At 44.4% G+C, this 72,089-nt stretch overlaps 1 protein-coding gene across 1 annotated transcript; it reads left to right on the top strand.

Moving 5' to 3' along the window:
* Nucleotides 1–1,277: 1,277 nt before the first annotated feature.
* Nucleotides 1,278–30,599, top strand: LOC149346458 (uncharacterized). The gene is made up of 4 exons (XM_089541341.1): nt 1,278–2,435; nt 3,355–3,512; nt 5,179–5,335; nt 30,449–30,599. Exons 2-4 carry the CDS (start codon nt 3,485–3,487, stop codon nt 30,597–30,599), a joined length of 336 nt encoding a protein of 111 aa, XP_089397467.1. The 5' UTR covers nt 1,278–2,435; nt 3,355–3,484.
* The last annotated feature ends 41,490 nt before the right edge of the window (nt 30,600–72,089 follow it).

Below are 72,089 nucleotides of genomic sequence, written 5' to 3' on the forward strand. Positions count from 1 at the left end.
CGTCTAGCCATTGATATATAATAAGGTTTTGTGGTGCCGTCCTCGTGTCATATCTTATCACGAGTTAGTGTTCTTATGCTGTCCTGTTAGCGAGAACGAATCATGTGCCTGCCTCGAGCTATAGTCATTTCTTGCGCTCAACCCTATGCTAAAATAACTAAATCATATTTGTGTCAACATATAGCTGTCATCAAATTCCTGCCAGTCCCCAGTATATACATTATTTTCAGTCTGCCATATCACTGAGCGTAGAAGGTACGCAGTATGTGTGCTGTTGGCGTAGGGAGCTGCCAGTATGAATTTGTCCGATCAGTGCGCACATCTAGGACACAGTTGGTGCTTTCAATAACTCACGCTCATTAAGTGTTGGATACAGTGTCTTATTGCTTTAATGTATGAGCATGTTTGTTCAGGAGAAGCAAGGCATTGTCAGGTTCGAAACCACAATTAGCTTGGTTTTTCTTGATTTATGCGATGCAAATCAGAACCAGAATAATAAAAAAAGAATGTTTGTTATTATTACAGCTGACCACACCCGCTCACGCTTGCAGATGTTGAGTTTCTGGCAGCAAATTTTTGCTGCCAAAAACTCTAAACTGAACAGAAGCTCTGAATTGTCTGCCAGAAACTGAATTTTTCTTGCAATGACCTCCCCCTGTTGTGAGGTTACAGCATGCTACCAATGAAGAAAAGTGACGCTGTAGGGGAACAATGTCAAATTCAGTCCCCACGCAATGCGCTGCTAGTTTGTGATTTTGCACACTTCAGTCCTCTTTCCACAAATGCGTGCCGTGCGCAATTTCGACAGACTGACTGCTGAGGAGACGACTAACAGGGGACACGCCGCCGCATAGAGGTGCAATTTCGACGTGTAAGACGCAGCTGAATGATACGTTGTCTGTAAAAAAAAGTAAAATAAAAGAGGACATTAAGAAAAATTTAATCTGACGTTAAGAAAAATTTTATCTACTGACTCACTAAGCATGGTAACAGCGTGGCACTCCACAAATGCAGTGCATTCCTTAATAGCACGTAAATTCTACATAAATAAACGAAAAAAACACAAGAAGTAAAATTATGCTGCGCGCCCAGCCATGCCAGCATAGCCGCTACCGAAAGAGCCGATGTCTGTGCGCGGTTCGAGCTTACCAAAGCAAACTAGGGAAAGGAAATATTCTGCACATAGATTGCTCAACATAGATAAAGAGCAAACTAATAAAAATGGCAGTCCACTTGATTGTTTCAGCTGGTAAAGCCGATCCATGGCGAATGAAATAGTGTCAGTACCAAGAAGGCTTTGTGGAAGTCTCTCCTATTGCGTATTGCCGCTTTACAGTTAATGCTTCTTTACAGTTACTGCCTCTTTACAGCCTCTTTACAGCTTACAGAGTATTCTGTTTTTACACTAATTGCTTCTTTACCGCCTCTTTACAGTTCACAGATATTTCCTCTTTACAGTTTTTGAAACGATGCTTCATCGCTTCAGGAGCATCACAAAGGTGACAATTCACCGTAGAGACAAAAATGCACTTTTTTTTCTACAGTCCTGCATTAACTATTAATATCTCAGCGTGTAGCTTAAAGAAAAATGTTTTTGTACATAGTGTGAGGGGCGTTTCATGTACCCTCTTGAGTACGTCACAACCTGGTAAACCAAAATACCCAGAGCGAAACATTAGCAGAGGAAAGAGCAAAAAAATTGTTTGTATACAACAGTATCCGCGTCACCAATACAGGAATTCAGGGGAAAAATGAACAAGCAGGAAACGAGCAGACAAATGCACCCCATGCATGAATTCCCACAAGCAATTCTGATCAGAAACATTGGAAGACCCAGTGATGCTAGGTAAAGCGTGAACTAAATTTACTTGCAAGAATGCTCGCACCATTTGGTGGGCAGTGCCTTGGAGAAACAAGAATTGTGAAAACATTTGTCTGACATGCAGGTGGACTTAACCGAGGCCACCAGCACTGAAGACTCCTTAGCTGGAACTGCATAAAAAGTGGACCTAGTGATCGCGTTGTGCGCTTTGACTGCATGAAGTGTTTGTGTACTGATGCGTGCGTGAATAATAAATACCCTTGCAGCCCTGGAACATGCTGCCGCGTTCCACTCTTAAAAGCGATGCATACGCGTCCTGCAATTTTTGCCATATGACAGCCTCAGCTGTTCATGCAACACAAACCCAACTTGCACTCACACGCACAACACACACATATGGTCTTGTATCCACACTCGATTCTCACTCCGAAGGTACAAGATCGTATCGTGGGGTATTCGTGTCCTTTTATTGCCTTTTCCTTTCATATTAAATGTGTAATAAGTGCTCCCAGAAACTATTCTGTGCATTGCCTTCACATGTTACACTTGCTTTCTCCTTGGAACAGGTACTTATGGGCACTGTCAGCTGCACTCTTTTGATAGGGATGAACAGGTAAACCGTTTGCAGTCAGTCTCGAAAAGGACTAATGGTTCTGGGAGAACTTTACTTTCCCAAAAGCACTTACCTCTTCTCTTCTTTTTTGGTATTTTTCATGAAATATAATTACTTGCGACCACAGCACAAAATATCATTAGTTATTGAGCACACTCACTCACAGCAATAATTCTGTTCACGAAATACTCGAGTTACATTCATTTTTAGTTCTGAGCGACAGTGTTGTGAAGTATGAATAATATATGTCGTATGGGGCATGCATTAGCGTGTGTTCAAGAGTGTCCACTGATTTTTGTCCACATCACATAGAAAAACGATGCTCTCCATCTCTACTCAATACACACATTATCTGTCGTCCATTTACTCAAAGCCAAATTTTTGCCTCGATGGCTCGATGGTTATTGTGTTTAGCTGCTTTCCCAGAAGACGCGGGTTCGATCCCGGCTGCAACATTTTCATTTAGATGGAGGCGAAATTCTTGAGGCCAGTGCGCTGTGCAATCTCAACAACCCGGTAAATAACCCCAGCTGGCCGAAATCACCCGGAGCCCTCCACTACGGCGTCCCTCACAGCCAAGTCGCTCTGAGACGTTAAACTCCATACGGCAAACCAAACGAAATTTTTCTCATTACACCTCCATGTGCCAGCTGTTGTCTCCTTTGAGGTCCATGGGATCCTGCCCTTAGCAGATATTAGATGACAGTCTCTTTTGTAGCCACATGTCGCCGGTTGTGGGAGCCTAAGTAGTAATAACATATAATAGATTTATTCCCCCTCACTATGACACCCCTGAGCTGCTTTGGGAAGTTAAACCTATATAAGCTAAACTAAACGTTGCCAAAACTGGTTTGGCGATCTTGCGAGTGGCGCCGGTTGCTATGATATGAATACTGATCTTCTTTCTGGTGTCTTTCAGCAGTGACAAGGGTCTGTGCCCATCGAACTGTCACTGAGAAAGCAAGAAGCCGTTCGCGTGCGCCGCACTTGGCGCTTTCGTTACGTGGGTGCCAGCGGAAACCAAGACCCGCTTCCTCGCCACCGCAACGATGAGCGGAGCGAAATTGGTGCCTAGAGGTGAGCGAGACTGCGAATAATTGGACTCAAGTGGATCAAGTGAGCAGCCCAAGAATGGGGGCGCTCTTTCTTACCGCTTATCTGTGCTGTCGGCGTTACTAAAACCAGCCGTTACTGAAACCAAGCGCGTCAGGAAGCGCTCTACAGAATAGATTGATTCGCCCTTCACTACGTCATAATATTCGTAGACTTTAGGAAAGCCTTCGATTAGGTAAATCATAGAAAACTTTTAAGCAAATTTCAATCAGTACTCAAAAACTCAAAATATAGTTCGTTGGCTGGAAAGTGTTCTTGTTTGCCGCAGGCAATTTGTAAGTATTGACGGGAGCGCATCCCAAGTGTGTGACGTGACATCGGGAGTACCACAGGTCTCGGTACTCGGACCGTTATTGTTTCTTGTTTACATAAACGACCTCATTGAAGATTCAGAAATCAAGACCAGATTATTTGCAGACAACTGTATTATTTATACTAATGTTAATTCAGTTGAAGATCAAGTTAAACTTAATGGTTACGTGTTCAACATTACCGAATGCTGTAGAAAGTGGCAAATGTCTTTAAACCCCAGTAAAACAGTATGTATGACAATCACACAGAAATATCATCCACTCGAATTTGACTACTCATTACAAGAAAACAAACTTAATCGAGTAACAGAATATACATACCTGGGAGTGACAATTACTTCAGACCTGCGTTGGAACACTCACGTACATAACATTGTTGCTAAAGCAAATAAAAGATTAGGATTCATTAGGCGGTCACTTAAGCATGCTACACAGGATACTAAACTTACGGCTTATAAGATGCTCGTACGCCCTATAATGGAATATGCGTGTGAGGTGTGGGATCCCTACACTCAAACACTTGCAGCTGTACTGGAGCGAGTGCTGCGACGTGCACTTCGCTTTATCCATTCTCGCTTCCGAAGACAAGATCAGGTAACCCCACTTTACACTTTAGCGAACTTGCGCCCTCTTCAATGTCGCCGGAAACAAAAATGACTCATTCTTTTCTATAAGATTATGAACAACATGGTACATATCGATAAGCAGCAGTACATAAGCGAAACTACTTCACGTATCACTCGGGGTAAACATTGCAGACACGTAAAAGAACAAAAGTTTTCTAAGCACTGCTACAAGCATTCCTTCTTCCTGTCCACAGCGAGAGAATGGAACAGACTGCCAGAGAATGTGGTGCTCGCATCGGGTGTGGATGTGCTCTCTGCTGGAGTTCGTGATTTGTTGGTATAGTGCCTAATATAATGCGCCTTGCATTTGTGTTTGGCATGGTGTTTTCACATTGTTTTCTGTTTAGTTGCAGCGATATTTTTGCGCATTTTTTATTTGTTGCTTAGAGGTCAGTTCCATTTTTTGATATGTTAAAACTTGGCACCGACTGGACGGTGCTGGTGTTTTGTTTGTCGTGTTCCGCCTTTGTAATCTGTACCTTGTATCACTCCGATCTTCGTCCTGACCGGACTGATAGTATCTCTAATAAATAAATAAATAAATAAATAAATCCCTCATAGCCGGAGTCGCTTTTGATGTTAAACCCCTTTAAGCTAAACTAAACTGAAGGTTCCCAAAACTGGTTTGGCCGTCTCTGGAGCTGCGCCAGTCACTCTGATATGCTTACTGACCTTCTTCCTCGTGTCTTCCAGCAGTGGCAAGAGTCCGTGCCCATCGAACCCTCATTGAGGAGGAAGCTGCCATGCGTGTAGGCAGCACTGTGCGCCTTCGTCACGTGGGTGCCAGCGGAAGCTTAGGCCCACTCCCTCTCTACCGCAACACTGAGGGGAGTGAAATTGGTGCCCAGAGGTGAGCAGCACCATGAATAACTCGGTGAAATTAAATCAAGTGAGCAGCCCCAGAATGGGGCTGCTCATTCTTACCGCTTATCTGTGCCGTTGACTCCTATGAAAGCCCCATCAAGCACTCTTCTCAACTATACCAGAGCTTTAATCTTTCTCTTATTCTGCACAGAATATTTTCAACATGCTGAACATGAATGGGAGTGATCTGTGTTGGTACTTATCAAGTCTAGGAAGGCAAGTGGCAGGAACAAGGTGCAATAAAGGGACCATTACTTCAACTAAATGAGCTGAAATCCATTTAATTTTTGTTTGGGAGCATGATGTTATAATTTAGGATTGTAAAATTGTGATGAAAAAAAAAAGTGCGCGAACGAAGTTGTTACTAAAACCAAGTGCGTCAGTGAGCGCTATAGAGGAGCAGCTAATACTATGAACGCAAAGGCGTTTTCATTTTCCCTCGTTCTTTGTGGGAACCTGAAGAGAACTGTGAGCGAGGACATGGAAGGAGATAGGTGTTAAGCACGCTTGTGGGGCATGCGGCTTCTAACAGAGCGCACGTGATTATGAATCTGCAGTCATGGCAGATATCTATCTGGTTGTGGAGGATGCCAGCTCTTGCTGTGGTAATTATTGCCATTTGCCTCACTGTCTTCAACGACTTGTGCGGCATACTGCGCACACAATCGGCGATGCCTGAGCATCACCTCTTAGAAAATCTAAAGTTTAACTGCCCAATTTTGTTACCCGAACTTCACTCTGACACGATTTTTCTGCGAGTACCTGTGCTATCTGCGGAAGCATTCCAATTCAGGTTGCGCTCCTTTAAACCTAAAGCTGCACTCTTGTAATGCTTTCAGAAGCAGTGGATCATTCCATGTCTATGGAGTTTTGAGTGCCTGGGCAAAACATTTTATAAAAGCAAGTACGCATACTTACTTGGTGAAAAACAGCTGTAGGATAAACAGGAGAAGCATGTGCCAGGATTTTCAGGGAAGGCGGCTAATAATTTTTGAACATAGGGTTTTTGAGGAGAAGAGCAGCTTTTTCCTGAATAGTAATAGCCTCGTTGGTGGATGCCAAAAAAAAAAAGAAACCATGTTAATTAGTAAATTGAATAGCTAAATTCGAAGAGTTCACTTTTAAATTATTACACATAGGCACCTGTTTGCAATTAGGGATTCGCAGCCGGACTTTAGCAGTAGCCGTAAATGTTTTTATAGTTTTGAAAACACTATTACCCTTGCCACTGCGGCGCGACAAATTTGAGCCGTTTCTCGCACCGTTCAAAAACCGCGTGCTTGTAGGGCACACAGCTGCGCCAGTCAAAAGTCAACGCTCCGTGAAACACGGAGATCATAACATTCTCTACTTCACCAGCACTGCAGCAGCAATGTGGCAAGCAGCGGTGAGCACTGCAGCTCGGGCGAGGTTCAGTGCGTCCCGTGGTACGTGCGGCACACATTGTCACCATTGGATTGATGTCACTTCGCGCCCTCCCGCAGGCGCGTGGTCTTCAGATCTCGCGAGAAATTGTCCAATTTATTTGAACCACTTTGGAAAGGATAATTTCGATCTCAGAATTCTAAAAACGGACATGGTTATTACTTACGACTGGCTAGAAATATCGAATTGCAATAAGGCGCCACTCGGTAATGCCTAAAACGTTAGCTATTATAAATATTTGATTCTTAACATGATGTTGTTTTCTGACATCAGCAAACACTTGTATGGCTATTCCACAAAAAGCTTCTATTTACCACAAAAACTCTTTACCTCAGATTAGTGGGGTCATCCTCCCTGAAGCACCTGGTATACATTGCATAGAAGTTTTATGAAGGACAGAGCTCATGCGTTCCTCGGCTATGAATGAAGGCATGTACTAATTCTCCCACTAAATTTATCAATTGGTTAACAGATGACGAACAATCTTGCCACCGTCCAAGTTTTTTTGTGTTCATGAAGATGTTACCCGAAATATCTAATGCTGTAAACACTCTGTCCCCGAACATGCATTTCGCTATGGAAGTCCCTCACTACAAAAATCGGTGGCATCAAAGTCTCTCGGTATACACCTGGCAGCTGTTAATGTCTGTCACTTTTGTCTGTCACTTTTGGAGTCGATAAAAATTAGTCCATTGTCTTAAAAGTCTCTGTTTACTAAACTCTGTCGCTGTCAATGTTTGGCGAAACAATTCTGCCGCTGGTGAAAATGACGTTTTAAAGTGTTCTCATGAGATAATTACCGCCATGAACTTGCCGGGTAAAACTCATCTTCAATAAAAGCTCCCACCATCAAAATCTTTCACAATAAATAATCATCACCTGAATGTCTGGCAATGCGAATTGCCAGTATGCGAATTTTCTTGTGTCGGTATTTGCCCTGCAAATCCTTTCGCACTTATTTGGGCTATCCGCAACAAAACAGTTCAGGCTCTATCAAAAAATTCTTTTTTGTGTGTTTATTCTCTAACACTAGCATATGCAGCGTCATTCGTCTTCTGGTCCACGTGGCTTGCTTTAGACCCCGTATAGGTCATCATCATCACCCTGACTACAGCCACTGCAGGGCAAAGGCCTTGCCTGTGTCTCTCCAATTAACCCTGCTCTTTGCCAGATGCAGCCATTGTATCCCGGCAAACTTCTTAATCTCATGCCCCAAACTAGTTTTCTGCCGCCCCCTGTTACACTTGCCTTCGCTCAGAGTTCACTATGTTACCCTTAAGGACCAGTGGTTATATTGCCTTCGCATTACATGCCCTGCCCAGGCCCATTTCTTCGCTTGATTTCGACTAGGATATCTTTAACCCGCATCTGTTGCCTCACCCACTGTGCCTGCTTCTGGTCTCCTAACATTATTGCAGTCTCATAACTTCCATATCTGGATACGCTGTCCTTAACCTAACTACAACCATTTTTCGGCATCATAGGTGATTACCAGTAAGATACAGCTTTTCTATGGGCATAAACAGCCGGGGAGGTATTTATACCGTTTTCACACCAGCATCAACAACTGTGGTTCTATTTCCGGGGCCCCTGATAGAGCGGACTGAATCATTTTTGTGCGCTTTGTCTGTGCGGTTGCATTCATGCATAAGAGACCTGGCTTCGGTGAGAACTAGGATTTCGAGATTTAATTAAACTCCATAGCAGGGACGGCTACTATACAGCAAAATGCACCACATTCCTGAGGCATGCGGCAGTTTCCTGTATTTAATTCATAAGTATTCGTGCGATGCTGATCGTTCATGCGTATACCCTAGCCTGTTGCCTTTCATCGCATTTAAGGCACTCCTATTTCCTGAAGGTGAATATAAATATTGTGTCCTGTTACCTTTTAGTAATCACTGGGATATCGCTTTTTGGTATTTGGAGCTTTTTTTTTGCTGCTTAAAAAATTGTACATAACGTACATACTATAGTGGCGTACTTTTTTTCATGTAATGTGCACGTTGTAACAGAAACCATTTGATTACAACTCGGTGGTTACTGCGCTCCATGGTGAACCGGAGGACTCTCTTTTAAGGCGAAAGCCTTTAATGGCTCATACTGTCGTGACCAAGACGCGTTATCGAATTTGTCCGCGTTTCAGATTGGTGGAAATGGTCGTGACGTCACAGCGCGCGAATTTTGACGGGTGTCCACCGAGATATGAGAGACAGTTACTGCGTGACTTCTTCTCCTCAAATACAAATCTCATTTTCTTCATTACGGCCCCTCTTTCTTCTTTCACTCCACTTCCTCCCTTCCTGTACGGTGCGGTTCAGGCGTCCACCGAGATTACAGAGAATTACAGCGCCATTTAATTTCCTCAAAATGCGTTATATCGCGCCAAACGGGTGGCGTTCCGTGGACACCCTGGCAGCGCTACAACACGCTGTCGCGTTCCACTCCTAAAGGCAAAGATTAAGCTGATTGACTGGCAATTTATTAATGCACCAACAGAATGTGAAGTGAACAATCGCGTAGCAGAATGCAGCACTCAGGCTTTCGCCTTTCACCACTTTAGCCGCTAAAGATTCTCCTAATTTTTCAATCTGGTCGAGACGACAAAGTTTGGTTGGAAGCAAAACGCAAAAACGCCCAAGTGTTTTGAAAAATCACTGCACGTTACTAACCTCCGGGCATCTAGATTTACCCTAAGCCATTCGCTGCTGTGTCCCCCGTAGCCTGAGTCGCTTCGGGACGTTAAGCCACCAATTTTTGTTTGTTCTTTTTTGGAATACTGCGGAAGTTAAATTTGCTGTAACTGGGTCAGTGACGTTTTTGTTGTTTCGTCCTGATTGGCAGCTCGAGCCTTTCGGCAGGCCATCGTCCAAGCCGCGGGCGCCTGTTATGTCTGGAGGATTACCATCACGCAGGTGGCACCCAGAGCCGGCTGTCGTCCAGCAGCCCCTAGTGACTCAGCCATGCAGAATCAATGGCTGCAAGTGAGGATGACTGCACATGCTTTTCCCATGTAGCAGAGGCGAACATTACTCTATGGTATATGGCCAGAAAAGCACAGCTAAAAAACTGCAGATAAGCCTACACATACACAGAACCTCGTAATAACTTAAAACCCACAGCTTAAAACTCAAAATCAAGTCTACGCAAATCGTGAAATACGAGTGGTGTGTACAGAACTGCTCAGTTTAGCATTTTCCCACCTGGAATAACCATGCATGGTTTTGCCTGAAATTAAGGGGGGGGGGGGAGGCGTAATTTGCAAGCTTTTTTGCGGTAGACGTCTCTGAGCGCACTCGTATTCTTAATATGCACCTCCGATGTTCAGTTTATTCAATATAACTAAGAAACTGAAAGTGCACGATCGGCGCAAACAATCTCTTTGGTGAGATGTTAGTGTTATGTACAGCGTTTGCTTTCATCATCATCGTCATCATTTATTTTCCCTTAAGGACCCCTAGGTGGGGCATTACATAAGGGGGGAGCAAAAATACGAAATCACAAACAATTAGAACATTGGAAATATAATTTTATTTTCAACTAAATATTTATTTCAACTAAATAATTTCAACTAAATATTTATTTCAACTAAATAATTATTTTCAACTAATATATTTAAATATTTTCAATACTGCAGGCCCCTTTACGGGGCCCTAGCAGGTGGGCATACACAACAGTTACACTGAGGCAAGAACTACATCACACAACACAAGGAAATTTCAAAATGCGGCAAGATCACATGCAAAGATAAATCTAGTAGAACAGTGGTTCATTTGTCTACCTGCGGACAAACTATGTACAATCAGCTCCAGACAAGGTTACCATATGAAGTGATCAAACACGGCTAACAGTGAACAACATGCACGTAGAAGCGAAAACAAAAAATGAAAGAAAAAACCTTGGCTCTCAATACAAGATACGTGTATGATGGAAACAATAATAATGCTGAATGATAGCGGACAATTGAACCCAGGAAGACAAACTATGACTACGCAAGGGGTGATGCACTGATTAAGACGACAAGAAGGAACGGAAGTGAAACGGATTATCAATCCCCAGAGGCCCATGTGCATCACTGAGAGCGTTACTCTGCGGCAATACTGGCCTCGAGCCTTGTAGCGAACGTTGTTAAGGTCGGCGCATGAGTAATCGAGGCATCCAGTTTGTTCCATTCTCGGATGGCTACAGGAAAAAATGAATGTTTAAGTGCATCTGTGCGATAGGAATAATCAGTTAGAGTGAGTGCATGTTTGTGTCGTGTCAGTCGAGTCTGGGACGGGCAAATATATTTTGACACATTGATGTTATAATCGTTATGCAACAGTTGGTATAAAAATTTTAAACGCGCGTGCTTTGCTCTCATTGATAGCGTCGGGAGTCCTGAAATAGCTGCAAGGTTCGATGGGGAGTCAGTACGCTTATATTTATTATGGATGAACCGTAGTGCCTTTCTTTGTATTTTTTCTAGTTTTGCTTTGTTAGTGGTTGATTCCGGAAACCAAACAGTGTGGGCGTACTCTAAAATAGGTCTTATGAAAGTTTTGTATGCTAGGAGTTCAGTAGATGCTGGTGCGAGTGGGATACATCTAAAAAAAAACAGTTTTCGTAATGCTGCCGATGTTACATTAGCGATGTGTACGTCCCATCTAAAGTCAGCGGTTAGTGTAATATCAAGATACTTAGGCTGGGAGACTGTCATGAGTGGCGTACCGTGAATGCTGTAAGGGAAAGATGAGGATATTTTTTTCCTGGTTACTGACATGCACACTGATTTTTTAGAATTAACGGTCATCTGCCATTTGTCACACCAATCCACCACAGCGTCAAGTGACTGGGAAAGCGCAATGTGGTCTTCCGGACTTTCTATTTTCCTGTAGATGATGCAGTCGTCTGCAAATAGCTTAATGTTACACTTAATCTGAGCGGTTATATCGTTTATATATTTTAAAATATATATTATTTTCAACTTTCTTAGAGAAAGTGGAAATGCTGTCATCATCAGCTCCACGTATTTCTCTGCAAAAGAAAACTTGTGTTGTTTCATTAGGGATACTATGAACCAAGCGAGAACTCTTAATTTATGCTATCTACAGGATGTTACAACTGGACTTACCTTCAAAAGCTGGCGGCTGGATGAAACAGGTTTTTGCGCTTATGCTCTGTTCTTTCCTTGCTACTAATGACTAAAGTAACGAAGCTTCAAAAACTTGTGGCATGACGAGACAGGTTAGGGCATTTCTCCTCTGTTCTTTCTTTTCTACTGATAACTAACATGACCATCCAAAGCTACTGCCATGAAGAGCCAAGTTACCGTGTTTCTGTTGTGTTCTTTCCTTGCTACTAATGACTAAAATAACGAAGCTTCAAAAACTTGTTGCATGACGAGACAGATTACTGCATTTCTCCTGTGTTCTTTGCTACTGATAACTGACCTGAGCTTCAAACCCTACTGGCACGAGGAGTGGCGACGACTCAGACACAGTTTGCCTAGCGAGGCCTAAGCGTGTGTTGCCTCGGCTTCGGACAACGTCACGCTGGCATTAGGTTGAGCTCAACTCCCACTGCCTCCATATTGAGTAGTCCCATACGGTGACAAATATTGTATACTCAATAATAAATTCGGTGTTAGGACGGTGCTCATAAGTTCACGCAACATATCCGATAGAGGGAGGAGAAAACTGCGTCTTCAATCAACTTCGAGAATGTTTTAACCTTCAAGGGTTGGATTCGGACAGGATCCCTTAGAAACTGGCAGCTGCCTGGGCTTGATTGCTTTTTTTCCTTATCTAGGTCTGAGCTCAGCATCAGAGTTCCATGTCTCTTCATTTGCAATGATCCCTGAGTTGTTTTATAAGTGTGTGCATGTCCGTATGAAGCGGATCATGTTTGCCGGTCCCTTGAAAAGTTGCCTTTATTGTCGTATGGCCCTGGGTACACTTTACTTTTGTCGATTCGACTATGGGAACCGCATGCGAATTGCCTTCTCCTTTTTTGTGAGCTTGCGGTCAGCTTCCTGAAAAAACTTTAGCTTTGAAATGAAGTATGGTGTCAAAAACTTACCCAGTACATGTGCAGCACGTCAACAATCCACAAGCGTTGACGTGTCCTCTCAAGAGAATTGAACAGCACGGCGAAGAATGAAAGCAGGGTGATAACAAAGTAAGCGCAAAAATTGAAATTCAGGGGAAGGATAGTGTTGGAAGAAGGAAAAGCAGAAGCATAAGTTGGAATGTGAATTAGGAGGGTACAACGGTGGCAAGTTGAGAAGTCCCGCTCTGGTTGCGCCACCCTTTGTTGCTTCTAAACGCATCTCCCGATATACATTATGGTTTGAATGAGCACCAAACAACTTACGCACGCATAAGAGACAGAGTTGGATGCAGTAGCAGGGGGGTGCTCCCCATAAATTCACCGTTTCAATTGGCACACAGTGAACACTTTGTGAAAAACACCTCACTGCCTTTCCCAAGTGAGGCAATTACTTGCGCAAATATTGTAAGGCCCTTAATGGCCACACAGAATCGTGGGTAAACATGTTCTAATCAGCATAAGATCTGCCGTAAAATCACTAAAAGTAACTCTACTCAGACATAATTTGGCATTCGAGCTTTTCACCACGACAAATGCATGTGTGTCTGTGGCGGCCTTGCCTGGCCGAAGCAGCATAGCTAATCGGCCCAATATTTAAAATTTATTGGCGAAATCCGGCCCTGGGAAGGACAAGAGGGACACCGCCCATTTCCAATACAGGGCTAATTATCTGTGGTGCATGGAGGGGTGCACTCCGTTTTCCACGAGGACGGGTGCTTGCCACTCTGATTGTGCGGGCCACGTGCCTCGTTCCTCTGCCAACGAAGACTCATCCTTTGTGGCTTCAATATTCCTCCCTGAAAAAGAAAAATAATTGGTTTTTGATGAAAAGAACTGGTTGACTATTTGCCTCACATTTCGGCGGACATCTCTAATGTGCTATGAGAGAAGGGATAAAGGAATGGGTTCAAGGAAAAGAACAGTTGCCGTAGTGGAGGGCTCATTGTTTCAGTATTCCTCCTCCAATAATGAGGCAAGCACATTGCAGCACATGCTAGCCAGGATCAGCAAACGCTGGAGAGGAAGCCAAAACTGGGAAATGTTGCACTGCGCAGCTCTACAGCACTGAGGAGCCTTGGTTCAGTGGGTTGGTTTACAAGTCCTCTGCTACCAAGCGGCAGTGCTTCGTACTGTACTCTTAAATGCCACTTCCGCGTAGTGCAAGTTAACTGCCTCAATATATTGCAAAATCAAGCTGCTCTCAGATTTCGCAACAGGGAGTACCGAAATCGTCGTTCAATTTTTCAAGTCTTAGAAAAGTTTCCTTCTCCATGAATATTCTTGTTATGTACGTTACAAAGCACATTTGGGCCATATATGCTTCTTTTCATTATTCACTGAAATGTTTGGAGAGTGTAACAAGCAAACCAATAAAAATGATATGTCTTCATCTTTAAAAAAAATTCCAGCGATATAGTTCTGCATTCTTTGGTTTGTAGTATTACTCCTCCTCATCATCCGCATCTTGCATACCTCAGTTATTCACTGCATTAATTCAGTAGGCAGCATAGCTATTTGGCCATATCTGCTGCGAAATTTTATATCCATTAATATATTAGCAGTAGGTAGTGCCACCTCTTAGCAGGGCTGTCAGTTAAGAGCTATTTGCTTGTTACATTGGCGTTTCATGGACAGTTGAACAGTTTTCTCATTGCCGCATGAAGCGTGATAGTCTTCTGAAGTCCGAATCGTGACCCGCTCCTACCACCGGTTTACAACACAGGGCCTCTACACGAAAATGCTAGACAGGTATTATGAAAGAGGTTGGGTAAACATGCCATTGACTGCCAACGCTAGAAAACATGCTTGTCCCCCAACTGACATACCTCGTCCCCACAAGTGCAGTTTTACACCCATATACGAGCCGGATAATTGTAAACTGGAGATTTAGTATCAATTGACCCAGAAAGAAAAACTGTAGAACCAATTGAATTTCCAACCGGTTACAACTGGTTTTGAATTCGACCAGTTCAGTTTCCTACTTGTTCCAATTAGAATGGAGTTCCAATTGGATGGTCCAAGTGGACTATCTAATTGAACCAGTTGAGTTTCCAATTGATGAGCCCAATTGGCCTTACTCATTGCATCCAATTGGTCCGTCCAACTGCACCAAATTTATCCAATGAATGTTTGCATATTTTACAAACAGGGTATAACTAATATGGTTCTTATCATAAGACATGTCAGCAGCTTAACCTACCAAACTGTACTCATAATATACACCAACACTGCAGTTATATAAATTGAATAACTGCGCTCAGTGGGCAAGCACCAGTGGCCCCAGCACAACAGCCTCATAAATTAGGTATATTAGTCGGAGCAGAATTATGTTCCCTGGATATCAATATTGAGCTAATATATGCTCCCCGTACCTGAATGTGCAGTGTTGCTAGTGTGTCGTATGTGTGTCTGCTGGCTTTGATTTCTATAAAAGCATGTTAATTTCAATACCAGAGAAAAATGTTGTCTGGCACTAGGCACAGTGTCTCCCTGCAGTCCTCGTAAATCGTTTTTCCTTTTGCACATGATAATATGTTAAGTTGTAGAAATATATTATTCACAAACATTGAGCTACCTTTCTCACTGAACATAACATATTTTGTAAATATTTTCTAAGTGAAACAACTGCCTGGCCTAATGGGTCTAACTGTCTAATCCAATTGGATGCAATTAATTGGTCGGGTGTCCAAAAACACAAATGGAACCAATTGGGAAATCCAATTTAACCAATGGGAATTGGAATTTCTAATTGGAATGCCCAATTGGTTGCAATGTTTTTCTTTGACGGGAATGCCAGTCACCTACAGCGTTTTAAATTCATCTGTCTCATATCTTCGCTTCCCCAGACTGGGTGCCCTTCTCAGAAGCCATAGCTGAGCTCGACCGCAGGCGCACCTTCAGCAGCTGACCATTAAGGCTCATCCACACATATCCAAGAACAGCTAGGCACAAAAATTCAGGGGCACTTTGGCTATCTAAAGTGCGTAGAGGCGAAAGCGTTTTCCGCACCACTTTGACTGCTTCAGTGGAACTGGTGGCGTCGCATATAATTGAGTACTAATCACTGTGATTACAAATCACTAATTAATGGTTAATTACTGATTAACACCTGAATACTAATTAATTGCTAATTAATGACGCTTAAGCTTCGCCTTTAGGTGTGGAACGCGACAGCGTGTTGTAGCGCTGGCATGGAGTCCACGGAACGCCACCACCTGTTCGGCACACGCTTTTTGAGGAAAGGAAATGGCGCAGAAATTGTGTTATCTCGGTGGACACCTGAACAGCACCGTAGAGGAAGGGAGGAAGTGGGAGTGAAAGAAGACAAAGAGGGCCCGTAATGAAGGAAATGAAAATTGTATTTGAGGAAAGAACTGTCTCACATATCTCGTTGGACACCCTTCAAAATTCAAGGGGGCACTTATTTTACCTTAAGTGCGGTCACTGATGTGTGGTTAAGATGTTAAGCTTCGCCTCTAAGAGTGGAACGCGACAGCATCTTGCAACTCTGCCAGGGAGTCCATAGAACGCCATCGCGCATTCGGTTCTACGCCTCGCTCGACGGTAAATTGGTTTTTGAGGAAAGGAAATGTATCTGTCTCTCATATCTCGGTGGACACCTAACCCTCGCCGGAAGGGAAGGGAGGAGAATGAGAGTGAGCGAAGACACCGTATTCACTAGACGCGCCTTAGTTCATTCCAAACGATCGAGCTGGCATGGCGGAGTGGATAGCATCCTCGTCGCGCACGCCGAAGACCGGGGTTCGATTCCTGAGCTCGACCAATTTCCTACTCTCGTTTTTGTTTATCTGGTCTGACTAGAAACGTTAATTAGGCAAATTGGTTAAGTAAACAATTAACTAAGCTCAGTACCACTTGGAGCATCACTATACTTTCCCTTCAATTGGTTGCATGGTTACTAGGCAAAGTACAATTGGCCCCGTTTGAAATTTGCGCACTGTGACGTCACGGCCGTTTCGACCAATTGAAAAGCGTGACATTTTCTGTCGACAACTGCTGCTTACAACGATGAGGCATTAAAGGCTTTCGCCTTAAAAGGTAAGAATCTAGGGGCCACTTTCGTGTTGCGAACACAAGCGGAAAGCATCGCTAGGTTTTCTCGATCCACATCAGCTTTTTTTAATGCTGAGGTGGAGGTGCAGGGCTCGATGGCATGCAGCACTGCAAGCAGTCACTGAAACTAAGCAATGTGGTTAATTTTACAGCAGTTAACAATGAGCACCGCCGAGAAAATAACTAGGACTGCATGCTAGAGCAGAGCTCCTCCTATAGCTGCGCTTGTACCGCGCTTATTAATCGTAATCGGTGCATGTACATATGTCGCTTCCACCGGTCTCAACTGTCAGCACTACGCCTGCGTTTCTCCAAAATTTTTCTGAACAAAAATTACAAACATTAAAAAATTGTAAGGTACTGTTGCGATAATATTGAAGGCAATGGTGCATTCCTTAGATGTGTAGCAACCAAGACTACCGCAGGAAAACAATAGGGAACGTGAACATTTTTGATCTCCAAAACAATAATAACAAAAAATGTACGCCTGTGTACGGGAGAAAATGTGATGTCTTACAATGCATGAAAAAACTGTTTCGCGGTCAAAAATTTTCTTACCCGGAATTGTTTGGTATGTTCTCTTGGTGCTCATCCCTACCGAATAGGCACAAACCAGCCAAAAGCGGCTACGTGAATGTATTCGAACGCAGCCTTTTAAAGAACTTAATTTTTCAAAACATTCGTGGAAAGAGACAACACATCTATTGTATATGTGCTCATTCAAGTTGCCTTAAACGAAAAGGTGTGGATGTGGGTTTGCAGCCCGGTACATTAATCCCGGCGTTAAAGCTATAAAAATTGGTCATTTACCATTTAACCAAGGCAACCTCCTCACTAGTGCCACTGATAGCATCAGCTGCCATCGCTGGGCAGTGGCGCATCGCTTAGCCACTGCACCACTGCGGCAGTAGTAGTAAGAGGACCGCCAGGGACTTATGAATTTAAAGTAGAGGATGACCAATTCAGCATATATGAGAATTCACCCATTAATGCTATTTTAATAACTTCAATTTGTGTACCATGAATTCCAACACCGGAGCCGAAGTGCTAGCCCACCTAATTTCCACTTGCTCTAACTACGCAAATCGACCGTAGTCTTTTTCTGCATCTTTACTAGCTTTAGCACTTTCTAGTCTGCCACTTCTAGCTTTAGCACTTTCTAGTCTGCCGTTCATCCAATGAGTTCTCTCTCACTGCTCCCGCTGACCATCATGGCCTTTTCCTTCCGTGTAAGGCAAATGCTTCCTTTCTGTAAAATATTCGTCAATATGTCACATCGAATTTTCAGTCGTGTGTGCGCATGAAAATGCACCGAAATCCGCAAGCTGGGTTTCAGCTGACAGCGTCTGCATCTAGTTCTAACTTTTTATTGTTCCTTTGATCACTTCTTTTTAGCTACGCAGTTTACATGGCTACATTTAACTGCGCGGGGAATTCACTTGCCACAGTGTGCTGGTCGGCCAAAAGTGGGAATTATAGCTACAGGCGCCCTGTCTCCAATGCGAGCGGTGCTCTCCGGTGCTGACGACGTCCAGTCTGCGGGTGGTGGTAGAGCGGCTGCGCTTCCCTGTAGAGGTCAATGGTCAGCAGGTACGTGCATCTCTACGAAATTACCGACGTTACGATCAAACATTGATTGTGTGATAGGTGCTGCAGCAGGAAGCTGGTAGCATCGGTTAATAATGTTTCCGGCGTACATGCTGCCGCTTGGTGGCCATTTAGTCGGCCCGAATCCTTCTCAAGACATGACTGTGCTGAATGATTCGTCATTACTTGTTTCTCAAATGTGGCTGTTTTCAGTCTAATAGTCTTTTACATTAATTATCTTCCCTTAAAGCTTCTAGCCATCTTTCACATCAGGTTAAGCATCATGTCAGGTGAAAAATTGGTAATGTATTGCTGGTTCTGCAGCAAGGGGGCATATAATGGCTTACATGGGACTGTTTCTACGCGTGCACCGTATGTCGCAATGTGCCGTATAATCAGTGCATTCCACTAGAATAGCCAATGCATTCGGTACCCATCACCTTCATCTGCATTAGCATGCTGCGCTCACTCTGTACTCAGGTACGAATCGCATGTTTAATCCAGGGCAACAATCATGTGCTTTCTTTCGCAGGTGGCCGCCGACATTAATTCTCTGATCTATGCCCCTCTAGTTCTGCGGGTGCGTTCACAAAGGTGTCATGAGCAGTGTCTGAATGTTCCCTGAATGGCGTCACTGTATTCTTGATGAAATACAGCTGACCTCCTGCATTCCTTTCTACGCAAGCTCCAGAATCCGCGGTTCCTGGGATGTCTCCAAAATCGCCATCATGTGCTCCGCCCGGTCAACGCAGAGGCTGCTAGCTGTCACACCGAAGTCTACAGTGTGTCTTGCGAATACCGCATTTGGCACATATTACACCGAGTGCCACATCACCATTGTAGAGATCTTGCAGAGAGCTCAATAGTGCATCTCTGCAGCGATAAATGCTGGTTGGACGCCAAATAGGAGCTCAGATTTGAAAAGACAGATCCAGAAGCAGCCGCCGCGGTGGCTCAGTGGCTATGGTGCTCGGCTGCTGACCCGAAAGATGCGGGTTCGATCCCGGCCGCGGCGGCTGAATTTCTTTGGAGGAGAAATTTGAGGCCCCTGTACTGTGCGATGTCAGTGCATGTTAAAGAACCCCAGGTGGTCGAAATTTCCGGAGCCCTCCACTACGGCGTCTCTCATAGCCCTAGTCGCTTTGGGACGTTAAACCCCATAAAACCAACCAACCAGATCCAGAAGCAGTGATTGAAAGAATGACGTTAGACTCTACTTCTGATTCTCAAAATTTTACTCAATGAAGCATCATTCTTCTGCTAAAAGAACTAAATATGACAAATATATGGGGGAATTTTAAGCGGTTTTTCGAAATTTCCTGAAAAAAAGTACGCTATGACCAATTTCAAAAGGCGGATTAAGTGCTGCTCATGGGAGTGCGGGAAAATGTTCCGCAAGCTTGGCTTCGCACAAAACCCTCCCCATCGACTGCAAATCTTTAGCGCTGATTTGCTCAATGCTTACTACCAGCCCTTAATTCACTTCCCACAGTATGCCGTTGGTCGTACTCTGGAAACAAGTTTCCACAGGAATTGAAATCTGGAGGGATGGTGGGCATCTAAGTTTTAGTGCCGGGGGGGGGGGGGGGGGGGGGGGGGTTGTGGAGAGCAGAGGAGAAGGAGCAGCAATTTTTATTTTTTAGTTGACGTGTAGCCTAGGACTAGCAACGATTATGTCTCCAACACTTCTGACATAGGTCACGAACAATCACTTAACATTACGCAAGAACTAAATCCGTATTTATACACATAAAAACTAATAAAAAGGAACACATAAAATGCGGGGAGGAACTAATCGCCAATTCAGACTACCTCCATACAACACAAATACAAGCACAGGCCGTCCTGATGATTATATCTGAGGACATTGCGTTATCCTGAGGCAAACTATACTGATCCTGAATAAGTCACCACTTAGGGCTGTTGTCCAGCCTCAGTATGCCCTCAGGACATCCTCAAATTTCCTCTGAATGATGTGTTTGGTGTGTTTTCACGACGTCAGATGAATATGTAGCCCCGAGTATGTCTTTCAATATATTGCTTAATTGTAAGCAGTATGAGCAGAGGCAGTGAAAGTTTTTTTTTGGCTTCTTTGATCTGGATTCGAGCAAACAAATTAGGCAAAAGGTTTCGCCTTGCTCCAAACTGGTTTGTTATCCACATTTATTTATTTATTTATTTATTTATTTATTTATTTATTTATTTATTTATTTATTTATTTATTTATTTATTTATACATTATACATACTGCAGAGCAATTATATGCGCTATGGCAGGAGTGGGAAAAACACAAAATGCAAGGTAACAAAATGCAGCAAAATGTACAAAGTGAGCACTACAAAAAAGTTAAAATCACAAACGAATTATCAAACAAGAAAGGAACTGTTAACGACAGGGTAAGAATACACAGCTATTATGCGTCTTCAACGGCAGTTACAAAGCTTTGAAATGGACAAGAACGAATGGACCCAGGTAGAGAATTCCAGGCTTCTATTGAACGGGGAAAAAAACTGAATTTGAACAAATTAGCATCCGCAAAATACGGTATCAAATTAAGCTCGTGATGACTTGTTGTAGATGATAGTGGTGCAAAGTTAATCTAGTGGTTAGCTGAGAGCCTTACTGAGGAATTGACGATACGATGTAAGAATTTTAATGATTCAGTGTGGCGACGGGCAGACAGCGTGGTTAAATTCAATGAGAGAAGTGTCGAAGAGGGTGAGAAATCGCGATCATAACGATGACATATAAAACGCACAGCTTTCTTCTGGACTGCTTCTAACATGTTAATTTCGAATTGCTTGTACGGGTTCCACACTACAGCTGCGTAATCAAGAACAGGGCGGATTAGAGATTTATACCACAGTAGCTTTGTGTCTTTTGGTGAATTGAGTATCGTGCATCGTAGATAACCTAGTTTTTTTAGTGCTTTATTACATACGTAATCAATGTGTTTAGACCAAGACGTGTTATGCGTGAATATGACACCAAGATATTTGTACTGAGAGACCCTGTCTACCACACGGCCATTGAAAGAGTAAATAATTCTTATTTGCCAGGTACTACACCAAATACAAAACATAGCAAATGACTCTTGGAGGTGACGATGATCATTAGGGCCATTAATTACTTCGTATAAAACGCAGTCATCAGCGTAAAAACGAATGTTAGAAGAAATGTTATGTGGCAAGTCGTTTATAAACATTAAAAAGAGTAGTGGTCCAAGGACGGAGCCTTGGGGCACTCCTCACGTTACATCAACAGCAGCAGAATGAGAAGAATTATAGGATACGAACTGGGAACGAGATGAGAGAAAGCTAGAAATCCAATCAACCAAGTGAGGATTGTTTAGTATAGCATTTAGTTTAGCAAGAAGCTTTGAATGTAGAACAGTATCGAATGCTTTCAAGAAGTCTATAAAAATGGCATCAACTTGGTTACCGACATCGAGGTTATGTAATATATCATGAGCGAATTCTGTGAATTGTGTTACCGTACTAAAACCGCGCCTAAACCCATGCTGAATGTTAGATAGCAAATTATTGGATTCAAGAAAACGCATGATGTGTTTATGAATGCCGTGCTACAACATTTTGCATGACTGTGATGTCAATGAAATCGGTCTGTAGTTCCACAAGCACTGTCTATCACCGGATTTAAAAAGAGGGAGCACTTTGGCTAATTTCCAAGAAGAAGGAACGGTAGCAGATGATAAGGACTTGTTGAATATGATGGTCAGATATTTTGAAGACCACATGGAGTAACGAACCAGGAACGCATGGTTTATTCCGTCTCGGCCGATATATTTATTAACGTCGAGGTTTAATACAAGATTTAGGATGCCATCAGTGTTTACGACATCACTGATTGCTGGAGAAGAAATTATATTAGTGAGTGGCGGACTGACGTTGTTATCCGGAACGAACACCGAGTGAAATTATTTGTTGAAAGCATCCGATATTAGCGCCGGCTCACTGATGACGTCATTATCTAATCTGAACGAAGTGGATGAAGTATCACGAGGTAAGATGGATGACCAAAATTTTCGGGGGTTTGTTCTTAACAGATCGCGCCGGTGGACACGAAAAAAGAAATCCTTGGCCATGCGAAACTTAAGGTTAAGTTCCTTTTTTGCCTTGTGAAATCTGTCTAAGGTTATGGGATCGTTGCTTCTTCTAGAACGCCTTAGCCTACGAACGCGACGAGATAAATGCAAAATGTCTCAAGTCATCCAAGGGACATTAGTATTTCTTTTCTTAGTTTTAATAGGAACAAAGCGTTGGACGCATTCCTTGACTAAACATTCCAAGTAATTAGCAAGAAAATTTACCATTAAAATCAAAGGCGCCAAACCATACACACACACACACACACACAGGAGAAGAAAGAAAGACGAGACAGAGCGCCACTCACAACTGATTTAATGTGCAGAAAGACACGTACATATATGTCACTGTCGGCGCATGCGCAAGGAAGACATTCAGCTTCGTGAGGATAAGCAGCGATCAAAAAGCGCTTTTTCAGCCTTATACAGGTTTATCGACGTTTCGCTGACGCACAAGTTGCCCCTCTTTTCGATATGGAATGCTTCTATCAGTTCCCTGGCTTTTGTCACACTACTCTTTGCCAAAATCCGCACATCAGAAGAGCATGGTTCACAAGTGCGCGACGGGCAGGTTCTGATGTGCATGGGTAAATGGGGGCCATCTTTATTTTGTTCTACATTTCTTTGGTGTAGGGGAGGAGGTCCCTCGAGAAGAGGTGAGACCGGTGGCCGTGCCGTATGTGCACAAGTTGGCCCACAACCTGAAGAAGGTTGCGTTTAGGCATGGGGTGCTACTCGTTTTTACCGCTCCCCAAAAGCTCGGGAGCCTTTGCTCTCGAATAGCCAAAAGAAAAGAAAAAGTAAAAGAAAGTGGCTGCGGTACCAGGCATGGGCGACCGTTCAAGAAATGTGCGGTAGGGGTTGTGTACGAAGTTCCCCTCTCCTGCGGCAGTTCCCACATCGGACAAACCGGGCGATGTGTCAATGAGCGGATCAGAGAACACCAAAGAAATGTAGAACAAAATAAAGATGGCCCCCATTTACCCATGCACATCAGAACCTGCCCGTCGCGCACTTGTGAACCATGCTTTTCTGATGTGCGGATTTTGGCAAAGAGTAGTGTGACAAAAGCCAGAGAACGGATAGAAGCATTCCATATCGAAAAGAGGGGCAACTTGTGCGTCAGCGAAACGTCGATAAACCTGTATAAGGCTGAAAAAGCGTTTTTTGATCGCTGCTTATCTTCACGAAGCTGAATGTCTTCCTTGCGCATGCGCCGACAGTCACATATATGTACGTGTCTTTCTGCACATTAAATCAGTTGTGAGTGGCGCTCTGTCTCGTCTTTCTTTCTTCTCCTGTGTGTGTGTGTGTATGGTATGGCGCCTTTGATTTTATTGATGAATAACTACCAACTAGCCCAACAACAAGTTCTTCAAAGAAAATTTACGTCGTGGTTTGCTGAGAAAGCAGAGAATGTATCGAAACGATCAGCTAAAACATCAATAATGGAATTGTCGTCAGCACGAGTGAAGTCAGGAAAAGTAGTAAACATATAGGGTGATTTGGAGACTGGACAAAAGAGTGAAACTAACACTCCTTTATGGTCTGAGAGCCCATCAATTACTTCAGAAGAGAAGACAAGACAAGTCAATTGTTGGTACGTACGCGTACAAGGTAATCATTCTTCGTGCAATACTTTCAGACACTGATGACTACAAATCTTTCAGGAGTTGAATTCTGCCACCATAGTGCAAAAGCTACTTGGACTAATGGCCCTAAAATCTAAACAGTCCAATCCCATCAGAAGCATGCAGTAGACAAGAACAAGTTTAAAAGCTAAAATGTCTTAAAATAGCTCCTCAAGGGTCGCACTTTCTTCAGTCACAATGGCTTCTGTCATTATATCATTTTGCGCGTAATTATCTTTTAGTAAACCGGCAGTTTTTAATTAATGAAGACCGAGTTCAAGGAATAAAGCTTGTTGTATCTAAGTTCATCATCATCATCAGCCTGACTACACCCACTGCAGGGCAAAGGCTTCTCCCATGTCTCTCCAATTAACCCTCTCATTTGCCAGTTGCGGCCACTGTATCCCCGCAAACTTCTTAATACCATCCGCCCACCTAACTTTCTGCCGTCCCCTACTACGTTTGCCTTCTCTTGGAATCCACTCCGTTACCCTTAAGGACCAGCGGTTATCTTGGCTTCGCATTACATGCCCTGTCCAAGCCCATTTCTTCCTCTTGATTTCAACTAGGATATCATTAGCCCGCATTTGTTTCCTCACCCGCTCCATCCTCTTCCGATCTCTTAACGTTACACCTGTGATTTTTCTTTCCATAGCTCGCTGCGATGTCCTTCACTTAAACTGAACTCTTTTTGTTAGACTCCACATTTCTGCCCCATAGGTGAGTACCGGTAAGATACAGCTGTTGTATACTTTTCTCTTGAGGAATGTTGGCAAACTGCCATTCATGATCTGAGAGAACCTGCCATATGCGCTCCACCCCATTCTTATTCTTCTAGTTATTTCCCTCTCATGATCCGGATCTGCGGTCACTACCTTCCCTATGTAGACATATTCTCTTAGTCATCCATCGCTATCAGCCCACTAGCTCTTAGACGCAAAGTTTCTCGCTTATGTTTATTGCACAAATTATATCACAATTTTCCTAACCTACGCGAGTCCCTTCTAGTCCCTCCTGTGCGCACGTCATCCCGTTTATTCAACTCCATGAGCATCCAACGTTTACACGGATCAACTAATGCCTTTAACAAATCATTTTTGCCAGCCGCTATTCAAGACTGGAATCGGCTTCTAGAATCGGTTGTCATTGAAAGCGATCCAGAAAGGTTTAAAGAACGTCTGATGTGTTATCTTGCTGCATAAATGGTTTCATTTCCCTTTCGTGACTTTATTTCTCTTTATGTTTTTGTTGTGTGTGTGTGTTTTCTTGTTTGTTCGTTTTTTTTAATTCTTTTTTTCCCCACCAATGTGAGTCATGATGAATGTACTACTCCCCCTCCCCCCCTTATGTAATACCCCCTCCCAGGGCCCTTTAAGGGTCAAATAAATGATGATGATAATACTTCCAGCACCTCGCTATCAACTGTGAAGTGCTGTTCCCTTGCTAGGTTGTTGAACATTTTTTGGTTGTCTGCATGTTAATTTTTAGCCCCATTCTTCTGGTCTGCCTGTCTAACTCATTGAGCATGCTTTGTAGTTGCTGTCCTGAGTGGCTTAGCAAGGCAATGTCATCAGCGAATCACAAATTACTCAGGTGTTCTCCATTAACTCTTATCCCCAACTCTTTCCATTTCAGGCCCCGAGATACCTTCTGTAAGGACGCGGCGAATAGCATTGGCGACATTGTGCCTCCCTGCCCGACACCTTTCCGTATTGGAATTTTATTGCTGACCTTATGGAGAACTATAGTAGCTATACAATCATTATAAATATCTTCCCATATACTCGCATAGCACTCTTCTAACCCTTATCCTGCAATGCCTGTATGAAAGCTGAGGTTTCCACTGAGTCAAATGCTTTCTCGTTATCAATGAAGGCTATATATAGGGGTTGGTTATATTCTGCGCATTTCTCTATCACCAGATTGATCGTGTGAGTGTCCTTTACAAAAGCCTGCCTCATCATTTGGTTGACTGAAGTCTAAGGTTGTCCTCACTCTATTGGCTGGTACTTTAGTAAATATCTTGTAGGCGACGGCCAGTGAGCTTATCGGTCTGTAATTTTTCAAGTCCTTGACGTCTCCTTTCTTATAAATTAAGATAATGTTCTTCCAAGCTTCTGGTACTCTCGAGGTCACAAACCATTGCTTATACAGGGTGGCTACTTTTTCCAGCACAATCTCTCCTCTGTCCTTCACCAGATCTGCTGTTAGTTCATCCTCACCAGCTGCTTTCTCCCTTTGCATTGTTCCTAAGGCTTTCTTTACTTCATCTTTCGTTACTGGCGGGATGTCCCATTGCTGTGTCCCATTGTTGTATCTAAGTTAAATGACACAATATTGTCCTGTGACGGGACATTTGTAGGGCATTTGAGAAATTTTCATCCTTGAGTCGTCCAGTGAAGTGCAAACTGGGGACATGTTCATGAGGCCACTAGGGTCATGATGCACTCAAAAAGTGCTCAGAATGTCTTGTTCAGAATGAGGACATTCTGACCATTTCAGGACCTCCACAGAACGTTTAGTGGTGTCTGGGAGAAATATGCCTTATAAAAAAACTACCTGCCCGACTGCACTTCTGTAACGCAGACGCAAAAAAGGTTGTAAAACGTGCACACCTGTGCACCAGGCATAAAGGATCAACAAAACAATTCTACACACGGTCTAGGAAGCTTTTTCATGCTTCATGCATAATGAGACACTGGATAGGCAGCGTGCAGCTACAGCTGCTGAGACTCACGTGGTACGTCGCGTGTTTTCTTAAGCAGCTACTCTTCTCCTGCAAAGTATCATTCGTGCCGACAGACTGAAATCCGCGCGGCTAGGCTCGTAAAGCTTGCGCTTTTAAAACCAGTGCTTGGTTCGACGCCGCACCACATGATGTCGCAATTCGCCTGCTCCACGAAGCATTCCATTTGTGTGGTGGTGTGGAATGCTCAGACATGTCTATCAAAAGTAGGCGATGCTTCAGGGTTCAGCCAAGTTTAGCAAACCTTGCATTAAATTTGGATGTGGCGCTAACTTGTCCTCCGTTGCCGTCTCTAGCAAAAGTTATTTTTCTAAGGCGCATGAAAAGACAGGCAGCGAGTTATTTTTCTGACTTTCTTTGTGCAGGTTTCACCGTGGAGATCAATGTTGCCTCTTTGGACAGCTACAGCATTCACTTCATTACTTTCAGCACTCACGCCGGCTATTTGCTGTTTTACGTGAAGATTCTTTTCGTACGAACATTTGGCCAACTAGCAAATAGCCTTATTGAAGAGGAGGATTAAGCGCGAACTTGGACGAGACTTAAGAACGAGAAGGCCGGAAGAGCGGTAACTAGCAACTCCTCGTTCTTAAATCTCGTCCAAGTTCGCGGTCATTCCTCCTCTTAAACATGTCAGTCCAACTGACCCAAAACTTTCCCTTCTTGAGAGAATAATCTTAATTTATACATAATCTTTTTCATATTGAAAAAGTATGGTTTGCACACCCTTGTTATCGCTGAACACTCTGACAGTAAACACTGGCACCATCCAGCCATAGCACTTCAGAGCACAGGGACTCATAGGAGCAAAGGGAGGTATACTTTTCAATGCACTTTTTTATTACGTCTATTTTTTCATTCGAAACAAAGCATATTAACCAAGTGAAAACTTCTGAAAAAAGAAAAAAATCACGTGCCTTCAACATTGTGTAAACAAGTATGGATGATTGAATTTAGGAGACGCCGTCATGCCCTATTTCGCGAAGCCTTATGTGAGGGCACCCTCTCGCCAATCGGCCGCCGTCTCCGAGTGCTTGCGCATGCGCAGACTACGATGAAGCATGCGGCACCGCTGCACTGGACATTACTATTGGCTGCGCTATTGGTCAAAGTCTCCCAGCAGTCCTTGCGGCAGCATGTGGCATCCGGAAAACTTTTTTGTTATGCAGTTGGGATAGCGAGGGCCTCTCCTAAGCTTCCCTACTCCATTGGTGTAAATTATAGTTTGCATAGGTATGGCTTTCTGAGGAGACAAAGCAGTTATGCCAAACTTTCACCGGAAAACGCCGCACCACTGTGTTTCACGCAATTTCTAGCAAAAAGAGAAAATTACTAACTATTCTTGTAACGGTAAATATTAGGCAAGATGTAATCATTTCTACAAAGTAATATGATACGTTATGCTTACTTGTCCATCCTTTCATCATCGTCATCATCATAATCAGCGTGACCATGCCCTATGCATGACAAAGGTTTCATATCTGTCACCAATTAACCCGGTCCTCTACATGCCGTGGCACCTGATCCCAGCAAATTTCTTATCCTCATCCACCCACCTTACTTTCTAACCCCTCTTGCTATGCTTTCTTCCTCTTGGATTTCAGTCCGTTACTCTTAAGGACCATCGGTTATCTTTACTTGGTACTACATGCAATGACCGAGCCTATTTGTTCTGTTTGATTTTGACTATGATATCATTAACCTGCTTTTGTTCCCTCAGCCACTGTGCTGTCTAGGTGTCTTTCATGGGAGTTATAGCGAAGGACTCCGGAAATTTCGACCACCTGGCGTTAACGGACTCCAGGTGGTCGAAATTTTCGGAGCCCTTCAGTACGGCGTCCCTCATAACCTGCGTCGCTTTGGGACGTTGAACGCCTATAAACCCTAAACCGTCTTTCAGCATTACACCTATAATTTTGCTTTTCATACCTAGATGCATTGTCTTCAATTTATGTTGAACCCTTTTCTTTAGCCGCCATGTTTCTGCCCCAATCCGATACACTGGTAATAAACAGGTGTTGTATTACTCTTGAGGGACATTGGTAAGCTGTAAGGTGCCGTTCAGGATCTTGAAGTACCGTCCCAATTTCTAGTCCTATCTTAATAGTTATTTCACTGCGTTGGTGTGTATCTGCGGCCACTACCTGCTGTAAGTAGACGTATTCGCTTACCACTTCCCGCGCCTCGCTACCAATCGTAAACTGCTGTCCTATTTCTAGACTGTTGAATATTACATTAGTTTTCTGCGTAATGGAATTCTTCCAGGGGCTATCAATTGGCACTGCAGCTGCTGCTAAGGCTTTCTGCATTAGAAGCCGCTATTGGAAAGGTTGCTCTTTATGGTGGAGAGGAAGGTAGTGCGCTAGCATCATTAGGACGTCGGCGTGAACGGGGTAGCTGCTGTTGGTGCTGGACATGTTTAGCTGTCAGAATATTGAAAAATCATTCGTCCTGCATGGGCTACAACTGGAATGATGATGATAATGAAGTTTCTTTAATCTACTTAGCTCATTCATTCACTGAATTGAATATTTAATGAATCCATGTCCCAAGCTGTCTGTTGTAGAAATTGATGAAGTATTATGTTGTGATATGTGAACTTTGTTGACATTTTTAATTACGGAATTTGCTATTTGCACATTTTCGTAGAGTGTGTCGACTCCTTTCAAAGGAACCGGTGTAATACTGCTTAGCCCTTTATCAGAAATATTTTTTATGGCCTGAGATTGACTCCATTTCATTTTTCGGAATTCTTGGAACGATGTTTTTTTTTTTCAACTGCCTGCAAGCTTCCTGTTCTGTTTTACTTACTCCTGCTTCATTTTTCCCGCTTTCTGAACTGATTTCAGCTCATTGCCTGCTTCTGTATGTTGTCTGCAGGCTTCTTCTTATTGCTTCTCGTCATTTAACGTTGTTCCCTCAGGGTGCATAGCAGGGTGCATATGTACACTATACGTGGTGCTGGGGCTCTAATGTTATGCCTTTCGTCATGGTCTCCATCAGTTCTCTCTGTGCGTCTAACCTGAAGAGTCAATGCATTAACGCAATAAAAAATGCTAATTTTCACCGTATTAGTCCATATCTGCTCGAATCTAATTTTCAGTGGAATGCCATTATTGGCAGTACGCTTTGATGGGCAAGGCATCATCCGCTTTAAGTATAGGCCGCCATCCGACTGCACGCTTCCTTACCGTATCAGAGCCCATGATTACCCGCTCATCGACCATCATGTTTTTGTCTCGGTATCCCCTCTGTTACTATGGCCGTTTCATAAGACAATAACTTTTCTGTGACTAACACGTGTTAGCATTTTCCGTTCTCACGCTTGATATATTGCATACCGCTATGTTTTCGTCTCAACATTTCGAGCTACAGCCCGTCTTGTGTGCCATGTATGTATGTGTCCGCGACGCCCTTAATATCGCTCACCGCATTCTCCAGCGCAGACTCTGCGTCCTCTTTGGAAGCCAAGGTTGAGCATGATCGCCGTCCGCTTTGCACCTCCCAGCTTGCAGCAGGGAGCTCTTCACTGCCTGCAGCGACTTCTTCGCGCAAGTGCACAGCTCCAGTACATGAATCTGCTGTGATCTAAATGTTGCAGCGGCACAAAAGGTGAGTACAGACCGGCTTTTTTACTTGCATACTAATCTATGTGTTGGCGCGAACTTTCAATGTGATCACTCTCGCTGTGTAATGGCTCGAATTTTTACTGTGATGTTTCGAGGTTTTTCCTGTTTCCCAGGCATTGGTGAACGTATTATATTTTAGTGAAATTTTCAAAGTGCACAGAAATATTAGAGCGCTTGTCTCTCAACTAGGCGTTTATTTGTGTTGGCTGCACTCTTACAACTGCTGAGAGGCACAGTGCTCCGCCGCCCAAAATTAATATAAATTATTCAGTAATTTGGCGAGTTCCACAGACCATACTGTCCGTGACAGATCTGTTTCGTTAGAGGCAAGGGCTTAAAACATCGATGTGCAATGATATTCTAGAGCACATTACCTAATATCAGCGTGTCTGCAGTAGTGCCGCCACGGTAGCTAAATGGCTTTGACTCTCTGCTTGTTATCTCAAGACCCCTGAGACAACGTCGCCCCTTCTTCAACCCGGCGGTATTTCGATGGAGGTGTATTGCAAAACCACCCGCGTGCTGAGCAGCTTCAGTACACGTCAACAGATGATTCAAATTAATCGCATTTTACGGCATTTCCATAGCTTTTGCGACTTTAAACTTGACAATTTGCAACAGTAATCAGCCTGATAAACCCAAATACGCCAACTGCATGACAAAGCTCTCTCTCATATTTCTGAAATTAACTCTCGCATGCGCAAGATACAGATCTTTATCCCGCAGCTTCTAGATCTCATCTGCCCACCTGTGTAGAGTAGCCTCGAGCCGGCATGGGCCTGAAAAATATCTTGTTCATTCTTTCACTAGCAATGGAATGTTCCTCACTACACATTGACCTGCGCACTGCAACGTATGACATATGGTGACATCTCTAAGCAGCAATGCAATGCAGCTTGTGTTGTTTTCTTGTTCCTAGTAATTTCGTTATCACCTGTACAAGACGTTTTGGCGAGCTAGTTGGTTAAGCATCCTGAATAAACAGCGCGAACGAAGACGAGCACAAAAGACAAGAAAACGGACGACACAGCGCTGTGTCGTCCGTTTTCTTGTCTTTTGTGCTCGTCTTCGTTCGCGCTGGTTATTCAAGATCACCTGTACAGCTGCAGTAGCAGCTGGATTTGTAATGAGCACGCTCTTTCTTTTTAGATTAGCAGGAAGAAAAACCTCTGCTGATTGAACGAACAGTGAAGGTGTGCCCGTAGCATTGTCATCTGTGCAGTCGTCACATGGGTGCCGAGAGAAGAGGCCGCCCGCTACAGCAGCTGGGACCATGAAAGCAGTCACTGATACAAAAAGGTGAGAACAAGAAAGAGTTAGCCCTATACAGACTATTGGGTCACTTGTCCAACTTGAATCTTCATTTCAGAAAGCTTCGCATGCAGCTATTGTCTTAACAACAGTCGGATGTGAATTGTTAGAATGTAAACTGTTGTACAGAAAATTCCGTGACGTAGACAATCAACATTCGTTCCCATGACCTCAGGCATTCATGACCAGGTGAGCTTGTGAAAGTAGTGGTCGCAAGGTGGCCACAAAGTTAGTTGGTCATAAACTTTACATCCGGCCGTAGGCGCCAACAAACGACAACGAATAGCACGGCCACAGCTTCCGCCTAGCTTAGCACACTACATAGCCTATCATGAACTCTGCGATTTATATGTCGACTGAATCTGTTTCGCAGGTTTCCGTATCAAAGTGAACATATCCATAGAATATTAGCCAGTCAAAACGCGGAAAAAATTATTAAATTAGCGCACGATCTTCGTATTTTTCTTTTGGTGTGAAATATATTGAGGCATTGAAAGTACGCTAGATCAGTGGTGAGCCGAGGGCTGATTTCAAAGTCTACATATTTTGTTGAAGACGCCTCAAGTGAAATAATGCGTGCAAACAAAGGAGGCTCTGAAGGCGAACCCCATCTTCTCAAGAATAGGAGGTGTGTTTCTAATAGCTAAGGCAAAGAATCTGCAATTGTTGCAAAAGTTAGCTACCAAATTTTGAGCTACAGCGTGGTGTAAATCACCGATTACCGCTTTGTTTGGGAGCTAATGGTCTACCTAGTAAGGCGCTAGAAGTTACTTTTTCCACGCCACACTGATTATTGAGCAATTAATACAGTGCCCGTGCAATGTTCCGCCCATTAGGGACAATCGTCCATGTCTCTTGAGTCTTGCAGTGTTTGTGCTAAAGGGTTTGAAAGAACAAGTCTGCTTCATGAGTGGCACCAAAACATCGCAGATGTACAGAGGGGAAACGTACCAACACCCCATTGTAAGTTTAGAGTGGAGAAGATGTCTACGCTTAAGTATATTAATAGTTTATATTTTTGTGCACTCATATAAAGCCGCTTACCTATAGTGCACCTCCAATGACCTCCGTAGTGTAAACAAATTAAATATTTAAAAAAGGCACTGGACCTCATAGACAGTTATTGCACTAAGGCAAAGCTGCTCAACCATGCAAGCAAGAGGAGCGCGAGAAAAGGGCCTTAGACGAAACAGTTGCGCTATGAATTCACTTACTTTGTGCCATAGCCTAGCGCTTCAGCGTTTCAGACAAAACTTATCACGTCGGTATATCAGCGGCACGCAGTTCTGGGAAAGAATAACTGGAGGAAAATAAATTAATCGGCTTCTTTTACACCGACCGGAATAATATATATTCAGCCGAATGTGGATTCCGTAACAAACAGAATGCTGCCATAAATCTGAATCAATGCCTTGTATGGAACTAAATTTAATTTTTTTTTTCAAAGCAAGCATTCATTTGCCTTTGATGGCATGTGGGCATACATGCGAGGGCACGCGAGGGGCCCATAAAGCTGCAAAGCTCCTTGAGATGTTACTGCTTCACGCTTTTCATAGGATACTCGTGGATGTAGCCAATGCCTGACTATGTGGCTCAAGAACAGATAGTATGTCTTGAGAACATTTCAGCTAACCTTATCACGTGCAAGCATTGTACCTGTTCCCAATCTAGGTACTGGCTTGCTATTAATAACACAACAAGATACGTTTTCTAAATACTGCTTCTTATGAGTTTTAGATGCATAGCCGTTAACAGGGACCAACCTATGTGGATATCACATATATTGACTTGCGAAATTCACACAAACAGGACAGGAGAAGGCGATAAAACACACGGTAGACACACACCAGAAGGAAACACAGGGCCCATTGTACGAGAAATAGTAACTGCTAAGCACACATAATGACTAAAATTAGCGCACACAGGACAACAGAAGGCGACCGGACACAAGCTAGACACACACCAGAAGGAACACTGGGCCCATTGTACGAGAAATTGTAACTGTGCATAAATGTATATGTGTGATACCGACTACCAGTAGTAAATGTGTGATACCGACTCCCAACTAGCCCAACTTGAAGCATTAGCTATGTGTATATACCGTATAAACGCGTACGGAGCCGAATTTCACTGTTACGTCTGCTGTTTTTTTCCCATGAATACCTCGACCTTTCTTTGGTCGTCTGGGATCGTGGAATCTCATTGAATGCACAAGTGCTAAAGATTAGGAATGGAGGCGTACACAGAGACTTCGAAATGTTCACTGTGCACCGCAACCCGCGATATGAGTGCCGCTTGTCTTTTATCTGTTTTAAATTCTGATTATAAGCACCTATGTTTTTTGTGTGTGGAAGGTACCTACAAGAGTATGGATCAAGTGTTCTCGGTGCCCGGTAAATATTCTCGAGGCTGCGCTCTGACGCCGTAGCTTTCAGCCGCGTCAGATCATCCTTTTCTGGAATCCTCCGATGGCAAAGGCGCTAGCAGTATGAAAGCCTGCTCAGAAAAACAGGCTATTCAAGTGTCCACACTTCGCTCCTGATCGGCCCCAAACGTGACCGCTGCAGTGACGTGCACGCAGGAGCCTAAATAACACTGGGTATTGGTGTGTCTATTCCTTAGTTTCTCGAGACCTTTCTTGTAGTGCCGTAGGGGGGTGGTTCTAACCTGAAGTGGGGCAGATGTGATTGCTGCAGGACCACAGCTTACTCATCTTTACCTCTATATTGACTCGCCTGAAGTTGCACATCTAGTGCGTCAGGAATCTTAGTGCAAAACTGTCTCTGACACATCTGAACATCGATCGCTCTCACTCAGTCGATCTGCCCTGATCTCAACCGTACACAGTCGCCGGCGTTCCTGCTGCCCCTCGCAGTTCGCACGGTTGAGTGCTGCCTGTTCCAAATTTCCACTTTTCGGTGGCTCTGGATGTATAATCTGCACTTTCTCCTGTAGGTTTCTGATTACATCAAACCTTGAGCTACAAGTATGCGCGAGATAACTTAACAGCGTCTATGTTCAGTATAAAGGCGTCGAAAGCATTAATGCACCCAGCGTGATCACAGAAGGAAGCGTTAGCGTTTTTTGTATCAAGGAAGCGCACATTCCGATGTCCGTATTTTACGAAAAAGACGTCCCTTCCAAACCAAGCTTGATCTTTGAAGAGAATGCGATAATGGACTTATCACGCGAAAGATGACTGACTGTTAGAAGCCCCGTAATTATTTCCTCTTTGATGTCAGTTTTAACGAAAAATATGCAACATCTTTCTTTTCGTTTCGTTCCTGCTGCATTCTGCCTTGAAGACAATTTTGCAAAATGTTGGCCATGTTCACCAAGATTGGTTGTGGCTGATTTACTGATCTCTTTGCTTGTGGCCACAGGCTTGTTATGCAACCTTTCAGGCACCGACGACTATAGCTCGCTACGGACTCTAATTACGCCGTCTCCATGGTAAAATTCACTCAGGCAAAAGTTAGCTAGGGCATATACCGTTTCCAAATGCAGTAGGTATGTGCAGATACTCAATCTGCGTTTGTGCGTGCAGATACTGCGTTCGTGAACTGACAGACTCGCTCGTTTTAACATTGTACCGTTCGTCCCATCCTTAGATTTTTTTCCGTACTGTTGTGTAATGAAATAGCTTATATGGTTCTCTGCACTCATGCATGACTCAATAATATATTAACAAAGCGCAACCATGTTACTGGATGAAATAAAAGCCGGCGCAAAGAGGGCCCTAACAATAAAGGGGACACCACATGTGTACACTACCAACTGCACACTACCACATTGGTAGTGTTCGCATGTGGTGTCCCGTTTCTTGTTAGTGTCCTTGTTGCGCCGCCGTTCATTTCATCATGCACCAACTCACCCCTCAGGCCATTCTTCTATGTTACTTGACATTGATAATATATTAAAAAAAGCCTAAGGAAGTTACTTGACAATGTTAAAAATGTTGTGTAATCCACCTCTGCTCTGTCTTGAGAAAAGCGATAGCAGTGTTTGTAAACAAATGAAGAAGCAGCTGATATCATTCAAAACTTATTGTCAAGACCTACGATCTACTGCCTCATAACCATCTTTATTTTACTGTATTGTATATTATGTATTTTAAACTTGTTGGTTGTAATTGATGACAGCTACACGTATGTGTGCATGTACTTGGCTAGTTTGAGCTATTATAATGCTTGTGGTGCCCAGTAAAGCAGAGACTGAAAACATTGTCATGAGCGGTGTTCTGTAGTAATTTCACTGGGAACGTAGTGATGCATCCGGAATGCACTAATGACGCTGGTCTCAAAAGGAGTATTTGTGCATCATTTCAGGATGTACTTTGGAGGAAACAGACGAGGAAAACCTTTATTCATCTGCAAGGGCTGAGAGTTTGAGAGTTGTTGATAGCACTAGGTGTCTGGAAGCCCTCTTTGGCCTGCTTGACGGTCCGGCGTTGTACCACTTTGGCCGGAGCTGAGCAGCACGTCCTTAGGACGGTGTTCTTTGTAATTGAGCTAAGAATTACCAGCAGCCAGTCTCACTTTTGTTACTCATCTAGACACAGGTGTATATTTGTCGCTCACGTGCTCAGCTTCACTTACAGTGTTAAGTTACATTGGGTTACTTTCTCAAACGCTGCCTGAAGGTTGAAACACTGTTTTGACTTTTCAGAGATACAGACATTGAACACTCTTAAATGCAGCCGCACAGACCAAGAAACAACGAAGTCAGTGCACATCCCTACGGAATTAGTGTCGGCATGGTTTTCTTCATGTGATTCGCACAGTTCAACACTACAGTGCTTTCGAATGTTTTTTTTTTTTCTGTGCTTTGCATTTGCAGTTGTTCTGCAGTAAAAGGGAGCTGATGCTTCTCATCATGTCAACGCACAGTGGCCTGATGGACGACATGGGACAACACACGAGCATGGCAGTGGCTAGGAAAGAATAAACACATAGAAGTGCCTGCAAACCACTGCCAGCGTGGACTAGCCATCCTCTTGGCGCAACAACGCCAGGGTTTTCCACCTCTGCTGCGTACCTGAGGCACCATGAGAGAAAACAAATAAATTTATCGAACAAAATTTCTGAGCATTAAGTAAATGAATAATGTGAGGAAGCGTACACGAACATTTATCCTCTCTTCTCCTGGGTTGGAAAAACGAAGCTTTTGTCTAATCCTTGTACGAGTTGCAGTGCGTACGGGGAGAGTTACTTTGCGCCGGCGTAAATCAACGTCGCGTTTAACTTGAAAATATCTTATGCAACGAGGTTCATGCAGACCGAAAAAGCTGCTGAGGCACTACAGACGCCGCATGTTCTTGTGGACCTATTTACGATGGGTTCGTACCGGTCATTAGCAGGAAGGCAAATGGAAGACGACGCATACAAGCCTAGTCATGTCCCGTTAGCTATCGTGATAGCGCGAAGTGCCCCGGCACATACAGATTTGTTTATGCCAATGCAACCAACAGATAACCTGAACCTCCTGACGAAGCAAGCAAGTTATATGTTCTACAAATGCGCAAACCCCTATAAATACGTCACTGCCATTCCTGTTTAGGAGCGAAGCGCACCATAATGTCCGACCCCTATCAGGAAACTATGCAATATCAGTATACGCCCTGTTATCCTCAAAGATAGGAAGATTACAGCTGGCCTAGTTTGCAAAGTCGGCATTACCATCGGTCACAGGCACCAACAGCATTTAAATAATAGATATTCAGCACATCAGAAGGTCTAAATGTATCAAGCGGACCGTCAAGCGTGACTGTATACCGAAATACCTGGCAGTACACCTGTATACTGGGAAATTTTACAATGCACTCCAATCGCTCTTTATCGCTATCCTACTCAATAAATTGTGGACCATATTGGCGTTGCTTTTTACTGCAACGGTGTTGCCGTATTTAAAAAAAGTAACAATATCTAATAAAAAACTGACTATAAACCAATTATAACCGATGATAAAGAAAAATTGGTTATAAAGAAACACTTCGATTTCTGAATGAAAGAAGAATAGGCCTGTATCTGCTTTCTGTATTTGATTTATAAGAATTTTGGTAACGTCCTCTGAAACGGGCTAAATCTTGCAATGAGTCCTTTTATTATATCGCACCAAACTTGTGGCTTCAGGGGACGGTCAGTACGGTCTTATTTACTTGTAGCGCATACGGTGTGGCAGTATTACATTGATGCTCCTGAACCATTAACACACTTGCAAATTTACCTGACAGATGCATTTGATCGAGTGTGCGATTCATTCCTTTTTGTCAATCAAATGACGTCAATGAAATGAAAATATTGGTTCAGCTGTTTCTGCCGGGATACGCTTTGTTTAAAAACTGATCCACGCACTTCATTTTAAACAGAGGTCTCTTGCAGTCAGTCTGTTTTCAGCTCCATGCAAAACAAGGTGTCCCACTGTCCTTCCTCCTATCCGCAGTGTACTGGAGCCAGTTTGAATAAGCGCAATAAAGAGCATAGCAGTCACTGGCTTTGGAATTATCGGACACCAAGTGAATGAATTGTCTGATGCATCTGACTTCGCGTTTCTCTCTGCTTATAAGCGACGCACTGATGAGATTATTCGTCCAACGGAGACTTTGGGTTCGGATTAATCGTTCTATGAGTTGTGGCATCTGGTTTGGTAAGGCTTTTAGGGGACAAACACATAAACCCTATTGTCCCCTCAGAGCCATTGTAACCGAGAGGGGTACATGGCAAAAAACTGTCGGCCAGTTCTTGAAATGATCTCTAGACACCTTGGCGCCCGACGACCCCTTTGCCCTCCAGACCTCAATGAGTGTGGTGGACTTCGTTTCTAGTTCACCCATGGGTATCACCTCTGCCAAGTCCGTGGACGTTGAGGACTTAATGTACTGTATAACTCAGAAGAAGCTGCTCTAGATTGTGCATGATCTCATCGAAAGCAGAGGTGAGGTTTCTTTTCAAAACACATCGTGCCTTTCTGTGAACTCTTTTGTAAACTTTTAACGTGTTACCTGTCTGCTACTCTTGTGGAGCATGATGACCGTAGGTATATACAGAAGCAAGGTGTCCCTAATGGCTCGAGTGTAACTCCTGTTTTGTGCGACATATTTTTATCTTGTTTGGACAATTTCTTGTATGACAAGCTTACTGATTCACAGGTTAAGATTTTTAGGTATGTAAGCGATTTCTTAATCGTTTTAAAACTAACCCTTCGTGACACCGTCGACTTGGCAGCCAGTGACATTTTATCTCTTTAATGAGACTTCAACTTCAGCTTTATTGACGACGGCCAGGTTTGCTGGAAATGCGTTCCTTGAGCCAAGAAAGGCCTGTTGCCTTACACCTTATCGCATTCTAAACTAGTGAAAAGGAGAATAACCAACCTATGCCTAGGTAATGCCTTGCGAAAAAGTTGTCCACATGTCCTGCATGATAGCTTCTCTGAACAAGTCGGTCGCCTGCGGTCAGCAGGCTACCCTGAGCAGGTCCTGACCTCTGTTGCAGAATCACTTTCACGTAAGCTTAAGTTACAGCACATACCTCAAAAAGGAAGAAGTGGCGGGTCAGGAAATGAGACCAGCTGTCATACCTTACATGCACCAAGTCTCGCATAATATCGGAAAGGTGGCAATGAAATAAGGAGTGAACGTTGTGTTTTCAGCGCCCACAAATCATTCGTATTTCTGTGCCCACACCTCTGCCGAGGAGAGTACAAGAAACTATGTGTTACGAAGCACCAAGCTATGTTCACCAGATGCACTAGTAATGTTCCCGTCATGTGGAAAAGCTTATATCGGCCAGACGGGCCAATGCATTAATGACCGATTAAGACAGCACCGCACGTCACTGCAGCCAGATAACACAGCTAATCTATCAAAGCATTGTAACTAGTGTCAGAACTGCACTCCCTTGTTCAATGAGGTGAGAGTTATCGGCCGCGGAAAAACGCAGATAGAGCGGGAGAAACTGGAAGCATTTAAGATTAAGAAGTTAGGCTATGACTGCGTAAGCGACACTTGGGTAAACTTTTCATCTAGAGAGTTTCAGTATATGAGTGGGAATTAGTTTTCACGCGCAAGGAAACTTCATCAACCGATAACTTGATTTTTGTATTTTCCTGTGTAGGCTTGAGTCTGCTTATACGCATGTGCGCCCTGCTGTGCTTGAGACTTTCAGAAAATAAAATATTCATTTGTGTTCCAGCACTGTCCATGTGTATTTCTTCGCAGTGTGAACGCGTCCTTTTTAGCTGGTTTTTCTATTCCTTTTTTAGTTTTGTCTGAGTTCTACTCAGTGTTTTTGTTGTAGAAAGAACGCAAGTTCCTCGGTATCCGATAGCAGTTTTCTTCTTTCACGTGTGCTGATTATGTGCTTTGGTCACTCGAGGGGTTTAGGTTTTTCATCTTAATTCTTGGCTCCTCTGGGTTTAGTCCGCATGTCTATCGTACAGCTACGTGACGGTTTTATTTATGTTATTTTGTTGACAAGTGCTGAATTTCCTAGCGCATGATCCCTGAGTGGGAGGTGTTTCTTCAACCACGCATCAGTTGCATACCGTTAGCAACTAGTCCAACTTACTGCTTTACTGTACTCCTTCAGTCTCCCTAATGGAAGCGGTCGTCCGACAAGAATTCGCAAATCGGGTCTGAAACCAGCTTGCTCCAGCAGTTACGCAGATGCCAGCCGCGTTTCTCCGGTCGTCAATCTCCGCCCTCCAAACTATTATCGCCGCCGCCGCAACCCACTTGAGTGAAGAATCTCTGGTGACAGGAATATCTGGTTTAGCCAAAAAAAATGATTGTTTCTAAGTGCGGCAACCATATGCTGGCATTTTTTGTTAGAGGACGTCATTATGGACAGTATGTAAAATGTGTTGCAATAGAACACGTTCTGGGGCAACTTGGTGAATAGCTTGAGTAGATGAAGCGCATAAAAGACAGCAAACCGACGGCGCCTGTCTCGCGTTATTCTTTGTCTGTGTGCTGTCTTTTGGTCACTTCATCTACTCAAGCTGGGCATCAACTTCCCCAGAATGTGTTAGCGCCTATCTCGTTATTCTTGGCTTTCTTTTGTGCGCTTCTTCTACTCAAGCTATATAAAATGTATTTGCGTCAATAAACGATTAGTTGGAAGTGAGCACTTCTGTTGTCTGCGTCTATTTATATCTATGTTCGTCTCAGCTTGACCGTGGTCTGCAATGCAACAGCAGCAGGCTAAGCAGGCCGGCGCCGAATTGGTCAAAATGTGAAGATCGTGGATTGGCCGGCTGCAAAATGCCTGCCCCAGAACTCGTGTCGGACATCAGGCATTGACATCGCTGGGAACAGGGAACGTATTATTTCGGTTTCTTCTATATTTTTGTCCACATGAAAAGGTGAAGGAATCACTGCAACCTACAAGAGAACAGGGGGGGGGGGGGGGGGGCGTTATGCTGTCATCCTGAATAGCGTGAAGAAAAATTTTGCCTGGATTGTTTGAGAAGACAAAAGCCAAGACCAACACCGGCTGACCTTTTTATCTTGTAAAAGACCCCGCCTTGAAAAATTAACCGTGGTGAGCGTGCACCAGTGTGGGCTGCCTCAAGAGCGGGATCAAAAGCAAGGTGATCGCGTTGCTCTCGTCGGAAGGCCGCTTTACTTGTCAATGCCGTCATAAGCGAACACAGGCACCCTTCAAATCCGTTAAAAGCCGGCTGTAATTGGCAATTAATGGCGCGGCTCTCAATTAGCATCACTGTGATGACAAATATTGTAGGAGTAAAAAAAGATACATTCTCTAAAATTATGTTTCTGTGGACATCAGGTGCGTTGTACGTTGCTCGTCTGGTCATATAACCGTATATTATTCCTATAATTATTACTAACAAAGTGTCATTTGAGCACCTTGCCATGAATCACCAATCACAGCCAGCTGCGAGCGGAGTCTCTATAGGTGCCTAGCTTCGCTCCTGACGCTGTGGCCAGATAAAACAACCTTCCGGCAAATGCGATAAGGCCACCTTGCTTTAGAGCCCTTTTTCAAGGTGCTTCACGTGGGTACACATGCTACACCCTTTATTTCCCACGGACCGAGCAGTCGGCTCTGTCAGCAACGATAATAATTATTGGTCACACAGGTAAAGTTGCGCCCAATTAACTAAGGTGAGGACTTTTGCTTAAACAACGTCAGGGTATTCCAGTTCCCACTTAGACGTCACGTTTTTAACGTGATTCTTAAATAAGGCACTCATCAAAGACAGAAGCATCGCTGACCGACAACAAATGAGTTCGAACACTGTCATGCAAACCGACACTAGGATTTTTAATAACGAGGAGACTTAGAAAAAGTTTACCATGCAGACACCTAGTTCATGAAACTTGCATCCTTAGCAACAGTAGCGGCGCCGAGAAAGCACCTCTGTGGCACGCTACATCTGATTGTATTACAGATAATCCTGCTGCGATGATCTACCGTCAGAGCCTTCTCTGCTGACCGCCCTCCCCTGCGCTGCTTGGTAACTGCGCATCATCATTGAAGCAACGTCACCTGAATGTCTCACCTTATCTTCGACTACATGATGCTGCCGCCAGGGAGCCCAGGAATGTAAAGACCACTACGATCCTGCAGCCTCCACTTAGCAGCGGTAGCGGCGCCGAGAAAGCATCTGTGTGACACTCTGCATCTGTCTATATTGCAGGTTGGATTTGAAATCTACATTTTTTTGCTCAAGTTCAATTGCTGCTGCTGCTGCACGTGTTTCGCTTGGAATGGTGCCTTCTCAAATCGCGGATCTGTTGAAAGGTGCGAGGCAAGATCTGCGTGAAATGAGGACAGCTCTAGAACGAGAGCTCCGTAAAGAAAAAAGAGATATGAACTTTATTCCTTCAAGGAGCAGTTCAAACAATGTCTGATCAATTCTCTAAGTTAAAGCAGAAAAACTGTGAGCTTAAAGAGGGAAATGAAGCCCTGATGACTGAATGTGAAAGGCTCAAAGTGTCTAGAGAAGAGACTCTAGATTTCTCTAGACGAGAAATATGAACAAATGGTGTCGAAAACCACGGAACTAGATAAAGAAAACTCGCACCTCAAAAACCAAAATGAATCACTGGTAGCTGAGGACAAGCAGCTGAAAGAGTGGTCACTTGCTAACGAGCAGAAAATCACTGGGCTTGAGCAGTATTCAAGCATCCGGAACATCGAGGTCACAGGTGTTCCGGTAGCTAACAGTGAAAACCTGCAAGACATTCTTAGCAAGATACGGGAAACCATAAATGATCCAGTCAGAAAAGACGACGAAAATCTGCCACCGTGTTCCCAGCAGGGATACCTCGGAAAAAAGCATTGGGGTTAAATCTGGCGATAGTTCAAAGAGAGACTTAAGTGCTAGAAAAAGGCCGTAAAGCACGCATTTCTGCAACTGATCTTGGGTTCTTGGACCAGACTGCTGTCTACGTAAACGAACATCTTTGGCCTCCATGAAAAAGTTGCTTGTCAAGGCAAAAACCAGGAAGGATAATAAGGGCTGGCGATCTCCTTAGGCCAAGGGAGGAAAAATATTTCCGCGAAAGGCCAAGACGTCGCGTATCCTTCATGTACGTATCTTGCATATCGGACTTAGATAAGACTGCATAAGCGAGTCTTGGGGTGTCAAACTTGAGCTAAACGGAACATTTCCCACCTGAATTTAAAACTCCACAAGAATTATGTGATTGCTTAAACACTGGCATACATAGAATTTCTTTTCTTCACCTGAATGCAAGGATTGTTTGCTACAAAAAAGATGATATTTCACTGCTTATATCCAGCTTCACTTTTTCGTTCGACATGACCATGGTTACTGAGACCTGGTATAAAAACGAACAAGTGCTTAACCTTTCAGGCTACACATCCTTCTTTTAAACCGATATAACAGGAGGGGTGGTGGATTCATGATACTGGCAAAAAAGAACTTTTACATTTGTAAAGATTTTACTGAGACCACAGACGTCTGCAAAGTACTTACAATTCAGTGCGGCACTTACGTATTTTCCATCGGACCACTCCTTGGAAGTGCGACAACGTTTTTGGGTTTTCTTGAAAAATATTTTAGCTACATCAGTGACCAAAAGTATGAAGTTGCTCTTGGCGGCGACCTGAACGTAAGTCTTCTAGATGACTCTCTTGCTTCCAGAGAGCTTGCTCAAACTCTTTGCCCACCCATCGCCCACTTCCCGCGCCTCAAGCCCTATCGCCAACCGTGCTCTGGCAGTCTGTAATCAGCACCACGGCGGTGCTTTTGCACCCGGGGGCATGCTATGAACCAAGGGAACGGCGAAGACGCGGACGAAGTTGTGTGTGCCGAGTGCGGCGGCGTTCTGTGCCTAGTGTTCCTTGGCTGGCTAATGCTTGTGTCTTGTGTTGTGTGGTCGTACGTGCTGTGGCCGCCTTTTAACCCGTAACCAAGTCCAAATTCAGCACTGTGGGTCGAAATATCGCGCATAAAAAGTAGTCAGCTGAAAGATCCTTGTTTCCCGAGTTGCACACTTATAAAATGGCATCGTTCGCATAGTTAGCGCAGCAGATAAATGTGGCGTTTCTGTATTTTACATCATAGAACCAGTCAAGGTGATCTTTCCGATGACACAAACCGCGGCTGCACCACTTTGAGGCGTAAGCTTTGCTTCCACCATTGAGCGAAAAGCTCTCTGTGCGTGTGTTGAGACTTGATGGTCCCTATAAAACATGGCGTCCTCATGGAGATGGTCAGCGCGCCCGAACGCGTCCTGGAACGTAGCGGTTGAATTATTAATTGGTAGCGATGGTTGCTCGGGGAGACCATCTTCAAATGCAGTAGCCCGACTGATGGCAGCACATGCTATCCCACGCCAGTGGCGCACAGCTGCTTCTGCACCACTTTGCGGGAATGGCATGGGGACTCCCAGAGGTCTAAATAATCTTAAACATAGAAGTGTACTATCGCGCTCAATATGAGTTGCAATGCGCGGTCATCGACCGGGGTTCGTTCCGTGGTGTGCCCTCTCCAAACAGTCGCTTGGAATTCTGGGAGAAACTGCTGTTCCAGGAAACAACAGCACCCCCGCTCAGGAAAAAGTTTCTCCCAGAATTCCGAGCGACTGTTTGGAGGAGGCACACCACGGAACGAACCCCGGTCGATGACCGCGCGTTGCAACTCATATTGAGCGCGATAGTACGTCTGCATATATGCTATCTGCCGGCAATAACCCAGTAGCTATCTCTTCATAATCTTAAAGCAGAGCGCGGGACGTTTTCACGAAGACTACCTTCAAGAAGTTGGCGCGAAAATCAGAATAGGTGCGGCGGCATCAAGGTGGCGCCTAGGTAGAGCAATGCAGAGGTAGAATTTGCAGCCGGGTTGCATCGGGTTACATCACTCCACAGCGCGTAGCGGCTGCGCTCACAAAGAGAGTGCGCGGGCTTTCCGACTTTGTTCGCCGTTTCAAATCCATCTCGATTAGCATCCCATTGAGTATTTTTTAAATTCACTATTTCAAACCACATTGCGGATAGAGAAAATTGGAAAACTTGGATCGCCTCCTTGTCTTTTACAATCAAAATGGAAAAAAGTGATCAAGTAAATTTAGTTTATAATCATAAATTTACATTGACCGCTTTGCATTGCCTCTAAAACTTCTGTGATTCTTGGGTAGTTGAAATCGAGACATTGATTTCTACGACGCTACAGCCGCGGAAATTGGCGTCCCGATTGTTTCGCATACAGTACAAATTTGAATAAAATTGTTTGGCTATATAACAATCAAATCTGTATTGCTCATTAGAGTGCCCTGATTCTCTCCTAGTCGGTAGTACTTCTGATTTTTTCTCTGCCTCAATTCCCCTTTACCCTTTTGACTAGCTTCAATTTTTAAGGTATGCTCGATCCTCTCAATAATGTACTTTACCAATCCACTTAACGCTTATGAACTAGCTTTGAGAAATTTGTGAACTCCATTCTGCTATGCGGCTGCAAGGAGAGCTTTTCGTTCTCCTGCCTTCCTAGTGTTGCCATATAGTCTTGTTTTCTGCAAGGTATTTTATTGCTAAGATTATTGGTCATTCTCTCTAGATATTAGGCAATATTTGCTGTAAAGCGGCGCTCTGGACTCCTCGTCTTATCCACCTACCACCACTCATTTCGGAGTTTATTCCTGACATGAATCGTTCGTTCCCAATTCAATCTACGCTAGAACATTCTTTGGCCGCTGCCACTTACTTTGCCTAGCACCTACGCATCTAAAGTCGTTTACTGCGAAAGCGTGGAGTCAAATGAGTGGCGTGTACAGGGCATGTCAGAAGAGCGTGTCGGCAGAGCATGTCATTACAGCGCGCCCACACGAAAATGAACGTTCGCAAAAAGAAATTCTCCGAAATTGGGGTTCAGACCCACGCCCTTTGCGCCAGGCGGGCAGGCAACAGATACGCCACGAAGGGTAGTTGCTTCAAGCGCGGTAGAGTGATAAGAAATGAACGCGCTGTGGAGTTTACAACGGTAAATTGTAGGGGTTTTCACTTACAGGGTCTGTTCTGAAAGTAGTAGGAGTCATTTTATTTATTTATTTATTTATTTATTTATTTATTTGCACAATACCTGCGTCGCCTCGAAGGCATTATCGCAGGGGAGACAGTTTCAAAACAACGTATTCATTTTGACACAAAAAGGAACAGGAACATTAAGCGAAGTTAACATCAAAGTAAAACAAAACAATAAGTGAACATTATTAAAGGTAACAGAAATCTTGAACAATAGTAGGAAAGGATTAGAGTGTCAGGAATACAGTCGACAGTAAAAATCGCGATTATCAAAGACTGAAACACACTCTTCCGGCAGCAAGTTCCAGTCTTTCACAGTTTGTGGAAAGAATGATTTAGAAAAACTGTTTGTGTTAGTATTGTATTCGCACACCTTCTTGGAGTGGTCGTGCCGAGAATTTTATAAATTTATTTCAAGAGAATAGTACAAACGATTAGAATTTTTCAAAGTAGCACCCTTCCGCACCTACACGCTGCTTACAATGAGTTTTCCAGTTTTCGTACGCCTCCAGGAACGCCTGGACCGGAATGCTGTATAGCTCCCTTGTCACGACCTTTTGAAAAACCTCTACCGATCCGTGATGCTTCCCCTTGAGCGTCGATTTTATTCTCGCGAATAGAAAAAAGTATGGCGGTGCCAAGTCAGGGCTGTAGGGTGCCTGAGGTAGCGTTGCCGCCTTGTGCTGGGCAAAAAATCGGGGTCCTCATTCACATGATGAAGGAGATCCTGGCAGATCGCTTTCCGGTTGGCCTTTTGCTTCTCTGACAACACTCCCGGCACCAACTTCGCGAACACTTTCCTCATGGCTAAGTTTTCTGTCACTATCTCAAAAACTTGGGTTTGAGAAATGCTCATGTCATCAGCAATCATTCTAATACTCATCCTGCGATCACAGTTCAGGGAATGTTTCACTCGCTACACATTTTCGTTGGTTTTGCTGGTCGAAAGGCGTCCGGAGCGGTCGACGTCTTCAACTCTTTCCTGACCTTTTCGAAACCACTTGTTTCACACAAAAAACATCTGATCTACCCATAGCAGCGTCACCGTAGGCCTCTTTAATCATGTCGTTAGTCTCTCTGCCCATTCTACCAAGATTTACACAGAATTGTATCGCGTATCGCTGATCCAATAAACGCTCCATGATTCTGTGTGACGAGACGTTTCGAAAAGGGTTCACAGTACAAGTGACCTGCTCTCTTCAACGGCCGAGAGCCGACTGCCGATTCTCCCCAGCATTCCCAATATGCCCCTTCAACGATCCTGCACGCGCAGACCGCCTCTCGTTCGCCCGTTCGCCCAGGAAAAAACCAGTCCTACTACTTTCAGAACAGACCCTGTATGTTAGGCAGCGATGACTTGCAAACAAGTTGCTGATGTCAACCAATGCTGAGGGGAGAAGTGTCGTACGACAACAGTGTCTTGCAAAAAATTTGCCGACGAAGTCCAAGGGTCAAGTCATAAGTGTTACGTCACAACGATGTGTTTCAGAAAAAGCTGCTGATGTTGAAACGCCAATCCCTCTGATTTCTGCAACGGTGCAGATGGCAGTGCTTTACATTTTTTTTTAATTTCAAGATCGCCACTTGTACTTCTCGAAGTCTACTTTCTGTGTGCTGCTGCCGAGCTCCAAGACCAGGAGGCTCACGTATATCGACAATGTAGAAAATGCTGCTCGCGAAAATTCGCAGTTTAATTGAACTTGATATACATGGCGATCCGATATTATGCTAGCGGGCACGCTAGACCCATTCATCTTAACGTTAAATAAAATAAAAATAAAATATGACGGCAAAATGATGCGTGTCGACCTCGCAGACAATTTGAGACGTGTCTCTGTGCAGCGCCTAAGGAGAACCATATTATATAAGTGAATTGCGCAACAACTTAGACAGGACACAGAAAGAAACATATACAACAGTTCTTTTTTTTTCTTTATTGCCTTCAAAGGCGTGTGAATACAGTGCATTACAACATATGTGACAATTTACATGGCTATTGACATGGCTACAGCAATCCTCGCTTCCAGCGACCATTCCAACTTCTTCAGTTGGGATAGATTTTGGAAAAGGGATACAATTTCTTCGTCAAAACCTCGGTCTTTTAACACATCATAAATTTTCAGGACACATACAACAGATCACGAGCGCATAACTGTTGCGCTTGTGAACTGCTGTATGTGTTTCTTTCAGTGTCCTAAGTTGTTGCGCAATTCACTTATATACTATGTAGAACCAACTAGCCCGACAACACGCTGTTCTGAACCTAAGGAGAATATTGGCATTCGGCGCAGTGCCACCGAAAATGACCTGATATGCCCTAAAGGCTGCTCGTGTATCATAAAAACGATGAAGAGACGGCGCTATATCATTTCTATGCCCTTAAACCTAGTTAACTTGGCTTAGGTTCCTTAAATGCGTTCCCGGCAGTTGACACTTAAAGCATTGAATAATGTTAGCCGTGTGCAGTTGCTCGTCTTACATATAGCGAACGTGGTTTCAACAATATCACCTTTTAAGTGTTTGTCAGCTAACGTTAAAAAGAACACAAAATTGGTCTTTTTAGATGAAATGAACGGCGGCGCAACAAGAAGAACACAACAAGAGAGGGGACACCACATGCGCACACTACCAACTGTTTATTGCATGGAAAGGTGGCATATTTAAACATACAGCTCAGGCATGACACTCATCGCATTATCGCACAGACCCAACACGTGGAAAAGAAACAGCAACATCAGGATAAAAGACAAGAACCCTTAACCTCTGCAGAAAAACCTAAAAGATTTTGATAACAGAAGTTTGAGCAGGCCATCTCGTAGCAAAAGCAGAGTCAACAATCGTAGCAAAAGCAGAGTCAAACAAGAGAAGCAAAAGCAGTCAAAAAAAAATACAATCGTAGCAAAGGCAGCGTCAAACGTATAAAGCAAAAGCAGTCAGAACCCGAGAAACAACAAAACGAAAAAAAACAGTAACAAAGTTAACAACCCGCCTAAAACAAACAACAGACGGCCGCTATAAATGCAGGGCTGAAAAGATGCACAGCACATGGCGTTACAAAAAACTGTCAAGAAAGGACACTTCATTTCTACGGAGGGATACTGAGGAGTCGCTAACACAAGTGCTTCCCTTCTTATTGATCATAAAGGCCTCAAGAATTTCGCGTGCCACCTGATCGCGACTCCTGCCGAGAATCCTTATTCCGTTAAGCACTGGCTCACACTTGCAATCTTTACAATGTAGGGGCAAATTCGACCCTCCTCCGTTTTCTAACGACTTTTCGTGTTCCCGTGTTCTGTCGTTAATGCAGCGACCTGTCTGGCCTATATAGACCCCCCCCGCAGGTCAGTGGGATTTCGTACACCACTCCGACGGCACAAGAAACGAAATGCTTGCCGTGCCTCTTTCCGCACATGGCTTTCTTCTCTTCGCTGATCCGCGAGCATAACCCGCTCAGCTTTCTTGGCGCAGAGAAAACGACAGGAACGTCGTACCGGCCAGCAACTTTCTCCAAGTTGTGCGCCACACGGTGTATATAAGGGACCACTTGTGGTCGCTTTGATCCCGGCTTAGCGTGGAATTTTTTCTTCTTTCCTTTCATTTTTTGAAGGAGGGTCTCCGCTACGCTACAAACAACAGAACACGGGAAGCCAGCCATTTGAAGCCTTTCGATCTGATTGTTAAAGCTAGCCTCAGCCATGTGAGCACAGGACTTAAGCAATGCGGACTCGAGGCAAAGTGAAGCGATCGCCCTTTTTACTGTCTTAGAGTGCGCTGATCCGTACGGAAGAAGCTCCTTTTTTGCTCGTGGGGAATACATCCAACAAACACGTCCTTCTAAAAACTTGATATTAATATCTAAAAACTGCAAGCTGTTGTTGTCAGGAAGTTCGTGAGTAAAAGCCAGCCCTTTTCCCTGTTGTCTGAAAACGGATAAGATTCTTTCCACTGTGCTGGGGAGCGTCAATGCAGAGTTAGTACTTTTTAGTATTACCAAGAAGTCGTCCACGTATCTAAAAATTCGCAGGACTGGGCCACTGTCAAGGGAAGAAGCTAAAGCACGGTCAATAGTTGATAAAAATATATTACACAATGCAGGGGCGACACAGGAACCGATGCAGATGCCTCTTCTCTGCAAGTACATTTCAGTTTCAAAGGAAACAAACGTAGACCTTAGGTAAAATTCTAGAAGTGATAAAAAATTGTCAACACTTAGTCCAGCTGAGTTCTGAAATGCGATGGCCCCATTAGATTCAATGCACTCCCGTACGGATTTGAAAAGGTCACTATGAGGAACTGAGTAAAATAAATCTTCCACATCAACAGAAAACAAGTATCCAATAGAAGACTGGTCTTTTAAAAAAGCAGTCACATCTGCAGAATTCTTGGTAGCGAAGGGATCGTCTACTTCCAGTCCTTTCAAATGCTTCAGGAGAAATTTGCTCACCTTTTGCTGCCAAGAATCCCGCTCACTAACAATAGATCTGAAAGGCATGTCTGGCTTAAGGGTTTTCACCGTAAAAAAGACATCAAGAGACCCTTTCTTGCAGTCGCTGATTCCCTTGGCCAGCCCGGAAAGCTGCAACTGGTTGCACAACGAGATGGCTTTCGTTTTCACTCTACAGGCACTCTTCTTCACCTGAACAAAGTTCTTCAAAATGGCCTGCGTCGCCTTTTCTTTAAATACGCCAGCCGGAACCACCGCGAAACCGCCTTCTTTGTCTGCTTGAAGAAGTCTTCTTTGTCTGCTTAAAGAATTTCAGCTTCTACAGTGTGCATTAAATATTGAACAAAATGAATAAAAACTCTACAGGAAGTGCCACACTGTTACAGCTTTCAAATGTGTTACCCAAATGTTGGAACAGTTCGATCGCAAGAAAAAAAATTGACGACAACTACGTCACTTCCTAACGCGAAATTTGAGCACAGTTCATCAGCTGCGTCAGCTTTTCGATAGATTGAGGCAAGGAATTCCAACAAGACATATATGTGCAATTACAGACAACTTGTTATTTTTCACACATATTCCTTCTTCAAGAAGCACTCCACTGACAGTTCTTGATTGTCCTGAAGGAAGCCTTGTAGTCGGAGAAATAAATGGATACATGCTCGACTTGCTGCACTAATGACTGACTCTCAAAGACGAGGTCTACGAAAGTATTTCCCGAGGCAAACCTCCTACCCCACTACTAACTTACAATGACATACTTCAGCACTTAAGATTATCCCGTCAGGTCTACCGTCCACCGGCTAAGACACTAGATAAAGGAGAGGAACAACACCTACGAAACCTACAGACAACACTTACAACAACCCACGAAGACTACACGCCATAGACCCGGAATCATTTGACTCACAATGCGAATTCTGCGGGGAGAAGGCGGACCTGTACCATATAGTATGAGCCTGCCAACGAAATCAGGTGATCACTGTTAATAACCAGCCAACGCAGGAGGCGTGGGAGGCAGCGGTGACCAGCTCGGACGAAACGAGTCAAAAGCAACTCATCGAAAGAGCTCGAAAAGCAGCCTACGCCAATGGGGTTTGAGACTGAGAGCTCCAACCGCCGCTACAAGCTCATAAACCATTTCATTAAAATATTTTCACCACCACCACAGCCATGAGAAGCGTTACGAGCGAGAGGAACGGAATGTCCTCTAAAAAATTCCTCTTTGTGTTTACATTAAAGTGCAAACACACCCTGCCACCCTGGTAGGTGGTAGTTATTGGTTGATCGCGGGAGTACGCTCACTGCTGTCAGCGCTAACGCATGCAGCCTACGTCTATCTCTCCTCACCCCACGTACCTATAAGCGCGCTTCAGGCGTCCACTGACCCAGGGAGCCAGTTATGCGCACTTCCTTTTCCATAATGATCGTAGTGTAAAACGTTGTCAACGCCAACGCCAATGAACACAATGAGCCCCGCCAGCCTATGGCTTCAGCGCCGCGTTTCTGGCACAAAGTTGTCAATACCAACGCATGCAGCACACACCTGTCACTACCACCACGTAGCTTAAGGCACGATTGAGGGTTCCACTCTTCCAAGAGGGCAATTATTCACCTTCCCTTGATTCAGGTGTCCACCGAGATGTGTGAGACAGATACTGCGCCATTTACTTTCCTCAAAAACAAATTTACCCTCTGCTTTCCAAGCACCCGCATCGGTTTCGCCGCTTAAAGCGCGACTAAGGTGGTGGTAGCGAAAACTTTTAATTGATGAAATAGTGTTTGGGAGCTACAAAGTGGCCCCGCTACATGGTCGGCGTCCCTAGTCCGGGACACCGCATGACGAGGCCCCGTCTCTCGCCTGTTTCACCAGAGCCCTTTGGGACTCAAGCGAAGATCATTTTAGGAGGGCAGTCTCCCAAGCCTCTCTGGAAGCGGTAGGGGAAGGGGGGAGGTGGGGATTTTGAGTGCATGCCCACACCATGTGGAAGATATCACAGGTCTCCCACAGTGCGGGCACCGCCCATCCGTGTTAGGATCGTAATGTTTTATTATTGCAGGACAGAGTAGAGTACCTGTCTGCGGACGCCTTAAAGTTCGCTCCTCTGTCTTACTAAGGTGTCCACTGCTTGTTACAACGGACAACGCCGACGGCGACGCTGCGATACGCAGAAACGGGTGGAAATGGGCTACGCTCTAAAAACGACGCTCTCTTTTATGGTCTATTTTGCACTGTTTCCTCCGAAACTGTCACTGCGATGATGTTCACACCAACCCCAGCATTTCTCCCATTATTACACACATGTGTATTTAAGTCGCCAAGTTTGTGTTAAGGTGCTCCTGTTGTTCCGACTTCAGGTCTTCAGGTGTGTTACACCGACGCCCTTCCCGTCTCAGTTTTGTTTTCAGCAACACTAAAAGTCACATGTGGCAAGGTCACGTGAAGCAGGCAGGTGTGGAAGCAATTTATGCTTTTTTAAGAAAATAACTCTGGAACAAAGAAAGTGTGTGCGACCTACGAGGCTTTCATGTTTGAGAAGCCAGTTGTTCTACTTTCACCTGTATGACGGTCCTATAATAACATCGACAGCGTGCATAGTTCGCATGCGATCTTAGAAGGATACCCTCGCCAACTTCTGCTAGTGTTTTCGGTGTTATCTTGGTGGACATTCTAAACGGTCATCGCCGTCGAGAGACAATCGGTCATTTGTGAGGATTTGCCATCTGTGAAGCTCGGAAAGCTTCTAAAGCATTTCATAGGATTCTGCAGCAGTCTTGGTAAATTGAAATAAGAATTTAATGCCGATTCATTACTCCTTAAAGTCAGTCGTTTTGAATGAACACAAACGCTCTGAATCACCAAAGTATACCCTTATGAAACAGACCAGAAGGAAACTATGTGTCCTCTCAGTTACATGATTGTCGGGAAACTGACAAATAAGCCCGATTGTTCACCACTTCTCTGAGCGGAAAGGCGTAATATACTCTGTTCACACTATCTGCTCCAATTTCCGAACTTTTGGGTTGCACCTCAAACTTTATGAATAAGTGTCAGTGGGTTTGGGATGTTCAACCCCTATAGCCTTAACTAAACTAATATGTCTCAGTCGTCCCGTGCATGTCTGTTCTTCATAGCAATACCCAGAAGGTCATTGATATTTCTTGTAGCAAAGAATAAGACTGTCTCAAGGCACGATAATTTATTAACTTCACTATTGAGTGGGAAAACGTTTTGCACCAATTGTATTTCGTAAGGTTCCACATAGTCGCTGAACACTGCAGTAATGCAAACTATGTTTTGGGCAGTTATTATCATTGGACTCTCAATGTGACAGTTGAGGTGAATAAAAAGCCTGCGGAGAGACTGCAGACTGCTTACGTGTGAGTAGGCATAAGCTCGTCCGCTCACTTTGTGAACTTAGTCGCCGCACGCTGCGGCGTGATGCGACAAAATGCCACGCAGTTGGTGCTCTACCTCTTCATGGCTCTGTATAGCCGTCGCCGCGACGCTACCGGGCCCCTTCTGATCTGCGCGCTAACCACTTGGAGCAGGCGCCGTCGTAGCTTGTTCCGCTCTCCGCCTTATGGGTATGACACGATAGGTAATCGTTGAAAGCCCCTATATGCAGAACTGCCCTTAGCGAAAAGAGGATGCGCTAAAAATGCATTTCAAACGTATTGTATTAATTTCATATTTATTTCGCATTTTTTTGTCCCTATGCTTAAACTGCAATACGAATGCTTTCTAAGTATACTAGGAATAATATTTTGAACGTGCTTAAAAATACGTGAAAAGTACATTTTTGCCCGCTTAGCATATTTATAATGCATTAAAAATATAATAAAAATATACATTAGAAATATACTAAAAATATACATTTAATACATTAAAAATGTGTTTACTCGGGCTTAAAAAAAATCTACTGGGCGGCTCCATGGAATGACACGGGTTAATTCATCAAATAGAGAACAAATCGTACACGGGTATTTATCATTAATCAACAGGAGTCTGACATTATAACGTCACGTGATTGAATGGGAACGGCAGATACCTACATACAGCATACCAAGACGACAGCGACACAGCAAACAACAAATCCTACGACAAGAGCTATACTTGGCTTGCCGTATATATACCCAGCGAAAGCGACGCACTATTTTGCACGGTGATACCTTTTTTTGCGCAAATACTGTGGGCTTCCAAATTATCGCAGAAGTACCCTACTGGTCGCGTTCGAATCTGGGATTAATTGCGAACGGAATTGCTAGTTGAAACTTGCGTCAGGCACAGGTCAGGAGTCGAACTGTCAACCAACAGATACATGGGCGTGTAAGGGAGCCGGTCTGCCCTGCCACACGGGGTCCTTTCCGCTGGCTTATTCGGACCCAGAAGTACCCAAGGCGCTTTTGCTGGTATAATGCTATCACGTTCTCACACGGAAATGTTCGAATGACATTGAGTGGAATGGCATTCGAGAATAGGAATGACATTCGGACTCGATGGACTGCCGCGGTGCTGCACGACACTTTCGAAACGCATTCGAAAGCCTCAGCTCGTTTTCAGTGTACAGCGACGACGACGACGGCGGTCACACTAGTCCGACAACGACAGTATATATCACGCTGAACAACAGCATGTAATTATAGTGAAATATCTAGTTTACTATAATATGATTCTAGAGGGACACGTTTTTCAGGCCAACGACACCGACGAATCCGGTCGGCGGACGGTCAGCCTTGTCGGCGGCTGAGCGAGAGCACGGGGATGAGGCGGCGGTGTGTGCATGCTCGCGCTTCTAAATGAGCGAAACGAACGGCTATATTTCACGTGTGCATACCTGAACACTCACCAGCGATAAGCGCTTGCCAAATCAGTTTCAATCGACGACGGCTCTGTTCCCTTCCGCGACGACTAGGCCCAGCGAGTTCGCAGGGTTGGATCTGTAATTTCGGCGGTTGTGAAGAGCGAATCACAAGCTTTAGCGAATGCAAATGGTCACCAGGTGTAGTTTTGTCAACAGTGACCTGAAATCAACTATTGCTTACATCGCAGGGCACGCGTACGATGAACGGGAATCGCCGGTGTGACCCAGACTGTCGAGCCGTGCTTTACGGCCAGCAGCAGTCGTCGCCGTCGCTAGCTTGTGGATAACAAGTTAGGCCGTTTCAGTTAAAGCGAACAGTCGCCATACATACTTCTGGATAAAGTAGTTTAAAAAAAAGTACTGGTCACGTCGGAGAAAGCCGGGACAAGAAGCGAGGAGCGCCAGTCCTGCGCGATGCCAACAACCCGGCTTTCTCAGGCGTGCGATCGCATCATCGCTTCCCACACATTGTAGCACTGCGTAAACAATCACGAGTACAACCAGTAAAAAAGAAAACAGATTGTTTATTAGAACCAAAGCGCAGATTGCGTTTTATGTTATGTAAACAAGCGATGTAAACAACAGTATGAGTGCAGTCGTCCTCATCGGCGCACTCCCGGGGAAATTTCATGCTGACGCGGTTAATATTCATTGGCGTAATATTATCTTCAAGCACTCCCTTAGACAGAACACATGTAGCATCGTTAGATGACATTCGGCTGGAAGGCATTCGAAGCGCCCGTGTAGCAGGGGTTTAAGTGGTGATCACCTTCCTGCTAGAAGTTACCATAAACGAAAGGATGACAAGAAAGGGAAAGTTTTCACTCTTCGCTGAAACGTCATTTCGAGCCCTAGATTGTTCCACGGTAGCTTGAAGTGTAATGCAAATATGTTTACGCGGACAACCCATTTGTTAGAATTTAAATATACTTCAGACGGATTAATTGCGTATTTACGAAAGTACACTTTAAATAGATGGCCAGCACCAAAATGCGATGTCCCGAAACTCGATTTTGAGCATTAGATTGTTCAACGACAGCTTGTAGTGCGCTGCAAATATGCTAATGCGGACTGCCAATTTGCTAGAATTTCAGTGTTCTTTGGACGAATTAATTACGTATTTACGGAAGTACACTTCAAATACATTGACGACACGCAAATGCCATTTCCCGAAACACGGTTTCGAGCACTCGACTGTTCATGGCAGCTAGAAGTGTGCAAAGACGTTTAAAAGGACTGCCCGTTCGTTAGGATTGAAATATATTTCGGATGAATTAATTTCATATTTACGAAAGTTCACTTTTAATACATTGACAAGATGCTAAAACTGCATACATATACGTTTACAAGGGCTGCCCGTTTTCTAGAATTGAAGTATACTTTCGATGAATTAATTTCATATTTCCGAAAATACACTTTTAATACACTGACAAGATGCTAAAACTGCATGCATATTTTTTCATGTATTTGAAAAGTGCTCGAAGTATGCTTTAAGTGAGGTATTTTTGGCACATTTTAAAAATATATTTCGAATACCAAGCATGAAATTTCAGAAACGTATTTCCTACATATTTTTAGTGCATTCATGAATACAAAATATGTTTAAAATACATTTTAAATAGACCTCCGTATATTCCAAACGTATTAGTTTTTGCTAAGGGTGATTTTTCTCTACCTAAAATTTGCGCCGGTGTGTGTCCCCTTTCTCTTCCATGTTTCTTATGTGGGCAAATATTTGCATCCACTAACATTTATAGACACCTGGGAATCCCCATGCCACTCCTGGAGTAGCGGTGCAGCGGTTGAGGGGTGCCCCGCTGCCCTGAGATGACAGGTGCTGCCGTCTGTGGGACTTCTGCGATCTGGGTTGTCCCGAGCAACTTCGCGCGTCTTATCATTAATTGAGTTGCCACCTGCCAGGATGCATGAGGACGCCATCTTTTATGGGCAACAAGCATTGTTAGGAAATACAAAGACGGGTTTTTGCTCAATGGGACAAGACCCTAAGAATAAAGGGTCGGCACATAATTCCGCTATATGGTTTAACGAAAAGCCAAGTACGAGGTGTGGCAGTGTTCGAGGGAGGGTTGGCATTTTTAACGTTTTTCGAATTCGAAGGTAGTAACGACACGGTTTCAGTTATTATTATTAGAATTATTAGCAAGTAGCAGTTAATCATGCTAGAAGGCATGCTATGGGAACAAATATACAAGAATAACGCTACCAGGCCTGTGCTGGTACATTAAATAAATATGAATTAATGGCACAGAAAAGTTAGGAAGACGTGAATTTAGAAGTGAGTAAACATAAAATTCAGTTCACTGCACCGACGAGCGATTTCAGTACCAAGATTGGAAGAGCACAGGCGAACGACCATGGAGCAAGATACTATACGGCTTGTGTCAATCCTAGCTGGAACATTCATAAGTGGAATTCTAATAAAAGAAATATTCTACGAAGTATGAAGGCCTTAATTGTACATAGAAGATTGCGAAAAATGCACGAAGACCACCAAATGAACCTGTACCATTCCAGCTCTAGATTGAGCAGATTGTAGACGGTCCAGGGATTGTGTGATGTGGTGATCGAAGATTCGTGGAGTAAAGGATATATCTTCGTTGTAGTAAATAATGGGTCAGCAAACAACGAACACAGCCATCAACTTGATAGCGACGCAGAGAAAAGTGGAGTTTCTCATCCTCTGGCTGAGAAGCAAATATACAATTTTATCACGACGATTACTATAGCCCACAATTGATTACTGACGCATCTCGGGTAACCATGCAGGGCTGATCAGACGAGAGTTTGGCTCAGAACAGGACACTGGTATGTTCTTGTAGGAAATAAAAACCTTGTTAAGAAACGCCACGGCTTCAATGCTTTGGACAGCATATGATATAGGTAGCAAAGCTATCAAATTTATTCAATACATAGTAGAGGAGGCTCTAAAAAACGGAGCATGCGTAAAGGTGGAAAAAAGCGAATATATATGGGGCATAAAATATTGCGCATTCAAACGAAGAAAATAAAGCACAGTGCTTAAAAAAGGGGGCTTTAGTCCTGAAATCTACTAATTGGTTTTGATTATGATGATCAAAATAAAATATTTGCTTGCACCATGTGTCACGTTCGTTGTTTTCCACGCCTGGACTTTCCTGTCATCCAGCAACAGCTGCCCAAAATCTTGGTGCATTGTCTGCATAGGCCTCTATCTTTAGCATCATCATAAGCATCTTTGTTAGCAATTCACGATTCATATGTCACATAAATATCGTACTGTACTGCAGCATTATCGACTTAGCCTGCGAGGGATTCCGAATTAAAATAGAAAAGAGAGAATCAATTGGTCGCATTCGTGCTGGTTCACAGAGATTTCGCAGTAACACACATTTAACAATTTACGCACATTTCGATTTCTGCTTCCCTTTTTCTCTCTTATCTAAAGTTGGTTTACATATTATGGAGAAATTACCTCAGTGCAATGCCATAAATGTTATTAAGCAATTTAAGATCGAATTATTTTGATCACGGTGTCTACAAGCAAGGTAGAAGATATAATATGTCGACTGTCCTTATAACTTTACAAATTTTCTGCAATATTATAGAGATAAGTTCTGCTTTAAGCGGTAGAAGCGCTGTTTGTTTAATAAACATCGGTAACTTGGGCATGCACTAATGGAGATGTCATTATTGATTCCAATTTTATTAGTACAATCAAGCAATTATACATACGCAATTACAGACCCGACGAGATTTACAACGACCTCATCCACCAATATACACTACGCAAAAACAATAATATCCTTGAAGTTATTTGCAGATCGTATTTATCTCTAATTCTGAATCATAGGAACACATAAATCGGTTCCACGCAAGGAACAAATTATTTATTCGATGCTTCATGAGAAATTTAGGAACGTAATATTTTCTGACATTTTCAATGCACGCAATATTCCTAATTGCAATAATTTTGTAACCAAGCGCTCCACTATGATTTGTGAGTGCACTGCGTACAATTATTGGAAGTATGATGAGATATTATGCGCACGGAGGAGAAAGGTGAGGCTAACTGAAATTAAGAAGATTAAAATATACTTGATAGCATAAATGGAAGCAGTAAAGAGAAGTTATGTTATTCCTGGCTGATTCGTAGCTTCCGAAATTCGGTCGTCCCAATGATTCGAAGAAAAAGAAGTGTTCAACACACCAATTATGCATACAGCTCTGCAAAATGCTACAAAGATTCCCGAATTTATTACTGCTGCCATCAGAGCACTTGCAAAGAAGCACATTGCTGCCCCTGAAAAATTCACATGAAACAGCTCATGTTTTCTATACATGTTCTGCTAACATTGTATAACTGCTAAGTGACTGCCTGCCTGATGAGACGTGTTATGTCGATTACCCATTAATACGAGGCCTATTTATTTAAGCGTGTAGATTACGCTACAAAGCATATTAGCCGATCTGATTGCTAGCAAGGCATCTGGACGCTATGCGTTTACTTAAGAATGTAAAGGATAAAATTTACTTTCTCTCGTCTGTGGTCACTTGCATATTTGATCGTGCTATAGAGCATTGCACAGGTGCCCACAGACTTAACACAAATGACAAAAGCATGGCTCGGAATGCCGCCAGCACCGCGAAACGATATACATCGAGGACTTCTTTCTTTCGTCCATTATCGGGGACGAGATAATGCTGTCGCTGTGTGTACGGCTGCTGGCGATAGATGGAGCGTAGCTTGCTTCGTCTGCTTGTTCGCTTATGCCCAATCGCCGCGTAGAGAGTGCGCTCGTTACGTGGGCGTTTCTCCGCGTTTTGCTCTCCGATGCGGTCTCGCGCGCCGGATAACGCGTTGCAGTGACAACAGCTCATTGTCACTGAATATATTTGCCATTCCTACTCGTAGCACTAGAAGCGCCCATACCATAAATTTTGATTCGCCGGTTGCCATGAACACGTACGGCAAAATATGTAATGCTTTTGTAGTGAATTACAATGAACGCGCCTGAACTATTATGAATGCGCCTTAGGTTGCCTCGATGGCAGACGAAGAAGTTGACGACGAAGAGTGCCGGCGCGCGGCTCCAGCTCTCTGGCTGTGTAGACTGACTGTGATTTTGCTGCCATCCGCTCGGCTGTTTGGTGAACTGTATTGCTGAGTTCACTAGTACGTGAACCCCCTTTCACTTTATCAATTGATGTACACACAGCCACCAACTTTGTGTTGTTAATGAAAAAGTTCTATTTTTAAATGTGCGTGTAAGTATGCTTCAGTGCCTATAATTTGCTATTGCTTCGGGCGAATTTATAATATTACCGAATTAATGTGTTACCTGTCGTTCTAATTCACTTTTAATCAGCCCACCATTGTTCTGTTATTTGCCTTGATTGGTGCTGCACAGACGTATGTGTACATTATGGGCCTGCACTAGCTATGCCTTTTGGCCAAGCAGTTTTCTTAAGGTGCTCTACAGTTTCATAATAAACTTAAAAGTCTCAATGTCAAACGAAAGCTTGTAAATTCTTAGTTCTAGATTTTTTTTTATTTTGTTGGCTTCTCCCATCCCATGATGAACGATAATAGCAAAATGTGCAAAGCAAACTTCGAGGAGGATTTCGTTGATGTTTTAATGCTTAAATCAATCAGCGCACACCGCTGGTGATGGTCTACAAACGTCAGCTTGTTAACACCGTGAACAAGAGAGCAGAGCTTCTGCTGAGCACCACTGTGCAGGAGAAGCCAAACGAACGAGGTGATCAAAGAACCGCAAATACGGCGATGTGACCGGGTGTTTGAACAGCATGGTAGCCACAGAGCATCTGCACTGGCTAACGCGCGTACACATCGGTGGCACGCTTTATGTATGCGCTTGAACCAAACATGTAAAAAAGGAGCCTCGCACAGCTCGTTTGTAGCTGTACTATATTTAGCATATACCGCAGATCTTTTTAACCTGTTTTTTTTTTCGGAGTACTGCACCCTGTCCTTGGCATGTTATTAAGATCGCCGGACACGGGCCTGGGAATAAGTCTTACCAGACATGAGTCATCGTGAAGCAAAGATGCGGCTAGGGCTAGAGACGGCAGCAGCGGCGGATCCAACGGCGACGACAGCGGCGGCGGCAAGTGGCCGAGTCTGCCCTCGGGTCGCCGGACGGAGTGGTGCTGCGAAAGGTCAAGCCGTCGTTGTTAATTGAAATCGGCTGTGTTCTCGACAGAGGTCTCGTGTTTCGGGCATCCGGGGGGGGGGGGGGGGGGGGGGGGTAGTGCGAGGACGTTTATTCGCCTGCCGGGAGACAGACTACGGGAAACGAACAGAAGACTTGCCGCAGTAGTCAAATATACACATCTGTGTTTGATGGCTCACTCTCTACCCCTTCCATCGGCCTAGCTGCGAGAGAGCATTAGCACAGCCCTCAGCCACGGGTGGTACTACCAGCGTCGACAACTGCCCTGCTGATTGAACGGGATGTTGTTTTGTGATAGAGCACAACTATCTCGACTGCAAATATTTACAAATAAACCTTGCGTACAGTTTCCTCCATAACGGATTTCGACACCGTCATTCGGAGCCGGGACCTGTGGGGCTGACCGAGTCAGACAACCCAAGGGCCCGTCCGTCTCCAACACTGGTGGCAGCGGTGGGATTGAAGCGGTCTCCAACACTGGTTGGCCGCAGCTGGGACGGACCGCGCGACATCGTACTTTCTCCACAGGTGAACGATTTGGCTTTTGCTACAGGATTTTCCAGGCTTCAGATTTTGATAGAATAATCTTGAACCACTGAGAATCAAATGTTTGTGGATTGAGAGGACAATCTCATGACATTTTTGAGACAGCAGAGCCAAAGCAGAGAAAGCGTTGTCATGGGCCTAATGAAATTATCGAAGTCGGACTTGTTGTTCACATGCAACGAACTGTCAGTAGAAGCCCAGAGCAAAATAACAAAACTTAAGCAATGCAAGCCCGTTTTTATACACGTCGATAATATTGATCAGCTTGCACATACGTGGAACTTGGCACGCCAAGCTAAGGAGAAAGCCGACGAGGAGGAAAAAGCACGTAAAGAGAAAGACGAACAGGAGACAACGCCCATAGGGAGGAAGCTGATCGGGAGTGGGAAAAAGAGAAGGAACGGCAAATTGGGATGCTGAAAAAGAGATAAGGGAACTAGCCCATTTATAACTGCAAAACAAAATACTAAAAATGGCGCTAGTGTCAGAGCCGGAACTCCTGAAGGCCAAGCGATGCAGACAAAATATGTTAGGAGATAGGACCCGCAAAGTCTGTGACCGTAGCCGAGTGGATAATTCACGACACCAGGTGAGAAGTGGCAGAGAACGTGTGCCACCGGTACGGTGGTCCTAAGAAAGCACAGAATCTGAGACAGTGTCCGGAGTAGTTAGACGCAATGCTAAGAGAGAGCATTCTGAGATAGCGTCTAAACGACACGAGTGCAAAAATTCTCCTCCGAGTGAGGTAGGAGGGCCGATGGACATCTTTGTCGGGATTGTTTATAGCGGGACCCTATCAGTGGAGCCGATAGAGGCGTCGAACCGGCAGGACCGTAAAAAGGGAGGTTTTCCTATTGGTAGTGGTTTCCATGTTGAAACAAAGAAAAGCCCTTTAGAGAGCAGAAATCGCGGTAAAAGTGAGTTGAGATGTAACAGTGGCTTCAGTGACAAATGCTCGGGAGAGCCTTCCTTAGTAATACTAGCGCTCGAAGAAGGCGAGGCTTCCGAGCAAAAAGGTCCCAGTAAGGGCCAGGCTTACAGAGATGAGGACTCAGTTGCAGCTGATCAGTGCGATATTGAAAATTGTACTCAGAGCAAACAGGCAAGCTGCAGAGGACAACCCCCAAAGGAATGAGCCGGGGATCTCGCGGCCAGCTTCAAGTCACTCTGTCAGCTGTGCGGAAATGAATACCTGTTCCGATGGCAAAGAGATAAATTTTCCACCTGGGGAAGGATCGCGCAAGGCTTGTCAAGGACTGGAGGAGGCGGGTTTTGTTCATGCTACGCACGCGGAGAGCTCTAAGCGAAAAGGAATAGGGCAAGAACCAATAGAGAACGGATCAAATGTTCAGCCCTATATTTATTTGCGCGCACAGCTGCTAATGTTAGCAAAGAAAGTAATGTGGTAGAAGGAAAGGCGAAACCTTCCAGCGTTGCACCCTATAAAATTGCGGCTGCAGTTACTGGTCAGGCGGCGCATGAAGGTGGGTCTAGAACTGACCGCAGTTACGAAAAGGGGAGAGCGCGTATTCCGACCAAAACAATGGCGTAGTGCTTCAAGCGGCATTGGCCTGCAAGAATACCCGCACCGCGCCGCCCTGAATATAAGCAGTAAGGTAAAAGGATCGGATGGCGCGAGGTCGCGCAACACTCAGCGCATTCGAGCGCAGGGGTCGAACAACGGAAACCACGCATGCAGACATCTTCGGCTGGTACTCTTGAAAAGAATCCGTCCTTAATTTTCGGCACGGCATTCTAGGAAGCACGCAGGGCGAAAGCGTAGCCGGGCTTCCTGCTTCGGGCGAGAAGAAAGAGGAGCCTCTAGCGCTGGTCACTGTTCGTCTCGCGGAGTCGGTAATCGACATATCGTGTGCTACCGATGCTTTCTAAACTCGTCGAGGGGTTCTGGAGACCGCAGTGGGAGTCAGCGGTGGTTTGTTTCAGTAACCTTTGGTAACGAGTTGACACCAGTACAATCCGTCAGAGCACGACGACGGCGGACGCGTCTGAAAGTCTAAGCCTTTCAACTCGGTGGAGGTGAGCCAGCTTTCACCCCCGCGTAGCTAACAGAAGTAGCTGTTTTTTTTATTTTATTCTTTCTTCAGTACGTGATATCGGGGAGAAAAAGGCTCTTTTGCTTAAGCTATAGAATTGGGGTTGATCGGATGTTACTGCATCTTCTTATAGCTTAGACAAATGTTATTGTGACATTGAGATAATCTCCCATGTATTCCAAGTGATAAGGGCACACACAGGTGTCCAGCTCGCGTACAACTACGCGTAAAGTCGCGTAAATAGAGCGTTCAATTTTTAAATCGAATTGCGTGCGACAGATCTTTTTTTCTCTGAATTTCGGCACAGAAGTTTTCGTGCTACTTGCACGGCGTAAAGCTCTTGTTAGATGCCGACTATTCTCTCGAAAGTGGCTATGACAAATGGTCTCGAAAAATGGTCCCTTGCTTAGACGGAGTCAAGCTCTTCTACAGTACAATTTCCCTGTGAGTTAAGAGAACTGAAAACTACCCGGAAACGCTGATGGCTTGAGCAGGTTGTTTTAAGGGGGAGAACTCAGTGAGATCACCTCCTTTGTTTCTTTTCCGAGAAGTCCGTCTAAGGCGATTTAAAAGGCGATGCTTCGGGCTCTGCCGGCACAGAATTAATCCAGAATCAAATCGCAATTTTAGTGAACAGTTTTATTGTCGTTATGGGAAACCTGGGGGGCTTTGGTGAATTCCGAACGCTTGATTGTGGGTCAGTGCCCTGTCGCGGAACAGTGCACTGATGCCTTCATTTGTTGAGTGTTCGAGCTCGGATGATATTTCTTGAAACAAGTCCTTCAACCCCGTTCTAGCCTCATCTCTTCCTGCCCAGCGGTCGTGAACGCTGTCCATTCGAGATTTGTCGGGCCGCGGAGGAGCTATTAAGATTGCCAAACTCGGGCTTGGAAATAATTCCTAGCCGACATGAGTCATCAAGAAGCTAAGATGCGGCTAGGACTGGCAACGACAGCAGCGGCGGAAGCAACGGTGACGGCGGCGTCAAGTGGCCGGGTGTGCCCTCGGGTCGCCGGACGAAGTGGTACTGCAAAACGAGAAGCTGTTGCTGTTAATTGGAAGACGGCTGTGTCCCCGACAGAGGTCTCGTGTTTCGGACACCTGGCAGGGGAGTGGAAGTAATTTCATTCACCTGCTGGGAGACTGCGGGAAATTCCGTTCCCACGGAGCCAACGTACAGAAGACTTGCCGCACTGGTCAAATTGACCGATCAGTGTTTCATGACGCAGTTTCTACCCCTTTCCATCGACATAGCTGCGAGAAAGCGAGAGAGTATCAGCACCGTCACCTGCCGGAGGTGGTACCAGCAGTGTCCACAACTGCCCTCCTGATTGGAAATCGTTCTCCGAAGTTTATTCCGCAGTAAGGGATCGGGGAATACGAAGCGTATTTAACAGGAAATTGTTTTGATGACCGAGCACTCCTGTCTCGACTGTAAATATGTACAAATAAACCTGCTGTACAGTTTCCTCCATAGCGGAGCTCGACACCATCCTACGGAACCGGTACCTACGGGACGGACTTACTCGGTCCGTCGACTGATGCAGCTTAAGCGTCACTTAGAAGAAAAGTCTCTTTAAGTTACTGTAAGTTCGCGTGTCTCAAGCGTATCGTTAGATAGTTATGTTTGTATACGTGAATGAGTACTTTTCTAGCATGTGTTTAGTTCCATTTTATTCGCCCTCATTTGGAGCATACTGCCAGGTTCACTAGTAGGCAAGCATTTCCATAAAAATGCAGCTCATGCCTTTTCCTCCTTTGTGCGCTGAGTTTCGTGGAATTCATTTCAGCGGCATGTTTGGCGTCTCTAGTGGGCGCTATTCTAAAAAGAGGACAAGATCGCATCGCAAACGCAATTTTTTTTTATTTCGTTGCCTCCGGGACCTGGTTAGTTCCAGCATAATAGCAACCAAGGCGGCTGTCACCGCCGATCCCTCCGTACATCTTTTGTGAGAAGGATTGATCAGAGCGGGTTCTTGATATTTGATGGCGTTCTTCATGTGAATTTTTCTTGAGTTGCTCTCACTTATCGTTTCTCTCTTTTGGAACAAAGGGCAGAATAGTTAGTGAAATATATGTATTCGGGGAAAGTAGTTTTTTTTTGTAATCGGGATTCGAAAGTTCAACCTATTTTTGTGACCACGAGATACCTATATGAATTATAGAGTTCTATTGCGGAGAACTGTGTTTTGCCAACACGCTCATATTCTAAACTTCATCACTTTTTCCTCATTTGTTCATCAATGCGACTCTAAGCCTGCAATTGTTCTAAGAATCTTTAGTGAGCGGCTACAACAGCAAGCTTCAAACGAAAAGCTTTTATCTAAAAGGCATAAGAATATACATGTCTTTACCAGAATTACCTGGATTCTATGCATATATAGGAAGGGAACTTTTTAAGGCACAACTTCTACGTTCCCCCTCAAGACCTCCCACCAGAGGCCTATTTGATTATCTTGGCGATGACTGTAGCGGCCCTCTTCACATCCGTCCTTTCTGCAAATGTTTGTTTCGAGATGCTTCCTAACAAACCTCTGTTAAGAGCCGTCGTTGAGAGTCATTAGGCACAAGACTTCAATAACTGTAAAAAAAATCTCTTACAAGATTGTATGTGCACTTATCCGCAGTGCCTTGGTTCAAAATAAATTGTTGATTCAAAAGAAACTGAGTGCTACAATTTTGGCAAAGGTAAGTAAGTAGTATCAGATAAAAAATCATAAATCATCATATACGTCGTCGGCTCTAGATATCCGATACGTTTCAGCAGAAACCTGCTCGTTAGCTGTGTTTCTATCTAAAACATCCAGCACCCACCAGTAACTGTTTCATTCTCCTTGGTTTTTGTTGTGACGTTCTCCCTCAGTGTCGAGAAAAGCTCTATTTCTTGACAGCATATGCACCGATATTTGAGAAGTTTATTTCAGATGTATGAACCAAGCTCCTTTGAGCTGAAGGCCCCCAAATATATATCTTCCTACGTCTTCGAAATTGGTTTAAACTTTCCTCTTCACATTCTGCCAAAAAGATGGACAGCAAAAAGGCCATGGTTTCCCAGGGCCTCCATAACTTCCGGTAATGCCGATTGCTTTGAGGTAGTCAACCGGAGGAGGACATCTGCAATACAAAGTTCAAATGAGAATTATCACTCATTGCACTTTTTGAGTTTTAATATTAGTCGTGGTGACCTAGGGGTATCATTACAAGCCTCGCATGTTAGACTGGCTGGGTTTGATCCCCAGTGCCGCCACGTACTCCGAATATAAAACAAGGGCAATCTTTCCCCTGGCCTTAAGCTTGACTTCTCTAGATGGAAATGGTTGAAATGTGTCTTTGACACGGTGTAAGAAGTAGCTTAGGTGACTGAGCGGCGCGGGCTGGGCGCGAAGCGGAGGAGAAAGCGTGGAGTTCTCCTTTCTCCACGCGTCAAGAGAGGGCGCTAGCAACTTGCGCCCGCTGAGACCCCCGCGCGCCGTCTTCGCGCGCGCCTACATCATCGGCTGGTTACCGCTGTGTTGCTGCCACGTGCAGCGTGGCCACGTGGTTGCTACCCACCGTGTTTTCTCAACGCATTTTTCACTTGGCCGTCAGGTGCGTCTGAACCTTCGGACTATTTCATGAGCCTGCATAATGGGAAAGTGCTTCGTACCGTTTTGCAACACTGGTTACAAGTCTTGCAAATAAAAGTACTCGCTTTTCAAGCCACCAAACGATGAAGCAAGACTTGAAGCATGGAGACGGGCTATACCTCGTAAAGACCGCATACTCCAAAGGACGGACCGTGTTTGTGAAAAGCATTTCGCTTCTCATTTTATTCTGAAGACGTGGTCTGCGGAAATCGACGGTCATGTGTTGATGTCTGGAACAAGAAGAGCGGGCCTTTCAAAAGACGCTGTGCCGTCAATTTTCGAAGGCGCTCCAAGCTACCTCTCGAAAAAGATTAAAAGCCCTCGAAAGCATGTGAAACGGCTAGCGCTTCCTGTGGCTGCTTCTGTGAGTGACCGGAAAAGTGACAGCAGCAGCGTGCTGATGTCAGCTAGCAACATAGATGTTTTTCCAGCGGACAGTATGGAAACATCTTCTGACGACAACACTTGTGTTGCAAAATCTAGTGAGAATGACTCATCTCACTCATCGTTCGAGCAGCTTTTCAGTGGAGTATCTTGCATTAGCCTACCACAGCCTTCATGGGCAGCGCATCTCATCAATGTAGCAGGAGTGAGGGACGTCGTGTTTATTGACGCCGCGGTGGCGCATAGGACCAGCGACGGATCGTCGGTACTGTTTAACAGGAAGGCGGTGCACATCAAAAGCGACATGACCGTGCAAGTCTACATATTCGACAAGTTGATCGACCCTACTGCAGTGGGCATAAGTCCCGTCGCCACGTCACCCCTTGAAGTTCAAACCATGCTGAAAGTTGTTGACAACACAGATGTCTGTGGGGGAGGACCTAGTTTGAAGGACTTCCCTGATGTGTCCCCTGAATGTGCTTTTGTGGACTCTCAAAAAAACTGGAGACACAACAAATGCCTTTTGGTGACATCTCGGGGTGCCATCTGTCGTCTGTGTTCTGGCCTTGCTGACACCCTAAGGATACATGCTGATCGCCGAGCTGCGCGAGCCAAGCAGCAAATACCTTTCAAGCGTTTCAGGTTGTCGGTGGGGCCTGTCCAGCAACAGAAGCTTTCTGCTTTGCGACGTGCAAGGTCAGCCCTTCAGCGTTCAAAAGCACGACTGGCAAAGCGCAACAAACTTCTACTAGGGCAGTTGCAGGCGGCGATGAAGCAGCTAACAGATTTGCAGGAACAAGATATCAAGGAGAAACTGAAGGGACTTGATATACCGCCAGCACAGCTGCTTTTGTTGGAAGAATGTATAGCAGCGGCTAAGTGCGCATCAAAATCAAGCAGACGGTACACGGACGACTGGATCCTGTTGTGCCTCTTGCTGCATATACGGAGCCCGGCAACCTACTCTTTTTTACGGAACAATGACATCTTGCCTTTGCCGTGCGTCACCACCGTGAGAAAATATATTAGCATGGTTGGCCAGAAGTGCGGTTTTGATGAGAACTTCTTCAAAGCCCTCAAGATAAAGGTGACCGCAAAGACCGCTTTCCAGCGGAGGGGAATCCTTATCTTGGACGAAATTCAAGTAAGAAAAGAAGTGGCCGTCAACTCGCAGACAATGACGTACACCGGTCTTGTTGATCATGGAGAAAAAAATAATCAAAGCAATGAAATCGCAGATCATGGCCTCGTCTTTGCTTTTGCACCGTTTGGTGAAACATACTTACAGCCAGTAGCCGTGTTTGCGTCGAAAGGACCAACTAAGGGGACGCTGCTTTCTCAACTACTGATCCAATGTATCGTACACCTAGAAAACGCCGGCTTGTTCGTCGACGGAGTAGTGTGTGACGGTGCTTCCACCAACCGCGCGATGTGGAAGCAGCTCGGTATCACTGGTTCTCTGGGTCACGTTCGTAATTCCTTTGAGCACCTAATGGACAGTTCTAGAAATGTGTACGTACTGTCCGATACACCTCATCTTTTCAAGTGCATCAGAAACAGGCTACTAGACAAGAAGGTTCTCAAAAAAGACGGGAAGCTGATAAGGTGGTCCTGCTATGATGCCTTGTTCGTTGCAGACAGCAAGAACAAAACAGAGCTCAAAGTATGTCCCAAAATAACATACAGCCACATAATCCCTTCCAAGATGCTCAGGATGAGGGTAAAGCTTGCCACGCAGATATTCAGCAACTCTGTGGCTAAAGGAATTCTTTTTTATGCAAAGAGAGGTGCGCCTCGTCTAACCAATGTGGAGCCGACGGTCGAATTCACGCTTTTTTTAAATGACTTGTTTGACGCTTTAAACCGGCGCTTTCCGGCAGAAGGTTTAAAACTGGAGTGCAAGGATTTTGGTGTCCTGGAATCTGCATCCGAGTGGCTGGACTCGTGGGAGCAACAGGTCGTGAGCGGTGAAATCCACAAGGACCTCTTTCTGACGCAGTCCACTGCCGAAGGCCTACGCGTAACATTGCAATCTGTGCGGGAGCTGTCAATGCACCTGCTGAAGAACTGCGGCTTCAAGTATGTATTGACGGCAAAGATGAACCAAGACCCGCTGGAGCGCTTCTTTGGCATAATCAGGCAAGCTGGTGGGCAGAATGAGCACCCAACGTTTCCCACCTTCCTACAGCTGTACCGCATGCTCAGCTTATATTCTTTGGTAAAACCGCCGAAGTTTGGGAATTGTACGGTGCTTGATAAAAGGCAAGCGGCTGTTGTGACTTTGGCTGACATCAGAGAAATATATAAGGGCTCAGCTGCGCAACATGCGGGAAAGTTGCATGAACTGAAGCAAAGACTTGACGGGCTCATCGATGATGGAAACTGGGAGTGCGACGATGTCTTCGATTTCGACGACCCTGACACAGATGCAACTGTAGTTGACTGCATTGTCTACTACGTTACAGGGTTTGTGTCAAGAAAACTTCGCAATGTTACAACCTGCTCCGTTTGCAAGGGTGCTCTTGAAGGACAGAAAGGTCTCGCAAATGTGCCCGAAGCCGATCTCGTGAACTGCAAAACCAGGGGCTGGCTCACGCATCCAAATATGCACCTCTTTGACTTGTTCAAATACACTGAGGAAAGGTTTGCTAAGTACGCAGATGACAGGGATGCATACGACAAAACTACTGATGCCGTGCTAGAGAATTTCCACTTCACGTTTCCTTGTGGCACGCACAAAGAAGACATGCTCGCCAAGTTGCTGCATTACTACATATGCCTACGCATGCGTCAGTACTGCAGGCAATTGAAGAACAAGCATGAAAAGAAGAGCCAAGACTTGCGCAAAATGTCTAAGCTTGTGTAAGCAGGACCGCTTCAACGAACTGAACATGCCTTTTCTTGCTTATTCGCGTTTCATTCGCTTCTTTTAGCGAGCATGTTATTTGTATTGACGTTTTGTATTACATGCTTTCTTGCCTGCAAATTATAAAATTCAGTAAATAAATGACATGAAAAAAAGTGTTTTGATGGGATGCTGTGCTACATATGCGGGGAATAGCAAAGAAATAATGCCAGTGGCTTTTTAACTGGCGACGCCAAATAAGGTTGATTAAAATACTGCATGCGTAATGAAAAAAAAACGCTGTTAGCTTGTATCATTACGCGATTGCGGCAGCAAGCACGGCCGCAACAGTAGCTGTTCCATAACCCTATAACATCCTGTCAATAGGAACGAATTGCTCAGGCCTCAGCTTTTGTTGTTAAGGAAAGTTAATGATTTATATCCAGCCTCCCGCAAAACTGAACCAAACCGTTCCTCGGCCAGATTTCTTTCTTACTGCGCGCGGTTTATAATCAGGGTGTCGGACTCTGTCGGCACCCCACAACTAAGTATGAGCAGGGGTTAAACGAGCAGACCTCATATTAAGCACAAACAACTCGAAGGCCTTTGAAAGCACTGTGTTAAAACGGAAAATGCCGATGCCCTCAGCAAAGTGCTTCTTACACCAT

Source organism: Amblyomma mixtum, chromosome 4, assembly GCF_055824585.1.
Source record: "Amblyomma mixtum isolate Tamu chromosome 4, ASM5582458v1, whole genome shotgun sequence".
Taxonomy (NCBI): Eukaryota; Metazoa; Arthropoda; class Arachnida; order Ixodida; family Ixodidae; genus Amblyomma; species Amblyomma mixtum.

Coding starts and splice junctions, on each gene's coding strand:
- LOC149346458 (XM_089541341.1), top strand. CDS start 3,485: ATGAGCGGAGCGAAATTGGTGCCTAGAG. Junction 3,513..5,178: donor AGCGAAATTGGTGCCTAGAG/GTGAGCGAGACT, acceptor CGTGTCTTCCAG/CAGTGGCAAGAGTCCGTGCC. Junction 5,336..30,448: donor AGTGAAATTGGTGCCCAGAG/GTGAGCAGCACC, acceptor CGCATTCTCCAG/CGCAGACTCTGCGTCCTCTT.